General features: G+C 41.0%; 1 protein-coding gene across 1 annotated transcript; it reads left to right on the top strand.

The window, feature by feature from the left end:
- The first annotated feature begins 47,440 nt into the window (after positions 1 to 47,440).
- LOC145413989 (glutamate receptor ionotropic, kainate 4-like) lies at positions 47,441 to 71,069 on the top strand. The gene is made up of 13 exons (XM_080283562.1): positions 47,441 to 47,516; positions 47,970 to 48,125; positions 49,283 to 49,443; positions 60,162 to 60,308; positions 62,608 to 62,793; positions 63,079 to 63,237; positions 64,127 to 64,274; positions 64,916 to 65,039; positions 65,378 to 65,468; positions 66,081 to 66,198; positions 67,043 to 67,193; positions 68,426 to 68,540; positions 70,917 to 71,069. The coding sequence occupies exons 1-13, from the start codon at positions 47,441 to 47,443 to the stop codon at positions 71,067 to 71,069; spliced, it is 1,785 nt and encodes a 594-aa protein (XP_080139688.1).
- The last annotated feature ends 1,020 nt before the right edge of the window (positions 71,070 to 72,089 follow it).

The raw sequence follows: 72,089 nt of genomic DNA, 5'->3' as shown, positions 1-72,089 counted from the left end.
TCATCATCATGATAATGGTAATGATGGTATTTATAGTGTCGATAGCGATTGTAATAAAGACACTTTGCACCATTATCTTCACCATGGCTCTCCATACTTCACCATAATCATCATATATACAACTTGTACCCTCACAATCTTTTCGCTCACCACCCTCCCACAAGTGAGAAACGCACCAACTTCCAAATTCCCTCCGCCATAGATAAAAACGCACCATTACGGAATATGAGCAAAACTTAACGATACTCTCTCTCTCTCTCTCTCTCTCTCTCTCTCTCTCTCTCTCTCTCTCACACCATTATGGAATATGAACGAAACTAAAGGATACTCTCTTTTCATTTTTTTTTCCTCGTGGTAAAATATGGTTGCCAAACTTGTCTCATTATCTGGTGTCTGTTTTTTTATGTTTCGTTTAAGTTTACCGGTACTGTTGGTGGTTTTTGAGGAGGGGGCTTCTTTAATGGAGTTGTGTTATTTGGGAAGAACAGTATGTTTCCTGTTCATAATATATTGGGATTGTTATTGAGAGAACATTTTATCTTTTTTTTTTTTTCATCATACCTATAGTTTGTTAAATAGCGTTGTGGATTTGGGGTAGGACATTTATCATTTTATTTATTTATTTATTTATTTTATTTATTTATTATTATTATTTTTTTTTTTTTGCGTTATATTCAGCTCATGGGACACCTCGTAGTGAAGGGGTGAATGAAGATGAAATCTCCTCTTCGGAAAGTCTGTGCGTTACAATAAAATCGTGTGAAGGTAGCGAGAATAAAACAGAAAGACGACATGAACGTGATTTATTTAAAAGATTTGTTAAGTAAGATTGTGTTATAGGTGAACAGTTTAATTTCCTAGTTCATTACTTGCTTAGTTTCTAGAGTGAGATCAGGAGATTTTGGTTGAATAATGTAGAATAGTATCTTTTGTCCTTAATTTTTTTCGGTCATGGTTTTGTTTTTAGACTGGTTTATTTATGTTTGTATGTATGTGTCACTTTGTTATTGAGTTTTTTTTTTTTTTTCATTTAATGTTTATGATTTTCCTCTTATGTATGGGGGTGTGTCCCCTTATTGACCATGTTACGTTCGTCCAGTCACACCTCAGCCATTTTGTTGGGAGTTTGGTTTTGTTTCGACAGGTTAAGATGAATTAATACTTGTTATCTTCCCTGTCCATCTACCTGTCTCATTACAATCGTCCCTCTCCTCTTCCTTACAGGCAGGACTTTACGCGACAACGTTCCTCAATCACATCCACATTCCTTCAAAACCGTAAGTGTTATATGCAACAGTTTAAGGTACAGTACTCGTATAACATAAGATATATGGATTTTTAATATATTTCTATGAGCTTATAAACATTTTCTGACCACACACACACACACACACACACACACACACACACACACACACACACACACACACACACACACACACACACACACACACACACACACACACACACACACACACCACTGTAATGTTGTGTTACAGTTTGTGTGGAACAATCCCTTAAGCGTGAGGGTGTATTTCTTAAACTGACTAAAATCACCAGGCTGTTTGAATGACATAACCACGTCCTCAGAGGAAAAGGTTAAGAAAAACTTGGTTTGAGTACAAGAAACCTGCTTGGTTTGTTAATGAAGAATCATTTTGTGTAAGAAATAACCTTGGTTTGGGTATAAGGATGAAGGAATGGGATTGGGATGGTTTTGGTAATATGTAATAGAAATGATTGTAATGAAAAAGTGTAAATGGTTGGTATTAAAAGACATGGTTTAGGAAGATGATTTAGTAAAACGAAATTAGAGTTGAATTGATATCCATTTGGCAAATTAGCTGAGATTATATTTGCAATCTTCATACAATTTTAGTCCCCGTAGGATAGAGACTTTTCGACCTAGAGGGGTTGGATAGAACCTTCATTTTCCCTTGACTAACGGGGTGCTTTCGTTAGCTGAATAAAATCGTCTAGCAGCAGCAGGAATAACGTAAATAGTGGGGTCATTTTGCAGAATGGGTTAATGCCTGTGTTACTAGAAGATGCGCTTGTGTGTGTGTGTGTGTGTGTGTGTGTGTGTGTGTGTGTGTGTGTGATGTTTTGTTTTGTGTGTGTGGGAGGGATTTGTTTTGTTTTCCTTTGTTTTGTCTGCTTATTTGTTTTGTTTATGTGTGAGGTGTGGGATGACAGGGATTGTGTTTCAGGTGTGTTATAAATTGTATCCAGGAACGCCGCTTGATTCTGGTGACTGTTATCTTGTTGTAGAGTTTATTTTGTCGAGTTTTTATTTTTATTTCTCCCTTTCTTTCATTCCCATTAACGTTCCCCCTCCTCTCTCTCTCTCTCTCTCTCTCTCTCTCTCTCTCTCTCCATTGTTGATTGGTTTATGTATGTATTTGTGTCGATCGGTGTAAATTTATAGGTGTGTGTGTGTGTGTGTGTGTGTGTGTGTGTGTGTGTGTGTGTGTGCAGTAATTTGAGTCTCCAAGAGAGCGGTATAGATTTTTTTTTATTTTATAATGACACCGGGAGCGTTGGCCCATTACCTCTCTTCTAACTTCTTCTAACTGACAAAGAGTAAAATACAGAATTGGCTGGTAACTTTTATATCTATCCATCTCCATCTATCTGTGTCTGTTCATTTATCTGTCTGTCTGTCTGTCTGTCTCTGTAGTTAAACAAGACAGTATACCCAGTTTTTCCACATTTTCTCCTATCTACACCTCTATTTTCAACCACCCTTAGTTTCTCTCTCCATTCCTGGATTATAGTGAGCTTGACTGACCTGTGTGTGTGTGTGTGTGTGTGTGTGTGTGTGTGTGTGTGTGTGTGTGTGTGTTTTAGCGGGGTGAGTAATTCTGTCACTCATATCGCTTTCACATGTATATTTTCACTCCTCTGTTTTAGTCTTGCCTTTCTGGTGTTACCCTTCATCATTGTGTCTCTCCTCCTTTCATTGTATTGTTGTTACACTCGTTCTTACCGAAGCTTCTTTTCTCTATTTCTCTCATTTAATATTTCCCCTTACGTTGTTATGTTGTTTATAGTTGCTATTGGAACAGTTATATTATTCATCACTATTATCGTCATCGTCATCAACACTGTCATCACCATCACTATCATCATCATCTTCCTGATCTCTACTTCTCACCTAAGGATGTCGTGAAGTACAATGATACCAACTTGCTGAAATATTTTTGTCAGAGTAGAGCAGTTTAAGTCTGAAGAAAAAGTTGGTGGAGTCTTGAAGTCATGAAAATTATAGTCTTGTGGGGAAAGTTAAAAAGGAAGATGCAGAATCAAGAGCCATGTATTGCGCGTGTAAGTTCGCAGGTCGTAGGTAGAGGGAGGGAAAATATGAGTCGGGAGATTGTTGGCTCGAGTTTTAGCACCGAATATCTAGATGAAGTCGCATCCCTTATAAACTCTTCCTCCCTCTTTCCTCTCCCTTCCTCCCTGCCCTGTACCTTTTTTTCCCCTCTCATTTTCCCTCTACCTCCCTCCTCTTCCCCAGTTATCACATCTCCTACCACTTACCTAAGTCCCTCGCTCCTCCTTTCGTCTTCCCCAACCCCCTCATCTCCCTCCCCTACCCCTGACCCTCAGCACCTATAAAAATAACAGTCCCCCCCTCTCAGAGTGGCTAGCGTTTTAATACCTAATATCTTCATGCAGTAACTCCCATAACGTCCTTCTCTCTTCCCCCTCCCCTCACTTTTTTTTCTCTCTTTCCCTCCTTCCTACTGATTTTTCCATGTCCCTCTTCTCCCCCACTTTTCCTTTTCTCCTATTTTCCTCCTCCTTATCCCTCACATTCAACCCTCACATCTACTCCCACACTTTCCTCCCCCTACCCCTCATTCCTGCCTCCTTATGTTCCTCCCCTCCCCCTCATTCCTTCCCATATTCCTCCCCTCCCCTCCCCTCATCCCCATAAAAATAATCCGCCCTCCAAATCGGCGGAGTTTCAACACCACTAATATCTTGATGTCGTAACTCCCGCCAACATCCCTCTAGCGGCGTAAACCCGAGCTCAGAGTACCCCCTCACGACGCATACTTTCCACTCTTAGTAGTGATAGTGGGAATCTCTCGACTTTGGCTTGTTTTGTTTGTAAAGTGTATAGGGTTTCTACCTTGATATTGTGTCTTTTCTCTGTTGCATTTTTCCTTGATTTTCTTACATTCTCATATAATATTCTTGTTTCTCCAAGCCTGTCCTAGCGTCTCTCCAAAGTTTTTCCCTACTTTCTAACTTTCCTGCAATCAGTCGGCACCAATTTTTTCCAGGACTTATTTCTAATAAGTTTTGAAGCAGCAAGATCCTAACCCTTTTCTGTTCATCTCTTTATTGCAAAAAGTTAACTGTTATTCCCAGTCTTTCATGTATACATCAGGTCAACTTTGGAACTACGTCTTTCTCTATTTCGTACTGCCTGTGACCTCCAGTCTTTTAAACGCAATTTGTCCAGGCATCTCGAAATGAACGGATCTTGAATTTGGCCTTTTTTTTTTTTTTCTTGGAGGGAACAGACTTTCGGAGTTCTCGCCTTTCGTCGCTTCTTCCTTGTATAAAAAGAAATATCTGCATGTTCATTTTCCACGCACTTTCTATTGCCACACTCCAACACTTCAGGTACACACTGATCTTGTGAAAAGGTCTTTAAATTCCCAGTTTTTCTTTCAAATTCTCCCCTAGTTTCTTGCATTCTTCTCTAGACACCTGCTGCACCATCTTAAGACAAAGTTTACGATAGGTTGGGGTTGTTTTCTTTGAGTTCAGGGTGATGTACGTTAGGTTAGGTTAGGTTAGTTTTTTTTTTTTTTTTATCGTATAATGAGGCGGTTTTAGTTTCTCTTTGTTTGTCATAATGAAAACGTGTATCCGAGAGTCTTTGTTTGAATCGCCTCACCCATACCTCCCACCTCTTTAATCTTTCCGAAAAGCGTCCGGCCCACTTCATCTTACACCATTTTTGATCCCCACCCACTCTTACCCTCCTCTGCCACCCCCCAGCACCCTCCCTCCCCAAAGCAGTATTTTCCTCCCCTGACTCATTATGTTATACTGCCTCTCATTCTTCCATTTATTTCCCTCTTACTCGCTCCTCTCCTGACCTATCTTACATTCCTCCCATTCCTCCCCCTTCTTATCCCTCTTCATCTCCCCTCTCTGTTTCTCTCTTCTCCATGCACCTCATCTTTGCTTTCTTCTCTCTCTGACCTTCATCCATAACATTCTCTCGTTCTTCCGCCTGATCTGATCTATCATGTATATCCCCCAATCCTCACCCGCCCCCCTTCCTTCATCTGTTTTTCCTTTTCCTCTCTCCTCGCCTTTCCTCTCCTCGCCTTTCTTGTCTCCTCTCCTTTCCTCTCTTTCCTTTATTTACTCTTTTCCAGATATATCCTCCATTCCTCTCACCTCACTCCGCCTCCCCTCTCCGCTTTTCACGTCTCTCCACTCCGGTTCCATCCTCATCCCTCCCGTCCCCCTCTACTATTCTTCTCCCCTCGCTTCCCAACTTTGCCCCTACTTTCCTCGAAGCTATTAATGCCCTTGATATCCCTTGGCACCACCTTCAGCACCAATCCCAGGGTCTTGTAAGGCCTTCCTAGCCTCTCCTAGCATCATCTTCCTCTCTAGCCTCTCCTAGCTTCATGTCTTTCATCTCCTTTAAATATCCTCCCCTTGAGTCTCTCCTCTCCTGGTATCGTCTTTCTCACCTCCATTCTGTATGTTCCCCCATCTTATCTCTTTCCGTGCATCATCTTCCATCTGTCACCACTCCTCTGTATGTTCACCCAGCACATCATACTTATCCATTCATTATCTTTCTCTGATATCTCCTCTATGCATCCTTCCACTACGTCTGTCCCTTCCTGTCATCTTCTTTCACTAATTTCCTCCATATATCCCCCCATGCCATGCCTCCTTTCGTCCTCTCTTTCTGATCTTCACTTTGTACATCCACCCCATTGCGTCCCTCCACTCTTCCCTCCGTCTCATTTCATCTTAATATCATATCATCTTATATTTCCTCTCCTTTCCATTGCTCTTCTCCCATCCCTTTTCCTCCGTCTTCCTCTAGTCTCCCCTGCTATCCTCTCCTTTTCCCTCCCCACCCATCTCCTCCCCTACTCATCCCCTTCCCTTTCCTCCCGTCTGCTTCTCTTTCATCCTCCTCTGCCCTCCCCTCCCAGACTCTTGTTAAGCCTTCCTGTCTTATCACCTTCCTGTCCCCTCGCGCTTCTCCTCCCCATATTTTCCCCCTTCTTCTCTCTTCTATCCTTCTTATTCCCATCCCCCTTCTACCTCTTTCCATTTCTTTCCCTTCCCTAGCTCTTTCCTTTACTTCCACTCACCTCTCCTCTTCTCTCCTCTTCCCACTCTCCTTCCCTCCTCAGTTCCCCTCTTCCCTTCCCTTCTTCCCCTCCCTTCTCATCTTACCCTCGCTTCGCTTTCCTTCCCTTCCATTTTCTTCCCTTCTTCCCCTCCCTTCCCTTCCTTTCCCCTCTCCACCCCTGTGCTCTCCTCCCCTCCTCTCTCGTCCTAACTTCACCCTCCTTACCTGGAACCTGTTAATATCTGATATCTCCTTCTAGCACCTCCCTCACTAACCCCCAAACTCCTCTAAGACTTTTTTTTTTCATCCGCTCTTTTCCCTTCTCCTTTCTCCACTTCCTTCTTTTCCCTCCTCCCTCCCATCCCCTTCCCTTTCTTCCCATCTCCCTCTCTCCAATGTCATGCTTTCCCTTCCTTTCTTGTTCCTTATCCCTCCTCTACTCCTCCTATACCAAACCTAACCGAATGTAACTTGATCCCTCTATATCCTAACCTAACCAAACCAAACCTAACCTAACCTAACCTAACCTAACTTACATAACCTAACCTAACCTAATCAAACAAACCAAACCAAACCTAACGTAACTTACCTAACCAACATATAACTTAAATACCTGACCTGACCTGACAACCCAACCTAACCTAATCTAACCTAAGCTAACTTCCCCACCTCACCCAGTCCCCTGAAGATCGTTTCTGTCTCATCCAAGTAGCCCCTAGCCCCTCCTAGCCCACTGTACTTCTCTCATAGTCTTCTTCAAAACTTCGATACTACATTCTTTGCCAGATTCTCATGACCTATTCCGTCTATGTCTGTCTGTCTGTCTGTCTCTCTCTCTCTCTCTCTCTCTCTCTCTCCCATTACTTCACCTTCTTATCGTCCATCTGCCTTTTTTGCCTTTCTTTCTAACTTCTCTCTTTCTCAGTATGATCCTCTCTCTCTCTCTCTCTCTCTCTCTCTCTCTCTCTCTCTCTCTCTCTCTCTCTCTCTCTCTCTCTCTCTTTCTCTCTCTCTCTGCCAATCTATCATCCAGCCAATCGTAAGCGACTTATTACATCAGCGCTAATTTGATTGGTCGAGGGCTGGCAAGAGTAAAAAAAAAAAATTAGGGTAGTAGGTGGAATTAGGAGGGGTAGATAGGTAGGTAGGTAGGTAAGTAGGTAGGTAGGTAGGTAGACTGGTAGGTAAATATGTGAATGTTTGGATGGATGGATGGATAGATGGGTGGATAGATAGGGAGATAGATTGATAGCTGGGACAGAAGTAGGTAGCTTGATGAATGGAGAGAGAGAGAGAGAGAGAGAGAGAGAGAGAGAGAGAGAGAGTGGAAAAGTAGATAGTAGGCTGGAGAAAATTGAGTGGAAATATGTGGAGGGCCAGGAGTGGGGGGGGGGGTCAAAGAAGAATTCTCTGCCCTCCCTCTCCCTCTCCTTCTCCCTCTCCATCTCCATCCCACTCCCTCCCTCCCTCTCCCCTTCTCACACCAAGAGGTATTCCGGGAACTTCTAGGAGAGGGTGAGAGGGAGGGGAGGAGGTGAGAGAGGCGGAGATGGATGAAGAAGGTAGGCAGAAGAAGAGGGAGATTGAGAAGCTAAGGTATTGGGTGGGGAGTGAAAGGGGAGGAAAGTGGTGGACGAGGGAGATGAGGAAGGAAGAGAGGAATTAGGTAGGAGAAGAGGAAAGAGGAAGTGGGGGAGGGAGTGGGATGGGAAGAAGAGTGGGGAGAGAATTGTCGGGGAGAGAAAAGTGTGTGGGAGAGATGATTAAGGGGAGTAATAGAGACATGAGGAAGGGAAGGTAGGGGAGAAAGGAGAGTGGGAGAGGGTTGATTCAGGGGAGTTAGAAAAAATGAGGGAGAGATGAAAGGGGAGGAAAGAAAGATTGGAAAGGGAAAAGGGAAAAAGAAATGGAAAGGCAGAGGGGAACTGAAATAGACGAGTCACCCCCACATCCCTGAAAAAATGGGAGGATTAAAAGGAGAGAGAGAGAGAGAGAGAGAGAGAGAGAGAGAGAGAGAGAGAGAGAGAGAGAGAGAGAGAAGCAGTGGTCAAAGAAAAATATAGAAAAAAATGGAGAGGAGATTCAGCGGTAGATAAAGAGAGAGAGAGAGAGAGAGAGAGAGAGAGAATGGGTGAGGAGGGAGGAGGAGAGAATATTGTCGCCAGTCTTTCTCATAAATTTTGGAAGGGTAGGATGGGCTGCCTAGAAAAAGAAGAATGCGGAAAAAATGAAAAAAAAAAAAAAAAAAAACGAAAAATGGAGGAAAAGGAAAATGTGTAAAATGGTACAAGAAGAGAAATTAAAGAAAATGAGAAGAAAAATGAATGTGAAAAAAAAATGGGGCAATAACGACCATGAAGGAAGTTGAAAAATGGGAAAAAATGTTAGATGTGTAATGATGCTAAGAAATGTGTTGAAAAATTGGACGAAATGGATAAATATAGAAGGGGAATGAAAAAAAGACCATGAGGGGAAAAAAAAAGAGCAAAAAGCAAAGACACAGAAGACTGATAAGGAGAAGAAAACGAATATAAGAGTGGGAGAAGATGAGAAAAAGTGATGTGAAAATAATGTGAGATAATGGGGGGAAAAAATGCAGATACTTGGTCAAGAGAAAGAAAATAAGAAATGATTACGAAAGAAACTGAAAAGAAGAGAAATTGATACTGGCAAAGACAGTGTAATGGATGAGATAGAGACATGTGAAACAAAAACAGTCCAGTTTAAAAGATGGAAGTATATGGAAAAGATCTGCGAGGTGGAATGGTGACCATAATATGTATAAATATTAAAATTTGCTGTTGAAAAAATGAAGAATGTAGAAAAATAAGACGAACTAGTTTTACGAAAAATTAATGAATAATATGAAAAATAATATGCAGGAAAAAGATAAGTGATGAAAATGTTGGCAGTGAAAGGAGTGGATTGATGCGACAATTGACACTTAAAGAATATCAGAAAATGGCGAGAAAAGATTAAGAATGATGGAGAGGAGAAACATGAAAATATATGAAAAAATATGAGATATCTGTGATTTGAAGTAGTAATCAGAATGCGTATAGAAAATAGTATAGAAAATGTATACTGTGGAAGTAAAAGCAAGCGATAATTTTTATGCAGACAGGTTGAAAAATTATGAAAAAAATATAATAATGAGAGATGTTAAAATACTAAAAATGTTTAATCTCCGCTCTTGTGATGGATTTTCTATAATCTTGCTGCTGCCACAAGACAACTTTTATTCAGCAAAGAAGAGATTTGTTTTTTTCAGACAGTGAGGGTTATATGTAATTAATCTCTTCACTGACGTCTGTTTTTTTATTTTTGCTAAATTTTTACTCAGCCTAGAAAGGATGTTTAATACCAAGGGGATTAATTAAGGCTGTATTTAACCCCTCCAGTGTGAAGAGTCTCCTAATCTTAAAATACTTTTAAGGTACCAAGACAAAAAATAAATAAAATAATCCAGGAATTAAACGTGTTAACCTGTTTCATCAATAAAGTAACAAAACGGCATTATCATGAATTTTTTAAAAAGTATATCAGTGGCAGTATATTAACGGGGCCAGAAGGACGAAGCTTAGATAAATAAATATAACTACTGTATAATTATTAAAGAATCACGTGGGAAGTAAAATTAAACGATAAGCCAGAAAAGTAGGGACTTGAGAGAGTAAAAACGTAAAATAGATTGAAAATTCAGTTTAATAAGAGTAAAGACATAAAATAGAATTACTGGAAAAAGATAGGAAAGTGTAAAGCAGAAGTCAATATCATATGAAAAAGGCGAGATACAAAAAAAATAAATAAATAAAAGGAAAGAAGGAAGAAATTAGAAGACACAGTATTAGTGAAAAGGTAGATAATATGGAAAACAACTGAACAGAACTGCAAAAAGGAAATATAGTGAGAGAGGGAGAAAGACTGGAACATAATGGAAGGGAGAAATATCGAGTTCTTCAGTAATTTTGGAATGGAAGTGTACAGTAGAGGATTAAGGTTTCCATCCACCCATCTATCCACTCGCCGTACATCGAATAGTAGGTAAATGAACAAACAAGAGAGAGAGAGGGGGGGGAGGGGGGAAGCTGCACGGTTTAGTAATTCAGTTAAATCCCGGAAACAGCACAGACAGAAGCTTACCATTAATATCAACAGCACCACCGGGAGTTAAAAGGGACGAGAGGTATAAAAGACGAAAGAAATAGAATGAAAATGTAAGGTGATTGGAAAGGTAGATTGATTTCGTTTGGTAGATGATGGAAAATTTAGATATAGATGAAGAGAAAGAGATTGCAGAAAAATGAGGGTTGAAGAAAAAAGTGAAAATTGAAGGACTGAACTAGACGAGAAATAAATGATATTTAGAGTCAGTCATAGGATCCTGGAAGCTTACACGGTCACCTTCAGCCCCTTTCGTGGTTAGAACAACTCTAGTGCTAAAATTCAGCTAACGCCAAACAATCATGAGTCTTATGAGGTTGAGGAAAAGAATATAAGTTACCTTATTGTTTACTTAAGAATATGACCAAAACAGTTTTTAAATATTTACAATCAGTGCAGTCTATTTATGACCAGAGGAGGTACGAGAATATAACTAAAGTAAATATGATCAGAGAAAATATGGGAATAATACTAGAGGAAAAGCCAAATTAGATCTTAAAATAAGTAAAGAATGGCTAATTAAAAAGTTGGACCAAAACTAGTAAGGCGAAAGAGAGGGAAATTGGCTCAATAAGGGCACACGAGAGAGAGAGAGAGAGAGAGAGAGAGAGAGAGAGAGAGAGAGAGGGAGAGAGAGAGAGAGAGAGAGAGAGAGAGAGAGAGGGGGTGAAAGTAGGTCGAGACTAGAGAAAAAAAGGCAGCAGAAAAAAGTGGATGCCACAAAAGAAAAAAAGTAGGTTTGAAGGGTTTCTTTTAAATTTAGTATATTACCTTACGTATTTTACTTTTTTATTTATTAATTCCTGTGGCCTCCAGGTGATTTTGTTAACACTGGAGGGATTATTTGTAAAGGGACGGAGTTGCAAAGTCTCCGTTTACCCTTTGATAGCCTGATTTCTCCCCCAGAGCAGAATAAAATCGTCTGAAAGCAGTAAATATGATAAAAAACATCAAATTGCGGTGGCTGGGAGAAAAAAGGAAAAAAATAGAATCAGTAAAGCCAAAAACGTGGGGAAGGAAAAATAAAAGATAAAAAAAAGGGAGGGTTAAAGGAAGCAAATGTTAAGTGCAAAGGAAAACAAAATAAAATAAAGGTTAAACAGAAAGGGTAGTGAAAGGAGGAGGGTCTTTTCTTTGACACCAGACTTGAGGATGAACATGTAAGGGCGTAGAGGGCGTTAAAAAGGAAGAAAGTTGAATTGAAATAAGCGTTTAGAAAATATTTTAAGAAGTTGGAATAGTTATGGAAACAAAGAAATAGACAAGTGGGGGGGGGTGAAAAGAAACGAAGCTGAAGATGCGGGAGTGAAAGGTCTATAAGCAGAGTTAATTGTGGGTACAAAAAAGGAGGAAGTGAAATAATAAGAAAAAAAAATGAAAAAAGAAACTTAAAAAAAGAAAGATTGACAGGAATAGTCTTTGAAAACGGTGGGTGAAAGAGAAGGGGATTCAAAAACAGTGAAAATTGAAAGAAGGAACATTTGAAACTATTTATCTATACCTGTCTATCAGTCTGTGTGTGTGTGTGTGTGTGTGTGTGTGTGTGTGTGTGTGTGTGTGTAAAACAGAGGAAGGGAGAGATGAAAAACAGGGTACAGGGAAACTGTAAAAAAAAATACTAAATGGAAAGATGAAAAACAGGGTACAGGGAAAATGTACAAAAATAGGAAGGAAAAAAATGGGAAAAAATTGGATAAAAATAGGTATACGAGGGCGGCAGTGGTATTCAAAAGAAAGAAAAAAGTCAAGAAAAAATTAATGAAAAAGGAGGGAAGGAGCTCGGGAAACTACAGGAATAAGGGTGAAATGGGTAAAAAAATAATAAAGGGAAAGGAGGCAAATGAGGGAAAACAAGAGGATAGAAATATGTGTATATGTAGGAAGGAAGCTAAAAGTGAAAACAGGTATTAAATAGGGGGAAGGGAGGCTCAAAAATCAAACAAACAGTGAAAACAAATAAAATATCTAGAATTTGCTAGAAAAAAAAAGCCGATCAAAAAAAGATAAAATGAGTGAAAAAAGGGGAAGGGGAGAGAGAAAAAAGAAAAAACTGTGAAAATATTGAAAGGGATATTTTAAAAGAACAAAGAAAAAAACATGAAAGCCGAAAAGGGGTGAATGAAAAGGGAGATAGGGGACTTAGAAAATGACGGCGAAATAAGTGAAAAAAGGGAACATGACTTAAAATATAGATGGGTGAAAAAAGCGGGTGGTAAAAGGAAGAAAATTAAAGGTGGGCGAGAAAGGAAGAAAAATCAGGATAAAATGTTGTGACTAAGATAAAAATTGGTGAAAAAGGTGGATGAGAAGGGGAAGGAGAGTTAACGTGGGTGAAAAGAATAGGAGGAGACTCGGAAGAAAATACACGATGACCAAGGGGAAAAAAAAAGAGGGTGTTGAAAAAGGTGAATGGTCAAAGGCAGGAAACTAAAAGTAGGTGAAAAAAAAAAATGGAGAAAGGGGGCTTAGAAAAAAATAGGACGGATGAGAAAAAAAGTTTGTGAAAAGGGTGAGTGGTAAGAAAGGAAAAGGAAAAGTTGGTGAAAAGAGGAGAAAGGGAGCTCAGAAATAGTAGGATGGTAGATGAAAAAAGTGGGTTGTGAAAAGGGTGGGTGACAGGGAAAGGAACGTAAAAGTAGGTGGGGGAAAAAAAAAAAAGGAGAAACGAGGCCCAGAAAAAGTAGGATGGATGAAAAAAAAAAAAAGTCTGTGAAAAGGGTGGGTGGTAAGGGAAGGGAAGGGCCTCAGCTTCGACACCAAGACATTCCTGGGAGGTCCTGAGGCCGCCAGTCCCACAATATACCCAGTAATGAAAGATGCCAAGGATTCTGCTCCCAACCCAACGCTGGCTGAGGGAGTGGGAGCGAGAGGGAGTGGGGGGAGTAGTGGGAGGGGGTGGGGGTGAGAAGGGACTGGGGATGAGGGATGGGATGGAGATAAGAGAGGTAGATGGAGGGGGATTAGGTGAAGGAGGAGAGGGAGAAGGTGAAAGGTGGGATGGAGTAGGAAATTGAGAGGGAGGAGGATTGGGTGAGGGAAGGGAGGAGGTAGGTGGGAGATGGGATGGGAGTTGGGCAATGAATGGGAAGGGATTGAGGGACGAAGGGGAGTGGGATGAGAGATGTTATGGAGTGGGAGAGGGATGGCACTTGTGTGTGTGTGTGTGTGTGTGTGTGTGTGTGTGTGTGTGTGTGTGTGAGAGAGAGAGAGAGAGAGAGGGGGGGGTGAAAGGGGATTGGGAGTGGGATGGGAGAAGGAGATTGAGGAATGAGGAGTGGTGGTAATTAGAGACAGGAGGAATTGGGAAGGGGATGATCAGTAGAAGCGGATTGTATGAGGGATGAGAGAAGATAGGGAATTAGATAGGGGGTAGGGATGGGATGAAGGCGTGAAGGATGAGATGAAAGAGATGGAGAGGATGAGAGGGAGTGAGCAGAGCCAGATATGAAAGTGAGTGAGTGAGATCCGAGACGAGATCAGGTGAGGGATGCGAAGGATTTGGTGAGGAAAAGGAGGGAGTTGGTGAGGGATGAGAGGAAGTGGGCAGGGGATGAGAAGAAGTGTTTAAGGGATGCTGGGTGTGGGTAAGGGATGAAAGGGAATGAGTGAAGGATGAGAGAGAGTGGATGAAGGATCATAGGATGAGAGAGAGTGGGTGAAGGATGGTTGGTCTGGGAGGGATTTACAAGGAACAGAAGACGTAGAGAGAGCGATGTGACAGGAGGGGCATAACTCCTTCACAGAGCTGAATAAAATCGTGTGAAGGATATACCAAGAAGAGGATAAGAAAAGGATAGCAAGAAGCAATAAAAAAAGATGACGCAATACAAGTAACTAGAATGGTGAATGAGATTATTTACAGCCACTTCACCACGAAAGAACAATCACTTAGGCGAAAAATAATGCATGGGAGCTGAAATGAAATAAATGCGACGTCGTACTGAAAGGATTGAGGAATGGGAGAGGCCTGGAGAAGTTGTCAGGAGAGGGATGTGATGAGGGCAGCAGATGGAAGTTGGATTAGATGGAGAAGGCAGAGTGAGAGAAGAATGGGAAGGGTGCGAGAAAGGAGTGGAAAAGTGATGGGTGGGATGGGAGAGAGAAGAAAGGGAATGAGAAAGGAGGAAAAGGAGGATGATAATGATAAAATGAGAGTAAAGGGAGGGGGAGGGATAAAAGAGGAAAGATGGGGGGATTTTAGAGAGGCTGGGGAGTGGGATGATGATGATGATGATGATAAGGAGGAGGAGGGAAAGGATGGAAGTGGCCTGAAAAAAGCAGAAAGAATTATTTTAGAGATGGAGGAAAGTGCAGAAGGATAAGATTGAAGAGGGATTGCACGGGGTGGAGAGGAAGAGGGATGAGGGGGGATGGATGGGAAATTGGATGGAAAGGGAGTGGGAGAGGCCTGGAAGATGTGAAATTGACGGTTGAGAGGGAGGGTATGCAGAGAGAGAGAGAGAGAGAGAGAGAGAGATGATGCAGATTTGTGGAAGACAGACGGAGAAAACCAAACAAAAGATAACGAGGAAGACAGGGAGAATTATAAATAAAGGCAGCCAATTAAAATGAAGAAACCCTGTAGTTAGTGGACGTGGAGAGAAAGATGAGAGATGGTCGAGAATAAACGAAGCGGAAATAGAATAGAGGAAGATGAAAGAGCAGCGGAAGGCAGGAGGGAAGGATGAATGAAATGCAATAAAAGGTGGGATACAGGAAGAAGAAAAATATACATAGAAGATGGGGGAGACCAAGAGGAGAGGAAAACTGGAGAAGTAAAAATGAATGAAAGTAAGAGAGCGGAGGAAAATAGAAAAAAAAAAAAGAATAAGATTAAGGGAAAACATCGATAGCTGAAGAAAAATTGAATAAAATAATTAAAAACACAAGAATGAAAACGAGGAAAAAATAGATGAAGAAAAACGAGGTGAAAATTAAGATAGGAAAGAAGCAAGAATGAAAGTAAATAAAAGAGAAAATCAGAAAACTGGAGAAAGTGAGAGTTTAAGAAAGAGAGAAAACAGAAGTAGGAGGGAAGGTAAATCGGACGAAGAGGAAGAAGGAAGTGTACTGGGGAAAAGAGAGAGGAATATCGAGTATGAGTACTATAATGAGAGAGAGAGAGAGAGAGAGAGAGAGAGAGAGAGAGAGAGAGGCAAAGGGAAGGGAGAGAAATGTTGACAAGAAAAAATTGAAAACAGGAGGAAAACAGAAGTGGGGAAAGGAGGAAGATCGAGAGAGAGAGAGAGAGAGAGAGGGGGGGGGAGGAAGATGGGAGGGAAGAGGGAGGAATGCTTTCAGTCATTCTCTCCTCAGTCTTGATTGGCTTATTGCTTTCGCCTCTCTCTCTCTCTCTCTCTCTCTCTCTCTGTTGTTTGCCCTCCGCTAAGTTTCTCACACGCTTTATTGCATCTCTCTCTCTCTCTCTCTCTCTCTCTCTCTCTCCCATCCTAATCTTTTTATGTTTGAGTGTTTGTGTCATCGTGTTATATTTATCTATTATTTTATTTTCCTTTCTTTATTTCTTTCTTCGTCTCATTCTCTCTTTTATTAATGCTTCACTCGTGTTTTAATATCCTTGTCGTTTCCTTCTTTACCATCTATCTTTCTTGTTCCTACCTTTCCTTCCGCCTTTCCTGTTTCTTCTCTTTTCTCTTCCTTCCTTCCTTCCCACTATCCTTCCATCCGTCCTTCCATTCATTCATTCATTCATTTATCCATCCATCCATCCATCCATCCATCTATTCACCCATCCTTCTTTCTTTCCATCATTCCATCTTTCCTTTTTCCTTTCCATCATTCAATCCTTCTTTTCTTCATTTTATTCTTCTCCCCCTTTACTTCCTCACGTTATTTCCCATTCGTTTTTCCCCTTTTCATTTCTCCTTCGTCTTCCATTCTGTCATTATTTCCTCCTTTATTAAGCCTTCCTTTGTGTTTCGCCTTAGTTTTCTCTCCTTATTCCTCTTTGCTTCATCTTTCTTGTCCTACCCTCTTCATTTCCTTCCCCTTCCTTACGCTTCCTGCCCTCCTTGTATGAGAGAGAGAGAGAGAGAGAGAGAGAGAGATTTGAGATAGTGTTTATGGAGTTGCATTTATTTACCGTATCACTTGCTCAGTATATCAAATAAAAATACCAATCCCTTTATTAATTCAGTGATCAAATACTTATCAATTGCAACAGCTTGTCTGAACTGTAGCTTCCGACCACTTTTTAATCCAGTTGCAAATACCCATCACTTGCAACATTGTATCGAATTTTAGCGACGGCCCAATTTCCAGGCCAGTTGCAAATACGTATCAGTTGCACGGACCCATCAAAGTGCAACACGGGAGGCAAATTTTTAATCTCCAACTCTGAAAAGGTGTTGACAATCTGTGCATCAGACCATTAACCTGGCCGGCAGATCAGTCAGGTGCAACTGGGACAGCGGGGATGGCAACAAGATCATCGTCACCCGCTTTCACTCACACACTGAAACACTTTATTTTGCTCTGTTTTATTTTGCCCACTGGCTGTAGTACCGTAACATTTTTTGAAGCCCAGTCATCTATATCTGTATCAATATTTGTGAGGGTATCTCGGCATCTGTCTATCAACCTTTCAGTTTGTCTGTCTAATGTATGTATGTATAGTGTTGCAGTGTTGCATAGTGTGGCATAGTGACGTTTACTTGTATATATAATGACTTTCTAATATCTTGCAGTAGTCATGACCATTTGCTCTTAATATCCGTTACAGTTGCATGCTTGAACCTTTTTTCTCCTGTCTCACCTGCACTTTAATTTCTCTCTCTCTCTCTTTTTTTTTTTTTTTTTTTTTTTTTAAGATGGCACTCAGTGTATGATACAAAGTACTGATAGGTAATGTTCTTCAGTAATATTAAAATACTGTACTTGTGGTTGGTACTTATAAATCCCCCCAAGCTTCCAGATATATCTCTTACACGCCATTCAGTACATATACATACACTTGTGAGTATTTAGCTTCGTAAATAATATTATGGGTTGACCTTTAAGCATCATATAGATCGTTTTAGGTGCACGTAATTATTAATGTTGGCCTGGACATCGAAAAATACCTATTAATATAACTCATAAAAGCCATAGACAGGGTTCAGACCTCGCAGATCCTTCTTTTTCTTAACAGTATATCAGACTACCACCAGACGATTATATTTAACTTCTTGTGGAAAGTCTTTCTTCGGGTGAGTAAAACCATCTGATATTACCAAGGCCCGTATTCTCGTCGGGTAAGGAAGCTCCTTAACACCTCTCCTCAGCAATGTATTTTATAATATAGCTGGTTAATATCGATTTGTACGTAGATTATGCAAAGTATGTTGATACTAGTATGATTCATGGTGCACGAAGAAGGACAGTAAGGTGTAATAAACAAAATAAATCACTTACGAAAATGTGTCAGGGAACGTCCTTAACCTGCAAGAATACCGCTCCAAGAATAAAACGAAAATCACGTCATCTGGCTGAAGGGATGAAAAGGGCAAAATTTTCACTCTGTACAGATACTTATGTTGGTATTTAAGTATTTTTTCCATTATAATTTAATCTTCATGATAGAAATAGGTTGTGTATGCCAGCTAACGCTCTGTGATTTTATTCGGTTATTTTGTAGGAACCTTGGAGTGTTAATACTGGTACCAAAAACCCTCTCGTCGTCGGAACAACTCTCATACTCCGGTCCAGCTAACGCCAGACGATTTTATTCTGCCAGACGATTTTATTCTGCCAAACTATTTAATTCAGCCAGACTTTTTATTTATCTAGACGATTTCATTCAGCCAGACGGTTTTATTCAGCCAAACGGTTTTATTAAGCCAGACGATTTTATTCAGCCAGACGATTTTATTCAGCCAGACGATTTTATTCAGCCAGACGATTTTATTCAGCCAGACGGTTTAATTCAGCCAGACGGTTTTATTCAGCCAGACTATTTCATTCGGCCAGACGATTTTATTCTGCCAGACGGTTTCATTCAGTCAGACGGTTTTATTCAGCCAGTCGATTTCATCCAGCCAGTCGGTTTCATTCAGACAGACGATTTTAGTCAGTTGATAATCTGTGATAGGAGTCCGTATATTCATATTCACGGCATCCCAAATATTGTGTAGTGTGTTTTAATGGTTATTTTTACCGCCATCATTTACATACACCGTGTTGTATTTTGACGCTGTATTGTTAGCAGTATATATTTTTACTGTTACCTTGTTTGTTAGTGTAAATCTGTTATTTTAGTGATGATTGTTATGGTGGAGGAGATATGTTGTTTTTTCGTTTTATTTAGTGTCATATTAAAGAATGTTCTATACCATTATTATTATTAGTTTTTGTCTTTATCTTCATTACTTATTATTATTATGATGTTGATGATGATGGTGATGATGATGATGATGATGATGATGATTATTATTATGTACAGGTTTTGGCGTAAAAAGTTTAACAAGAAAATTTATATTGGAGTTCATGCCAAGCTGCTGAAGGACGGCGAAATTAAGAAAGTGTTAAGTGTTGGAAGTTCAGGTTGCCTCCTTCACCTTCCTTTTTCCCCTCCTTCACATCCTCTTATTTGATGTTATTCTTTCACACTTATTTTTCCCTCTTTTCTTCATTCGCTTGTCTTTCTTCAGTTTTTTTTTTCCCTCTGTTTCCTTCATCCTCATTATTTTTTTTTCTCCTTCACTTCTTTTTATTTAGTGTTATTCTTTCACTAATTCTTCCTCTCATTTTTTTATTTGCTACTCTTTCTTCATCATTCTTTTTTTTTTTTTTTTTCTATTTCCCCCACCCTCCTTATTTTTCCCCTCCACATCGTTTTATTTGATGTTATTTTTCTTTTTCTTTTTTTTAATTCGTATATCTTTCTTCATATTTCTTCATTTTTTCCTCAATTTCCTTCAACTCCCATTTTTTTTTTTTTTTTACAGATTCGCCTCCTTTCGTTAACGTATTCTTTCACGCTTATATTTTTCGTCTGTTGTTTGTCTTACCTTCGTCCTTTTTTTCCGTCACGCTTCTTCCTGGTTTCTTCTCTTATCTCCTGTTATTTCCTTTTTTCCTTTACCCTCAGTCCTTTGTTCCTCTCCTTGGTGTCCTTTTCACCCTCCTTCCTTTTTCACTCCTTTGTCTTGTGTGTTTTCCCTCTTATAATTATCCTTTCGCCTTCCTTGTCTTTTTCCTTCCTTTATCTCCTTTTAATTTTCTCATTATTTCTTTTATGATATTTATATTTCTTTACACCTCTTCTTATAATCGTCTTTATTTTGCAGTATCAGTTTATATATATATATTTTTTTTACATTTTTCTTCCTCGTCACTTATTAATTTTTTCTTGTTTTCTTTTTATCTCTGTTATCTTCAGTGTTCTTCGTTCATCCTCCTTCTCCTCTTTTCATTCTAATATCATTTCCTCTTTTCTCTCATGTTTCTTCCTCGTTCACGCTTTTCGTTTGTTTTCACGTTTTGCTAAATTTTCATTATCCATCCATTGTTTGCCATATCCATCATCGTATTCGCTCGTATTCCTTCGGACCCATTTTGCCATCTCCACCATCCCATTCTCTTCTTTTCCATCATTCTCCTTCGTCTTGTCATATCTTTCTCGTGACTGCGATGACCTTATTATTCTTGCTTCCTCCGGACTTAGACTCAGTAAGGATCTCTGATGCTGAAGGATTTAGTTAAGAGTCTGTCTCATCCCTCCCCAAGTTCAAAATACCTCTTCTAAACTTAAGAAAATAGTCTAGAGATGGCGAAAAAATTATGTAAAAGACGTCTACTGGAAGAAATGATTTGATTTTTTTCCTCGCCTCTTTTTTCTTTTCGTTAGCATTTCCTCGTCTGACAGAAATCCTTCCATAGTTTTTTTTTTTTTTTTCATCGCCACATCTTTCTTAAATTTTCTTTTTTCATATCCTTGTTAGCCTATCTCGTTTGATTGTGTTATTCTTTGGGATTTTCCTTTGACCCTTCTTCCTGCTGAACTCCGTCCCTGTCCTACGAAAGGAGGATGGTGGACCGCAGAGGAGGAATTGTGAGCCTGCAGTCCACCGGGTTCACGTTCAGATGAGCCTGGGGTAACAACAGCACCAACCCTCCTGCTCCTTGGCTCTGTAAATTAAAGGCTTTGAAGTATGAGAAGGCCATTTTTGCTGCCAGACGACTTAGTGTATTGCTATTGAGAGACGCCCCATTCTTCCCCGAGCCCATGGGAAATGCGTGAATGGGGAACTCATCTTGGGGAAGAATCTCAGCTGGGAAGCCTCACCATATCACCATAGTACAATCTTTGGCAAAAGTTCGTCGACAGTCCCTGGAAAGTATTGAGTCCTACCTTCCGTATGTCTCTTTCCTCCTTGGGCGTCAGGGGGCAGCCTTCCTTCATAGACTATCTTCATATGTGTTTCGATTTACCACATTCCATCACTGCAGTTGCTGGGAGAGTGGCAGCAAAATCCTCTCCAATTCTTCTCCTTACTCACTTCTTCCCCTCTCTTCCTCCCATTCTTTCTCTTCGTCGTAAATTCAGTTTCCCTCTCCTCCTTCTCTCTCCCCTTCCTCCCTCTCTCTCCCCCATCTCCTTCTCTCTCCCCCTCCTTCTCCTACTTCTCTCCCTTCCGCTTTCCTCATCTCTCCCTTCCTTCTCCATTCTTTTTCCTCCTCCTGTCATCCCCCTTCTTCCCTCCTTCTCCCATCTTTCCCCAGTCTTTTCCCTTCTCCTGTCATCCCCCCCTCTTTCTCCCTTCTCCCCCTCCCAAGCCCATCACATTTATCGAGCTGTAATCGGATTGAAGCGAAGTCAATTTCCATTTCGCCTGTAAGACTGAGAGAGAGAGAGAGAGAGAGAGAGAGAGAGAGAGAGAGAGAGAGAGAGAGAGAGAGAGAGAGAGAGAGAGCGAGAGAGAGAGAGAGATGGGAAACAACAAAGGGAGAGGGAGAGGGAAAAGGGGGCCAGGAAGAAAGATGGGACAAAAAAAAAAACAAGAAGGATGAAAGAGGAAAACGAGAGAGAGAGAGAGAGAGAGAGAGAGAGAGAGAGAGAGAGAGAGAGAGAGAGAAGGAGGGGGGGATACTGAACTGGGGAATGATTGGGCTGCGAAATTGGGGGATTAGAGGAGCACCGTAGTACGAATCCCTGTAACGGGGGATTTGGGGACGGGGGGGGGAGGGTAAGGAGTCGGGAGGAAATGAGTAATGGAAAGGAGAGATGAATAATGAAGGAAAAGTGAATAAGAAAGATACATAGTCAAAGGACCTGGAAAGGAGAGAGTGACTAATGAAGAAAAGGGTGTATGATGAAAAGAAAATAGGTGAATAATGAAGGAAGGAGTGAACAGAAAAGAAAGATGCATAATGAAATGAACTGGGAAGAAGGAGAGAGTGAATAATGGAACGAAGACTGTGTGATGAAAAAGAAACGTAACTGGTGAAAGTAAGGAGAGAGTGAATAACGGATAGGAGAAATGTATACTGAAAGGAAAGAGAAGCTAGGAAAGTGGAGGGAGTGAACAGAGGAATGAAATATGTATAATGAACGTGGAAAAGAAGCGGGAAAAAGAAAGGAGGGCGTGAACAGAAAGGACAGATGTGTACTGGTCGGAAATGAAGCTAGGAAAATGAAGAAGTGATTGATAGATAGGAAAGATGAGTAGTGAAAGAGGGAATGAATCTGGGGGAATAGAATTACAAGAAGAGGAAGGGAAGGGAGATGAAAGGATAGGGAGGGGAAGTGAGAAGTTGAGTTGTAAATTAAGGATCATAATTTGAGTGTCTTTGAATTTTCCGTAACGCTTCTTCTTAGCCGATTTATTCTTTTATTGGAGACTCTCGACCTATGGAAGTTAGATGTAGATTTCTTTATACCTGGCTTGTTTTCATCTAATGGAACTGAGCCACATGACACTCAGATACTAAGTTGTTTGCCGAAATTTTGATCAGCCTGAGTTACAAGGTAGGAATGAGTCTCCTTGGTCACTAGTCAAATTTATCATCCGATCTAACGACACTTGGTTATAGTCTGAAAGGGGTGAGGAATCTTTGTGATATGAGAGTAAAGTTAGTATACAGATTTTCCCTAAATGAAAGAGCATGGGGAAATTTAGAATGCGTCATCGGAGTGAAGACATTATTAGGAAGGGAAAAGCAAAGATGAATGGAAGGCAAAAAGCTTGAAGAGTAGGGTGGAATTAAAAAAAAGAAAAAAAGAATAGATATGAAAAGAGAGAGATGTAGTGATCCACGAATAATGTCAGAAAATAAAGGATGGCTGGCTGGTGTGTGTGTGTGTGTGTGTGTGTGTGTGTTTTACATCTGTTCTCGTGTACCTGTTTACGTGAGGTGTTAATGGACAGGTTCAAGGCCAGCTGCACCTGTCCGCCATTGTTAGGTGTGTGTGTGTGTGTGTGTGTGTGTGTGTGTGTGTGTGTGTGTGTGTGTGTGTGTGTGTGTGTGTGTGTCAGTAAAAGCATATGAGAAAGAACAAGCACAGAGCCAGCACAATTGAAGCAGAACACGATCGCCATCCCCTGTGGAGGGAAGCTCGCAGAAGGAGAGTAGGATGACGAGATGAAGGGAGAAGGCTAAAGAGATGAAGAGAAGGGGAGCAGGATGGAGAAGAGAGAAGAATGAAGAGATGGTGAGAAGAGTGAGTCAGAGAGAGGGGAATGGAGAAGAAAGGGAGGGTAGTGGGAAGGAGAGGGATGGGACGTGAGAAAAGAGGATAGATGTAGAGGAGAAAGAGGGAAAGGGGTTAAGAAAGCCGGAGAAGTGATAGAGGAATGGATAGAGAAGAGAGAAAGAGAGGAGGGAGAGGGGATGGGGAGGTATATGGAGGAAGAGCAAATGGAATGGTATGAGAGAGAGAGAGAGAGAGAGAGAGGATGGGACAACAGTTAAACTAATAACACATAGCCTCATGTGGATGACCTTTGACCTGTAATAATCACTTCTGTGCTTACACACACACACACACACACACACACACACACACACACACACACACACACACACACACACACACACACACACACACACTGAAGACAACAATTTCCCATGGCAATGATGCTGATGATGTTGAATTTGGCGTCGATTCTGATAATACAGGTAATGATTGATTTTGAGAACAGGTGATAAAGGCGGTTGCTGTTGCTGGTGTTTATTGATGATTGATGCCAACGATGATGATGATGATGGTGATGATGATGATGTTGATGATGATGATGATTGTTCTGTGGAAAATAGATTATGTTCTTTTTTCTTCACTAATTTTCCTGTTCTTGCGAGCCTTATTCCCTTTCTTGCCATTTTCTGTCTTATTTTCTTGGTCTTGCTCTACTTTTCCTGTGCATGCAATTTATCATGTTCTTGCAATCTTTTCTTTTCCTTTTTGTGTGTGTGTGTTTATTCGTGTTTTTTCCACCGTATCCTAGTTTTTTCAGTCGCTCACCTTTTTTGTCATCCTTTTACTGCTTGTGGATTTTGTTTTTTCGTTTTCCAGTTTTGTCTTTTCCCGCTGTTGCAATTTTTTTTTCCGTGTTTTTCCTGCTCAATTAGTCTTTTTTTATTGCTTCACTAGTCTTTTTCTTGTTTAATGTCAGAGTTGTAATTGCATATGTGAATGCATGTAAAAATATAGACCATCTGAGAGAGAGAGAGAGAGAGAGAGAGGTAAAGTGTGTTGACGTGAATCTGTGTGTGTGTGTGTGTGTGTGTGTGTGCTCTGATGGCCTCGTCTATGTACCAATAACAACGAACAAAATGCTCTAGGGGAAAAATGGGCCACTTCTCCCCTGCCACCCGCTCTTTTCTTCCCTATATTGTCACATTTTTCCCCCGTCATCCCTCTCAGAAATTCGTTTGTCATGAAGTGTCTGAAGTTTCCCCTATCCCGAAATTTCCCCAGGTTCGGAATTTTCCCTGACTGACGTTTCCCCTTGGTCTCCCTGGCACTGAAGTTTTGGAAGTTTTGGCGTTTCCTGTAGCTGTGAAGTTTCCCTCATGTCGGAAGTCATGAAATTTCCAGGTTCTCTTTCTGAAGTTTTGAAGTACCCTAGTCTTTAAGTCCTGAAGTTTTTCCTTTGCGTCTGAAGGTTTGAAGTTTTTCGTTCGGCAGTTCATAATGGTGTTGTCATGAAGTCCTGAAGTTTCCTTTTGTTTAGTTCTTCGTCCCCTCATTCTGAAACCCTGAAACTGTTCCTCTTACCTGAAATTTCCTTCGTACTGACGTTATGAAGTTTTGTTTTCTTCAAAGATCCTGAGTTTCCAGTTTGTAGTTTCCCCCGGTCTGCTGAAGTTTGTCCTAGTCAGACGTTCCCCAACCTGAATTTTAATCTGAAGTTCCCCTCAGTCTTATGTTTCCTTCAGCCTGTAATTTACCCCCGTCTGAAATTTGCTCTGTTTTGAAGTTTTTCCTCCCTGAAGCCTTCCTGTTGTGCTGAAAGATCCGAAACGTGATTAAATTTGGTACATTTATTTTCAAGATTTTTTTTTTTCCGTTTGTTTCCCAGGCGTTCCAAAATTTCCTCCCCAGAATTTCCCCACTTTCCTTTTGTCAAATCCATCTCACTCGATTACATTTTAGGTGGTGCAAAGTTTTCCTGTAAATTTTCCTTGGTTATTAAATATTCCCTTATTATTTTCTCTCCTTTTGGACTATTTCCTCTATAAAAATTTTCATGCGTTCGGAATTTGTCTACCCAAATGTCCCCATCATTCTCAAATATTAACACCAAATTTAACTTTACTTTTGAAATCAAACCACCGTCTTAATAGTAACCTACAGATTATGGTAGTTTGATCCGACAATTTTCCACCAGTCCATCACCTTCAGATTAATCCCCTTCACCCCCTCAAGCATCTCCAAGCCGTCTAGAAATTACGCCATTTATTGTACCTTTCTCCCTACTGTCTTAAAGTTCCCCCATCCTTACCCATTTTTCATCCAACCTTACCCCCCTCCTCTTTCCCCACTCATTATCTCTCTCCTCCTCTCCCCCCAGGATCTCTCTACCGTCTTGAAATCCATCCACCCTCATTCTCTCCATTCCCCTCTTCTAACCTAGCCCTTCCTTCTCCCGCACCCCTCCCCCCCCCTCCATTTCCATTTACCATCTTAGCCTCCCTCCCTCCTTTTCCATTTTTCATTCTAGCTTCCCCAGCTCCTCCCTCTCCGTTCTCCTCCCTCCCCGCTGCCACCACTACCCTTCCCTCTCCATTTCTTTTCCTTCCCCCCACTCCCCCCTCCTTCTTTCCCCTCTTTCGTCAGCAGAGGGAGAAGTTTTCGTTATCAGGCGGACATAAAAGTTGGCGTGTGGCGGAGGAAGAAAAGTTAGCGAAGAATAAGCAAAGGCAAGGCAGGTGCTCGGTCCAGTGGTCAAAGGGTTGAGAGGAGGGGAGGGGAGGGGACGGAAGGAGAGGGGAGGGGAGGGTGAGGAGCTAGGATAGTGGTAGGAGAGGGAAGACAGGGGTAGGAGAGAGAGTAGGGGTACGTGGAGAGAAATGGGAAAAGGGATGGAAAGGCAGGGGTCAGAGGAGAGAAGAGAAGGGTGGAAAGGGAGGACAGGGGAAGGCCTTCGTAGGAGAGATTAGGGTGACGTGGAGAGAATGGGGAGAGGGGAGGGAAGGAAGGGGATAGGAGAGGGTAACGAAGGATGGAGAGGCAGAGGTGGGGAGAGGAGAAGTCCTGAGATAGGAGGGGGTAGGGCAGGGTGGAGAGGAGGGAGAGGAAAACGGGGGATAGAAGAGTGAGGACAAAGGAACGTAGCGGATGAGGGGAATGAAAGCTTGGGGTAGAGGATAGAAGAAGGGAGGGAGGGGAGGGGAAGGCAGTGGGAAGGAGTGGGGGGAGAGGGAGGAATGGGAGGAGGCCTGGAGGGAGTGGGTAAGGAAGGAATACTGGGGAAGCTTGAATGTGGAGGTATGGAAAGGAACAGTGAAGAGGAAAGGAGAAGAGGGAGGGGGGAACAGAAGGCTTGGAGGGACATGAGAGGGGGGAGGAGGGAGGGAGCACATAGTAGGGAGCGTGAGGAGAGAGGAAAGGGAGAGGGAGGGCAGGGGACATGGGAGAGGGGAAACAAGGGGAGAATATACAGAGGGTAAAGATTGAGATTGTGATGTGGAGGCATGTTAGGGGGAAGGATGGAAAAAGTTGGGTGTTGTGGAGGGTACAGAGGAAAACAAACAGCTCAGACATATTGTTCTTTCCAGGCTGTTTGTTATAGAATAGACTATTCTGTTGTGTCTTAAGATCGGGATAACAAACAGAAAGGGATCCCTCTACGCACGTCTTTCCTGTCGAGGGTGACTGGACAAATGACAAGGATCACCTGCATTATAAAGTGTCATAGAAAAGTCATAAGAATGGATGTTTGGAAGTTATATTATACACCATCGTAACCTTTAAAGAAAATAATATCGTTCTCTTTAAATGGAGGGTATTACACTGGATTTATTTTCCGTGATCTGGATTAGAAAGAAAAGAAAGATAAATGCAGTACATCAGTTTACATTATTCGGCAGTGAGCGTGTGTTTTACAGTGATATTTAATACTAATTCTTGACATCGTGTGGCTGGATACATTTGTCAGTAATTGCATTGATATTATTTCTTGACTAAATCAACTGAGTTATTGTGAAGTACATATACAAGTTTTATCGTTTGGATATGTTGAACTCTGGGACAGATCAGCATGAGGTCTGCGCTTAGTTAGGTCAGAGTTAGTTCTTGTCAGTGTTATGTTTATGGATAATGCCTCTTATAGCATTTTTGGTTATCATTTGTTAAGCCTCTCTTGCTTGGTTACCATTTCTTGTTATGCCTCTCCTATTTGGTCATTATTTGTTATGCCTCTCCTATTTGGTCACCATTTAAAATGCCTCTCATATTTGGTCACCAGCTGTTACGCCTTTCCTGTTTGGTCACCATTTGTTGTTTTGTCTCTCCTATTTGGTCACCATTTGTTGTTATGCTTCTCATATTTGGTCGCCATTTAAAATGCCTCTCATAAGTGGTCACCATTTATTGTTATGCCCCTCCTGTTTGGTCACCATTTGTTGTTATGCCTCTTATATTTGGTCACAATTTGTTGTTGTGCCTCTCCTATTTGGTCACCACTGTTGTTATACCTCTCTTATTTCCCCACCATTTGTTGTTTTATCTTTCCTATTTCGCCACCATTTATTGTTTGCCTCTTCTATTTGGTCACCATTTGTTGTTGTGCTCTCCTATTTGGTCACCATTCGTTGTTATGCCCCTCCTGTTTGACCTTATTTTTTTCTGTGAAGTGAACAGAAGTAAAGAAAATATCAGTAAATCTGGATGTGCCAGAGCAGTGTTCAAGGTGCGGTTGATGTCTTGTGATTAGTATTTGAGTATTTTACGTACAAGTCCAATTTTTGTTGTGATTTATAAGTAACTTTCTGCACCTTTGGCTTGGCATAAGTTTTTCTATAGTTCTGTTAAATTCGACATCTTTACTTTGAATTGCTGTCTGACTTTTATAATTCTCGCTTTCTAAAAGAAAGGATATTATTTACTTCCAAAGCTTAGCTCTTTGTATTTTCCAGTGTTAAACTTTTTTCCCCTTGTTTGGGCGATGGGATGGAGCAGGAGGGGAAAGGCAAGAGAAAAATGAGTATAGGAACATAAAGAAGAAACAGAGCAGCGAAAAGTGGTAGAAAGAAGATAGGGGAGAAGGGTGGAAGGAGTATAAGAGGGAGCAGAGGATAGACGATGGGAAGGGGGGAAGAGACAGGGTTGTGGTGGACGAAGAGGGAAGGAAGATGGAAAAGAGAGGGGCGTGTGAGAAGTCTTTGAGGAAGAGAGGGAAAGGAACGGGAACATGTATTTAGATTTTGGGAAAGTAGGGTGAGGAAAATATATGATTAGTAATGACGGGATACTGTGTGATAGATTAGGTGTAATGAGAGAGAGAGAGAGAGAGAGAGAGAGAGAGAGAGAGAGAGAGAGAGAGAGAGAGAGAGAGAGAGAGAGAATGTGTGTATCTGGGTTAGGAGGAAGGGGGAAGAGAAAGAGAAGAAAAATAACTGGAAAGAAAGAGGTAAAAGAATTGAGATGGGAGTGAGATAAACGAGGAACGGGGTGAAAAATGCGACCTGAGAGAGAGAGAGAGAGAGAGAGAGAGAGAGAGAGAGAGGCTATTTGGGATGTAAAGGAAATGGAAGCAAAGGTAAGCGTGAGAAAATAATTTGTAAAGATAGAAGAGTGGAGGAAAGAATGAGATAAACGTGTAACGAACAAGAATGGTACCGGAGGGGAGAGAGAGAGAGAGAGAGAGAGACAGACAGACAGAGGGGGACTTTAAAAGCAAATATTATTATGTACAGATTTTTAGAGTGTAAGCGGGAAGAAAGAGAGAGAGAGAGAGACGGAGGGACCGTAAAAGCAAATATTATGATGTACAGATTTTTAGAGTGTAAGAGCAGAATACCATCAATCACATAATTACCCTAATATTTTTCTACCTTAGTCTTGCTACTTCCGGACGATTTTACTCAGCTGAGAGGAGATGCAGTGAAAGGGTGGCTGGAGACGACACCAAACCCCTTCACTGCAAACATCTAAATGAAATCGTCCTGAAGCCTTTCCAAATATCTGAAGAAAATCGTCTGAAGGCAGCAAGAATATAATAAGAAATGGGATTAAATTAGCCTCGTGATAAAAAGAAACAGAAAAATAGTAAGAGGGAAGAAAATAAAAATATATATGGAGAGAGACGAGCCGATAAGATTTTAAACTGAAATAGTGGAGGAGAAAGAATATTGGAATGAAAAAAAGAAATAAACTGAGGGGAGAGAAACAGCAGGGGGATTTAATAGGAGAGGGAATGAAAGGGGAGAGATCAGCGTGGAGGAGAAAAGATAAAATGAAGGTAGAGGAGGAGGAGGAGGAGGAGGAGGAGGAAGAAGAAGAAGAGGAGGAGGAGGAGGAGGAGGAAGAAGAAGAAGAGGAGGAGGAGATAAAGGGAAAGAAGAAATGAGAGAGAGAGAGAGAGAGAGAGGGAGAGAGAGTTTGGAAAGTAAGAAAGTGGGTAAAAAAGTACGATGAAAATTGAAAGATGAAGTTGAGATAGATGAGGAAGCGAAGGAGGAAGCACTAGATGGAAAAAGTGAGTACTGGAGAGAGAGAGAGAGAGAGAGAGAGAGAGAGAGAGAGAGAGAATTGAAGATCTGAGAATGAGCGAGGGAGTGTAATAGAAGTGAAGAAGTCACAATAGGAAGAAGGTGGGTGGGAAGGGGGAGGAGGGAAGGGGAGGTGGGGGTAGGGGGAGGGATAATGGGGGGAGGAGCAGGTAGGAGGAGGGGAGTGGGGCGAGGGAGGGACTGTGAGGCAGGTGCAGTCTTTCCTATCCTGGCGTTTATCAGATACTTGGAGCTAGAGATAATGTCGCCTGAAGAAAGAGAGAGAGAGAGAGAGAGAGAGAGAGAGAGAGACAGACAGACAGACAGACAGACAGACACAGAACAAAGCACTCAAACTCCATCACAACAGCACATGACGGGTAGCTGAGGGGCTTCGCTTCCAGGCCTCTCGAGGGAAGACGAGTCAGGGCGGAACACTGAGCTCTATAGTATGCAGAGGCTTTCTCATGGGTAGCACCACGTAATTTATGTAGTCGCCGCCAGGGCGGCGCTGGTGTAGTGGCAGCCATGTTACACCACGCCTGATGTCTGATGCCAGCGTTTTCATACTGAGCTGCTCTGTGGGTTTTTGAAAGCAGCTGATGTTTCCGGAAAATATAGTGCCATGGTCCACTGTGCAGCTTACGGATACAAAAATGGACAAGAAATATATCTTGTTGCTAATTCCATAACATTACTGCTCCCTGGGGTGGGGCGGGAAGATTCTTCCCTAGTATTCCTGCATGAATGAGGCGACTAAAAAGGGCCCATTTATCTCCAGTCTTTCCCTCCATGTCCTCTTCTCTTCTCTTCCGTTCACACTGTCTTGTAGATATTTCCCTGTTTCTTCCGGCCTTTATCAATCTGGACATTCGGTTTCATGACATGGATAGTCTAAGGACTTCCCACACAATTTCAATACCATTACTTCGACGTAAAACAACTTCAACATCACTATCATTTCAACATTAATACCACACTATGGTTTCCCTTTCTGCCATTACCTTTCTTTGCCTTAGTGCCGTAAAGCGTAAATTCTGCACTGCAGCAACCTGTGGCGTTGTTCTATACTCCTTGGCTAAATGTACCCCATACAATTCGTTGAACTAAGCCGAAAAAAAAGTCACAGTCCATATATGTTTTTGTATTATTAGCGACGAGTGTAGGTGTTTCAATATGGCGGACAAAATCACACGCTCGCGGCGGAGATAGCCTCACCATACTATAGAGCTCAGTGGGGCGGAAAGAGTCATTACCCTGATTGACCCTGATCATTGACGTGAGGCAGCAGAAGGCCAATACTTAGACCCCGTTCCTCCTCCACGCTCACACGGTACATCTTTGCATCACTCACTCAGAATTTTGCAAGTGAAATTACGGCTTAGTCTTTATTTATTTATTTATTTATTTATTTATTTTATAGACGCTTTATGGTCTGATGAAAGAGCTCCCTGGTAGAATGGGCTGTGACTTAACGCGCTACGATCGTTAAAGAATTGCCCTAAGTCGTTTCTGTCTTGTAAGTAGGTTGGTCTCTCCTTATCTGTTCTTGACTACGGTAGCCCCTCCTCGGGTTCCTTCACTCCGCTGTACTCTTATTATCCCGTAAAAGTCAAAACACCAACAGTAGCACTACCCCCTGCAACAAAAACAACATTAATTACGACCAACAACATCAGAAGCAGCAGAAACACCACCACCACCACCATCAACAAGAAGAAGAAGAAGAAGCCCAAGCAAATATCTCTCACGAACAGCAACAGCAAAAAGCACAAGCAATTATCACGCACCTAACAACACAAGCAGTTATCCCCCTCTAACAGTAACAACCACATGGATGTAACAGCACAAGCACTACAAGTGTAGTTATCCTACACTCTGACTCCCAGACGATTATCATACAACATTCCAGTCCTGCCACGCCAAGCCTCTCTCGCTCTCAGGATTAGGGAGATTTTATTTGGAGACCTCATTGCAAAATATTACCGTAATATCTATATCCTTTTTCTTGTCTGGGTGCGGCTTCTCCTTCGTTTTTTTTTTTTAGGTGTTGTAAGTGGGGGCGCCCACCATCCACTCACTCGATGTAGTATTGCTCTCGGGTGTCTGCCCTTTCCTCTCCTCCATTGTTCTTTCCCTCCATCCTCTTCTGTCTTTCTTTCCTTCATTCTTTCCTCGTCCTTCTGCCCACGGGTGACTTTACACTCCCTCTTCTCTCTTTCTTTCCTTCAAGCTTTCCTCTTCCTTTTGCCTGTTCGTGACTACAATGAGTGACAAGCCAAATGGTTTCCTGTACACCAGGAAACCATATACTACGCTGGGTGGTAACCGTATAACCAAATTTTGGCGCCTGGTGGTTTAGTGGGTAATTATTGCCCTCCAGCGGATTGAGCCGGTGAAGGTTTATATCCAAGGGGTGATTGAGGTTGATTGCTCATGTAATGCCACTCGGGGATGAGTGAGGCTGGTCACTCTCATCTAAAATGTCGGGACCAACTGCCTAGTCCCGGGCTCCTACGCTTCTCATGGGGCAATGTAGGATTGGATGATGGATGGATGGATGGATGGATATATCGTCCTATTGTTTTTTTGTGTTGTTGATTATTTTGAGGATAATGATGATGATGACTTTGATGGTATTAATGATACAGTAACTGTGATGAAGATAATGATGGTGGTGGTGGTATGATGATGGTGGCGTAGCTTTATGTGAGAATTGTTAATGAAGATGAGCAGTGTTAGTGATTATGACATTGATGATGGTGATGATGATAAACATATAACCATCCATTCCAAGTGACCTTACAACCATTCCTTAAGTGACCTCACAGCCTTTGCTCACTCGATTGTATCTAACCATCCTTCCATCAGTACCATCCTTCCTTCAACCATTCAGAACTTCTAACCATCCATCCTTTCACACATTTCATCCAATCTGCCCACCAAAATCATCCATCCAGCTGTCAGTCGTCAGTCCATCCAACCATCCATTCATACAATTTGCCCCTACTTTCCATCCAGTGTGTCTGTCAAAGCTGTCCATCCTGACCATTCGACTATCCTTCCATCCGTACTATCCACCCCTAGACAACTTATCCGACCATCCATTTACCCAAACTTACTATTTATCTCTCCCGACTATCCATTCGTCTCTCTATTCCAACCATCCATTTCGTCCCAGCTCTCCTTTGCTCCCTGCCATTCATCCTGCCATCTGATCCTTCAAGCTGCAACACAAAACGTAAAGAAATCTCCACCTTCTTGCCTTCCTCCACGGCGCCCAACTATGAGAGAGAGAGAGAGAGAGAGAGAGAGAGGGAGAGGGAGAGAAGGGATCTTTCGTACCGTACCCTAGCTCTTTTTTTTTTTTTTTCTTATGCCGTTCCCCACGACAGCCAATTTGTTCGTTGAGCCTTACCCTCTCGACCATTATCTGAGACTCATGGGGGGTCAGAGTGAAATATACGAATGAAAATGAATCTACTGCAGGTCACGTGCCGCCATTTCATTACTAGGAAGAAAATTGCCTCATTCAGTTAGATGCGATTTTAAGGAGATGAGAATGTCAATAATGGGACTGTAAGGAGACAAGATTGTAAATAAAATAAAAATGAGCGATGATCACTTTGGTGTTTGGGATTCATAGTCGTGTTTTCATTAATGTCTTTTTTTTTTTTTCCAGTTTTCAATGTAGTGTTTACTTTTTAATATCTGTTTTCTCTCCTTGGCGTATTTCTTTGTTTTTCCGGGTTTGGGTTCACTTTTTTGCCGACTAATATTGCCTATAGTTGGTTTTCATGTGACGAAACTAGCCCACACATTGAACACTGACGTCGTGGTGGCGACATTAAAATCTAGGCGCCAAATCTGCCCTCCGCTCAGACCACACGACCATCAACTGAGCTGGAAGAGGTTTGGGATCTTCGCCAGGTTAAAGTAAATGCCGTAGTGTTAAGGCAAACATAAATACGTGAAATAAATAGGTAGATAGATAAAGTAGAATAAATTAAAAGTCATCGTGTTGAAAATAAATACATCTTATCACCGAGTTCGCAATGTCACTTTCAGGTGCCCCCGAAAATCCCTCATATATATTCTAAAATGCTCTCAGAAATCTGCAACTTATATATGCTAAGGACTTACCATAAATCATTCGTATAAACTCTGACCAAAATTTATATGGGAAGTTTATATGGAAAGCTGAATATAGATCCTTTCGTCATTTTTCCTACTGCTACTTCAAGATTTCTTTTAAGGGTAAGATTTCGTATGACATCTTTACACTCATCTTTGGAGACATTATGGTATATGCACGTCTTCATACATCTTTTAATGCTAAAGTTTGATGTACACATGTTTGTTAGTCTTTCAGGGTTATAATTTGGTTATGTCTATCTTCCAGTGTGTACTCATCTTTCATGGCTATATTCTGTAATGCCCATCTTTCAAGGTATGCACAACTTTCAAGGCATACACATCGTTATACACGTCATTAATACTTTAATCCGTTATACTCACCTTTCAATGCATAGGCTACACATCTCTCAGTGTCATAGTGTTTTCTAATTATTTCACAGCTAGAGGCCTCATGACTGTTTTCTAATTGTTTCACAGCTAGAGGCCTCATGACTGTTTTCTAATTGTTTCACAGCTAGAGGCCTCCTGTCATGAGCTAAGTGAGGTGGCGGGTGTTAGCAGGATATAATACAAAAGTCCACTGGCGGAATTGGTTTGGAGGAGTAGGAGGAAGAGGAATTGACGTGGAGGATTGGAAGGAATGATGAGAGATAGGAAGGAGAAGGGAAAAAAAGATTCAGGCAAAAATAATGGAGTGGTGAGCGGAGGTAGAGGGGAAAGCCAGATGGAGGGTCGGGAAGGGGAAAAGTAATTATGCAACAGAATCAGAAGGATAGGAGAAAGGGAGGAAACAGAGGGAAATGGAAAGGATAGAAAAGTAAGAATTTTATTAAATGAACGTAAGAGTGATGGATAGAGGGGTGAAGATGTTAGAGGAAAGGGAGGAGGCGGAAAAGAAATTTGGGTGGAGGAAAGGAAGAAATGGGAAAGAGAGAGAGAGAGAGAGAGAGAGAGAGAGAGAGAGAAGACAGACGTGGTAGAAGAATCTGTGAAGCAAGATACATTTGTGTCATGATTTACTGACGGCGAAAATTGGGGATGGCAGAGTGAAAGGGTCAGCATAGAGATGAAGGGGTAAAGGAAACTCTCAAAGCTGAATAAAATTGTCTGAAAGCTAGAAAATTACCCGAACCAGAGACGTCACTGCACTGATCATGTAAAGGAGCAGTTCAACAGTGTGATGTGTTTGTGGATATTGTGAATATAATAGGAAGCCTGACTTATGTGTTTTTCTTTCTGCTTCTTGCCCACCTTATGATGAGTTGGGTGATGATGATGATGATGATAGGGAGGAGGAGGAGAACGATGATGATGATGATGATGATGATGATGGTGATGACGGGATTACAGGTTTTCTTTACGTGGATTCCATATAAATTAAGGGACCTCACCTCGGAGGGAGAGTGGTGACCAAAATTAACCCTTCCCAATGATGGAGAAGTACGATTTGGGATTATCTGTCTGTAGTAAGAGCAGTGAAAACAGAGAAGATAAAAATTGAAGTGCTGTAGCGATTATGTGTGTGTACGTTTAATAAAGTGTGTTTACGTCACCGGTATGAAAGGACAGGGTGAGACCATACCAAAGCATGTGGTATGGAAAAAGCAATATTTCGACTGAACAGTGATTTAATAATTCTTAGTTAAATATTTCAACCTTTAAATTCTGGGGCAAAAAAACTATTCATATAAACAGTGACTATAGAAAGTTACGTTTGTATTCTGTTAATTCTGTATAATTTTAGGAGTAAAGTGTAGTGATCATTAATTTTGTTTGCTACCCTTTGAGCTCGCGTCCTTAATTCTTAACTCTGCAAACTTATGGCCATATAATCTGTGCTGAACAATAATTTAGTCATCCATATTTTTTAACTTTGCTCTTCATCCTCCCCCCTCACTCCTCCACCACTAACAATCAGGGGGGCTGGAAAAAGTTAGCGCTGATAATTTACTAAGTTTGTATTAAGTTGGTAAATTATTCAAGCACGTGGCGATTCTCCTTGGAAATCACTAGTGTACTTATTTTTTTATTCATCTTTTTTTCCAGTATGTGATAGATTAAAGAAAAATAGAAAGTTTCTTGTACAGGGTGGACGAGGCAAGGTGTGAACGTGGTCTGTATTCTCGTCGGTAAAGGAAGCTCCCCAGCACCTCTTCGTTAACGATTTATTTTTGGATACGGCTGGTTAATATCAGTTTGTATGGTTTTTATTTTGGGTATTGTGGTATGTGAATGATTTAAATGACGCAGAAGAGGATGCGTAGATGTAATAAGTGAGATAAATAGCTTAGGGAGAGAGGTTAGGGAACTTCCGTAAGCGGCGATAATACGGGTCAGTGTGGGTCGCGGTACTGTCTCTTGCTGCGTAGTGTCTTCTTATGCTGTAAAATCTTCATAATCAGTATTAAGAGAACGGCAAGGTGTACTTTGTTGATCGTTTCAATAAATGCATCTTTTTTTCATTACACAAGAACATAATGGGGATGTAATTTGACTGCACGTTTTATTGTTAGTATTAGTATTAGTATTATTGTTATCACCATCATCATCATCATCATCATCATCATCATCATCTACACTTTCAGGGATCATATTTAAACTGAGTAATATCGTGTGGCGGTAGAAAGAGTGAAATACAACGGTGATAATCCAATCGCCTCTCTACTTGGATTTCCTAAGCTGAGTAAAATCGCCTATTGGCTGAAATGAAACACATCATCGTACTGAAGGTGTGCTCGGGAGACCTCTAACCCCTGCACTACAAGAGGCGTCTACCGCGAAAAAAATAAAAAGTTTTTGCAGGAATCACCTATATCTGTAATCACCACTCCATAAATCACAACTCTGTAATGATCCCTAAATTACCACTCCGTAAATCACCGCTAATCACCACTATAAATCACTAAATCACCATTGTGTAAATCACCACACTGTAATTACTACTGTAAATCACCACTCTAAATTACCACTGTAAATCACCACTGTAAGTCACCACTAAACTACCACTATAAATCACCGCTGTAAATCACCACTGTAAGTCACCACTAAACTACCACTATAAATCACCGCTGTAAATCACCACTTTAAATTACCACTATAAATCACCTCTGTAAATCACCACTCTAATAACCACTCTATAAATCACCTCTGTAAATCACCACTGTAAATTACCACTAAATTACCACTATATTACCACTTAATCACTACTATAAATCACCACTAAATCACCATTCTGTAAATCACAACAAAATCACCATTGTAAATCACCACTCTGTCAATCACAACTAAATCACCACTCAGTAAATCACCACTCTCTTGGATGTTGAAGCTTATCGGTGTCGTAAATACCCAAGAGTATACCGGTGGAGGGGCAAAAGTACCATGTGAGTGTCGTTAAAGGCGAGATTAAGCCCATTAACTATTGTATTTACGTCCTTACCATAATTTTCAACACCTGACGCAACCCACCCCATCCCCCACACCTGCGAGCTAACCCTTTCACTACGATGGCACATTTTTTTACCCTTTCACTGCGATGAGATTTTTTTATACTGCCTTTATTATTTATTTTATTTATTTATTTATTGCTCTTCCCCTCTCCTTTACTGCAATGAGGCTTTTATTCATTTTCTTTATTGTTGTTGCCTTCCCCTGATGATTTTTTGCGGTCCCCTTCAGTACGAGAGCTCTTGACAAAAAAAAAAAAAAAAAACGGAGATAGCGAGAGCAGAACTTTAACTGCAGCATCATCATCATACTGAAGGGGCTATTTTTATTTTAGTTTATTTTATTTTTTGCTGATTTTTGAGACGAGGGATTAGATATATCCTTCATTAATCCCTTCATTTTCTACGGTGCAGTCCTCAGCTGACTAATATCGTCTGGTAGGAGTAGGCATATAATAGTGACGTCCTCGGGCTGAAGGTCTAAATCCTGGCTACGTTCCAGTGATTGTTGTGTATCAGTGTGGGTGTATTTGGGTATCCTGGCTCTGTAAATCTACCCTTTTTGAAATGGGATGCTTTTTTATTGTTCGATGGGGACAGTATATTGTGTTTCGAGTTTGTTTTTTTATTCTCTCTCTCTCTCTCTTTGATTCATCACACACACACACACACACACACATTCCATATTTGTGTTTAGATATTGTAAGTGATTAAATTTTCCTTGTCCATATTTATTTTTACCTTTATTTAAATCATAGTTCTTGTGTATTACAGTACTTTATTTAGCTTATTCGTCTGTTTTATTTAGCAGTTATTATCTATCAGGTACACGGTTTAGAAATTGACACGTAACCTCCATTTTTTCAGCATTTTGAGGAAGAGGTATAAGAAAAACCGCATCTGTAGTGATAATATTGCATGATTAAGAAGCGAGACTAGTGTACGGAATGTTTGAGTTGCCGCTAAAGAGGTTACGTTTTCTCTGGTCATCATAGGCTACTGCGATTTTCTGTGATGGAGCATTAACTAAAATATGTAACTTTTCCCGTACACACCAAATATCCACAGCTAACCACATACACAGAACAAGTACAGACGATACCTGCTACGGACACAGAGCAAGGATAGGCTACATAGTACCCCACGTATGTTGCAAAAGTACACATAGCCAGCCGCTTACACGCATACGTAACTCATCATGTACAGAAAAGTATACACAGTCCACCACACACACAGAATAAGTATATAAAGACCACCACGTACACGATGCACGTACCTCTTTTTCCACACAAATATGAGGTAAAGAATAAAAATCACATTAATGGAAATACCGTGACGTGAAAGAGGGAATTATAAAAATGCAGGGAACGAGAAAATAAGTAAATGAATAAAATATGTGGAGAACGAAAATGCAGGAACGAAGCCGAGAGTGAATAGTGCCCCCCCAAAAAAAATGATTATTGCGAATACGAAGAAGGAAAAAAAAAATGATGCGCACTTCCAGGACTATAAAGTCGCAGTAGTAAAATATAAAGTTTGTATGATCAATAAATAATGAAAGATGTGCGTTGCGTGATGCCGTGTGTGTGTGTGTGTGTGTGTGTAATGATGCGGTAGTTCGTGTTTGGGTGCGGTGAGTGTGTTTGGGTATTCTCTTTTTCGCTTGCTTTTTGATTATCTACTATAGTTTTTTTTTTTCCCCTCGTTCTTCCTTGTTTTTCTTTCTCTGTTTACCTCCCCTTGTTCTTTAGTTGGCATTTTTCGTTTTTTTTCTGTGTATTTCGTTACTCTTCTTAATAATCGTATGTTTTATTAATTTCGTTTTTATTCTTATTTCGTGTGTTATCCATATATTTCGTTGCACTTGAAATTTCGTGTGTGTGTGTGTGTGTGTGTGTGTGTGTGTGTGTGTGTGTGTGTGTGTGTGTGTGTGTGTGTGTGTTTCCCCCTCTTCTCAGCGATCATGTGTCTTCCTCGCACTAGTTCGAATCTTCAAAAGGCTCCTGGCAGGGTTTTTGATCGTGTAATGCCATCGGGGTCATAGGCAGGTCAACTACCCTTCAGTGTTCAGGGTTAGATTAGCCTAGCCCTGGGCCCTTACGCAATGAGGGGTTAATTTATGGCTCAGTTTTTGTGTTTTTCTTACTTTTTGTCTCTGTGCATATGTGACTCGGGGTTTTTATCCCATAGGTTTTTTGTATCAGGAACCTACTTTACCCCATTTCTTCCATTAGGGCAGTATTCTAAGTGGCCTCTTCCATTAGGGCAGTATTCTAAGTGGCCTCTTCCATTAGGGCAATATTCTAAATGGCTCCTTCCATTAGGGCAATATTCTAAGCGATTTCTTCCATTAGGGCAGTATTCTAAGTGGCTTCTTCCATTAGGGCAGTATTCTAAGTGGCTTCTTCCATTAGGGCAGTATTCTAAGTGGCTTCTTCCATTTGGGCAATATTGTAAGTGGCTTCTTCCATTAGGGCAATAATCTAAGTGGCTTCTTCCATTAGGGCAATATTGTAAGCGGCTTCTTCCATTAGGGCAATATTGTAAGCGGCTTCTTCCATTAGGGCAATATTCTAAGTGATTTCTTCCATTAGGACGATATTCTAAGTGATTTTTTTCCATTAGGGCAATATTGTAAGTGGCTTCTTCCATTAGGGCAATATTGTAAGCGGCTTCTTCCATTAGGGCAATATTGTAAGCGGCTTCTTCCATTAAGGGCAATATTGTATGCGGCACTGTGCGAAAGCGCGATTCTGACGCCCCAAGGAGAACGCGGATTCATCAACAGAGAAAGGATGACTAATTATTTTCCAGATAGAGATTTATTGTAACATGAGCGTCTCTGTAGTAACCATTAATCCCTTCAATCCCATTATGTTGTATTTATTTGCTGATTTATTTATTCTTGCTAACTCCAGACGATTTTATTCGGATCTGGAGAGGCTTCTCGTACTGCTGGAGATGGATATAAACAGGCTTCATTAACCCCTTCACCGGTATTACAGATCTGTCATGAAGCTGAGTCAAATCGTCTGGGGGTAAGGCAGATATAATACGGAAATACGTCATCGGATTGAAGGGGTTAAGCCAGGTTCTTCAACAACCTTGTCACTTTTTCCTTTTTTTTTTTTTTCTTTTCTTTTGCCACTCAGATGCTTTTTGTTTTATGACTTTTCCAGTTTTATTTGGGCCACTCACATGCATGACATTTTTCTCTAGTTTTATTTTGGCCACTCTTAGACGCTTTTTTTTCCCTTACGTCATGGGAGAGATTTTTGGAATTAGAGGAAAGTGATATTGCATTTTTAAAACTAGGAATGAAAGGAATTTATTGAGTTGGACAAGATTTTCAGGTTTTAGCATAATTAAAATGAATAATAGGTCCTGGTGGTGAAGGGGTTGACGGCGAGTTCCCACGCCATCTTCAAACACTGTCGTGAATTTAATATCGTCGTCATTTCGTAAGACGTCCATTTTACGTGGCATAAAAGTCTTCCTAACGTCTTTTTCTCAGCGATTTGTTGTACATGATTCAAGTTTTCTTTTCCCCTCTTGTTCGCTACTGAGGCAAGCCGTGTCGAGGTTAGAAAGACATAAAATGCCAGGTAACGAAAAGGAGAATATTACGGTGCAGTGTGTGTAATAAGTCGCCAAGATAAAGGTGTAACGAAATTTCCTATGTCATTTACTGTTGGAATTTTTTTATAGATGATAATTATTTCCCTGCTTTTTTCTCTTTTTCTTCCAGTTTTCTTTCTTCTTCTTTCTTTTATTCTTTTTTTTTTCTTTCTTTTTTTCTTTTGGTGGTCCTTTGTATTGGATCTTTTTTTTTCTCAGGCATTTTATCACGGTTCCTACCAATCCATTTCCATCACTAATACAATATTTCATACTTTCACATTACTCTCTCTCTCTCTCTCTCTGGTATTGATTGTAATAACTGATGTGCAGACAAGGAGAGGGACAGGTTGTTAGAACTAATAGACGATGCATTGTTAAGTTAGGCAGTAAATACAACGACGCGTGGTAATAATACACTCGACCTTGCCCTGGTAAGAGACATTGACCTAATAAATTTGTGTGATGGTGAAAATTTTAGCTCATAATATCATCAGACTAAGATTAACGTAACTAAGACCAGCACAAATAGTCTCTTGGTCCCCCCCCAAAAAAAAAAAAATATCGGTAATAAGGGAAACAGAATTACTAATACCAACTGGGTTATGTTACTACAGGTGGATAACGTCGAAGAAATGTGGGAAATATAACCCAATTGATTGATGTCTGTCGAACCAAAAAATATGTCGAGAATTACTTAGAGAAATAATCACTCCAATGAACGGCCTGGATATCGAAGAATATTGAAAAAAAAATATATGTCGCAAGAGAACATAAATAAAAATAAATAAGTAAACGTGCAGGAAATTACGATGACGGTACCGAATATTTGTTACATTGGCGAAGTACGAAAGTTATTGGGAAAACTAAATGAGACTATGAAGCGGAAATATCTCGTGAAGCAAGAAATAGAAAAGTGCAAGAGTACTAAGGATAGCATAGGCTCTTCACTAAACTTGGCAGGTATTCTCGTCCACGAAAATCAGACAAGAGCAACAATACTGAACGACTCTTTCCATAGAACTTTCACCAAAGATTTTAGTGTAACCATTCCCATTCCTCAGTCAGTTTTCTCAGGACCAAGAGATGATAGGCTACAAGTCAGGGAAGTGGCCGGGCATGATGTGTTAAATTATCTGAAGAACATCGACTCAAATACATCAGCTGGCATCGCATTCTCTCTCTATCTCTGTCTCTCTGTACTTCCAAACCCCCTCCCTACCTCTGTACCTCCTTATGCATCCTTCCCCTTAGCCCCCATTCTCCACGTCAACTTCAACCCTTCCTCCCTCCTAACCCCCCACCATACAAACCCCCCACATCCTAAAACCACCCCTACCCCACTCTTCCCCATTCCCTGTCCCCCTTCCCTATAACCCTGGTTCTCTATACCCCCTCCCATTTTAACCCATCCTACCACCACCCCACCTCCCCCTTAAACCCCTACCGTTAACCTTGCTTATTCTATTTCCCTTAACCAACCCCAACCCAACCCACTCCTTCCTTAACCACCACCTTCACCTCTCATAACCCGCACCCCTTCCCCTTTTAACCCACCCCCCTCCAAACTTCTTCCCCCTTAACGACCCCCACTCCCATCCCACACCTCTCATAACCCCCCATTCTCCACCCCTTAGCCCACCATTCTCCACCCCTTTAACCCTCCCCTCCATCCCCTGAACCAAACCTACCCCTACCTCTCCCCATTACGAGTCACTCCCGCCACACCGACCTGTTACGAAAAGACAGTAGCTTCATCGCAAATATTGACACACCTGAGTTACGGAGGACAGGTGAGGCGGCGACAGGTAAAGGTGAAGGTGTGGCCATTGTACTTCTGTTGGTGAGGTGGAAGGCTGTCGCTGTTTGTCGGGTTAAGGGCCTATTAGGAGAGTGGACTTTTAATTTCTTGTTAAAGGAGAAGTGGTTTTGAGAGTATTTTTATTATTTTGGGGGGAAATCGTTCGACATTGATGGTAAGCATGTGTGTGTGTGTGTGTGTGTGTGTGTGTGTGTGTGTGTGTGTGTGTGTGTGTGTGTGTTTGCCAGCTTATTACAGTCCCATATATCTAAATGTACAGTAATTCCTCCCCCCTCCCCCCAACAAATTTCTCTGTGATTGAACAGGCATGAATCTGAACGAATTCCTCATGAACAGAATCGTAGGCTGTACCTCAGACCGTATTACATTCTATATCACGCCGTTCTGTGTAATTTTGGGTACTAAATAAATACGAGTGATAATATTTGCACGTATATTACGAGTACATCACGAGGTGGGCCAATATCTCAGTGCTTCATCCGTATTAAGTGTGGTAAGTGTTAGCACATGATAAATGTACCGATGATACGGCAAGAGTGGCGATGCTTTTGTAATTGTTGGGTGTATCACATGACGAGGCGGCCCAGTGGTTTGTGTCAGTCCACGCGGCTGGAGTGATACGGGAGTGTGTGTCGCTCCATCCACCTCACCTCCCACCTGTCCCGCACCTCTCACCCACGCCTCTCCCTCTCGCCTCTCTTCCTACCTCTCTTCATCGCCTCACGGTAGGGATGAGGTAAGATAATGTTCAGGGTCCTTTTTGGTAAACTGTATTGAGCCTAGGTTGATTTTGATCTTAATTTATAAAGCTGAAAGGTACTAAAACCCACGGATGAGTATCTGCTGCTCCCTTCACTTGTCCTCTCACCCACACCTTATCTCACCTTACCTCATGTCATCTTATTTCGTCTCACCTCACCTCACATCAGGACAGAGGTGAGAAGGTAACATAAAGTTCTGAGTCTCTTCCTGGTTATTAACCTTCTTGAACCTCAGTTGATTTTTGTCTATTCTTTTATCTAAACCCTAACAGCCACCAAACATTTAAAAGCCAAACTGGAATGAACAGAATCGTGAGCAATAGGACGGAACACTATTATTTCCCACAATACGTCACTGCTGTTGGGACGTGTTTGTCATAAGAGTTGGCAAAAGTCTTCGGCGAATACAAACCCCTAGACATTATGTTAGAAATATATATATGGTTGGTTAGGAGGGGTTAGATGGTCTTGTTTCCGGTATGTTGGTTGGATTAGACTGAATATGATAGATTTGATTGGTTGAGATTGTTAGAATTTAGGTTTGAATCAGTTTGATTTGGTGAGGCTTGAATAGATAAAGTTGCTTTGAATTGAGTGAGCTTAGTGGTAGGTGTTAGGATACATTTGATTAGGTTAGAAATGGTCAGGTTAGGTTAGGTTAAATTTGGTTAGGCTTGTTTAGGCAGTGGGGACGTGTTTATTATGTGAGTTAGCTAAGATCCTCGGTTATGGTTAGGTGGGGTGGAGAAGGTGGAGTAAAGCTGCGATAACGAGTTCCATTAATTCCATGTGTTAAGTAGATTCTGATCCTCAAAAAAAAGTTGATAATAACATGTTTCTTCCTGGATTTAGTGCAGTTTGTCCCAATTTGCGTTAAAATATGTGAAAAGTTACAAATGAAGTAGCGTGCATCCGAAAACAAGCTCAGGTCGTTGACTTGGGCGACTGTTGTTATTTAACTTGGATTTGCCAACACATTACTTTATAATCTCATTACTCGTCAGCATTATTAATTGACATAATATGTATCTGAGGAACAAATTTGGGTGAGTAAATAAGTTTCAGTTCACATTACCGGTAATTATTTGAAATACAACGATGTTTTTCGGACATGCTGCATTCAGTCATTCATCACCAACCTGTCAAGTGCATCTTGGACTCGATAAATAAAAAAAAATGTTGGTTGTCCTGTTGTAGGTAAGATTAAGTTAATACGCTGTTCCTTGGTATACTCTTTTTGCGGGTTGAGGTTTCCGCGGTAGACACTCATTAAGAAATTCTGTCTATCTATCTGTCTATTGCCAGACGCCTTAATCCCCTGTACGGGGTGGCCACAAACAAATTGCCTTCACGTCACCCTGTCCCCCGCCATTTAACTGCCTTGCTCCCAGTTCACACACCCCTCTCTCATATGCCTTTCCACTCCATCCTTCCATCTCATCCTTGGCCATCCCCTCCCTCTCTCCCCTTCCACCTCACTCACATACGCTCTCCTCGTCAGTCTTTCACTCCCCATCCTCTCCACATGGCCAAACCACCTCAGTGTGTTTCTCCTAATGTTTCCTATCACATTCACATGCACATCACAACGTTCCTTCACATCCTCATTTGTCAGTCTGTCTCTCCATATGACTCCAGATGCTCCTCTCAAATAGCTCATTTCCGCTGCTCACACTCTTGACTTGTGTCGTTCCAACAACGTCCAAGCTTCACTTCCATACGTTAGAGTTGGTATCACAGTACTGTCATTTAATAACTTTTTCACTTCCATGTTCACTTCGCTGTTTCTTATCACTGCCTTCAAGGAACCAGCAGCCTTTCTTCCTTGCTGTACCCTTTCAAGCACTTCACCCTCCAAAATTGCATCCTTACTCATCACATAACCCAAGTACTTAAACATACTCACATTTTCCATTTCCTCATCATCCAACCTCACTGTACAATTACTGACTTCACCTCTCTCAAAGACCATAACTTTACTCTTCCCTACATTCACCTTTAAATTCCATTTCTTACACACTATCCCAAACTCATCCACCAAGCCTTGCAGCTTTGCAGAAGTTTAGTCATTTAAATATTTGATTGGCGACAGAAACGTAGCAACCAAATTCGTCGTCATCTAGAAACTGCGAGAGAGCTAGGGGTGTGGGGGGAGAAGGAAGGAGAAGGAGATGGATGTGGTGGTTTAGAACACTGCCTATCGATTGCACGAGGATCATTAAATCAGACTTTTTTTATTCACTCCCAGTAGTTTCCTAGAAACAACCCGCAGGAGTGGACTAGGGTCAAGGGAAGTTGCCGACCTCCCTCCTTCCCTTCCACCTGCCATTCCCCTAGCCTAACACACATAAACAGATAGATAGGTAGGTCAGTAGGTAGATTGTAGTGAGGTTGCGTGTGTGTGGGGGGAGGGAGTGGAGAGGGGGTTATAATTGAGTGTGCGCGTGTGTGTGTTTGTGTGAGTGTGTGTGCGTGTGTGTTCATGCCTGTGGCTCCTAGATAAATCAGGGAGATGGATAGACTGTCAGATAGATAACTCCCAGTATATAATTAATAGGCTGCGTGGGTAGGACTGTGACAAACAGGTTTTGCCAAGGCTATTAATTGTGGGTTTATGGTAGAGTGCGTTAGGCTGGATTGATCTGGGTCAGGAAAGGCGAGGTTGGGGTGGGTTAAGCTGGGGTAAGATGGGCTTGGCTGGGGTTAAGTTATTAGACAAAGGTAGACTGGGGTTTGGGGTAAGTACAAGGGAATGAACATTTTTGCTGTGCCTGATATCTCGTCAACTGAGTAAAATCATATAGAAAGAACAATAACGAAATTAGTAATAAACTTAACGATAGGTAGATAATGATAATAATAGTAGTAGTAATAATAATAATAATAATAATAATAATAATAGTAATAATGATAATAATAATAATAATAATAATAATAATAATAATAACAATAATGATAATAATAGTCACCACCGTACTACGGGAGTTAATGCAGATCATGGAATTTCCAGCACCGTGAGAGGAAGCTGCATTAAATCGTCTGAGGAGGGTAGGAAGTAAATATAAAGAACGTCATCGTAATTAAGGGGTTGATGTGATGGCTAATGTTTGGGTTAATTTTTACATCATAAGTCTTTTCTAAATTTTGCATCTTTTTGTTTCGACCATTTTATTTCAATTCATTCTTGAATTTCTGGTGTACCTTTGACATTTGTTTGCCTCCATCATATATATATATATATATATATATATATATATATATATATATATATATATATATATATATATATATATATATATATAAAATCACCATATTTATTTTTAAATCTTTGTTGTAAGCTTTTCATACATACCTTATTCTTCTTTGATTTTTTTTCTTACTATTCCTTGACTTTCATTCGTATTTAGTTCTTTTTTTCCTCATTTCAGCTTTCATCCTTACGATTGTTTTGTCATGCTCAGCTCTTACTTCCTCACTCTTCATTTTTCATCACCTTCCGTTATCCCTTACTGTGTTTTGTTCCTCAGTTGCCTTCTTTTCTTCCTTCCTTCCTGCCTAGTTTTTCTTTGTCGTTTTCGCTTCTCCATCTTCACTCATTCTCACGCAGTTCCCTCTTCTTCATTCTTCTTTATTCCTCACACTTTTCCGTTACTTGTCTTTCTTTCTCACCTGTTTGCTTCACTCGAGTGTTTCTTCTGTTTACTCTGTTCACCTGCTAGTGTTTGATTGCCGCAGTTTACTTCTTTCTTTTATTTCCTTATTATTCCGCCCATATTTTCCATTCATCCTTATTTTTCTCCTTATCCTCATATTCGCCTTTCCGTCTTTCTTCCCTTTTCTGATTATTCCTCGCATTTCTCAAACCTTGCCGTCTTCAGTGTAGTCCCCTTCTTAATCCCGTGTCTTTCTTCCATATTACTCAGACTACTTCTTTCTTCCATATTCTTCTTTAACCATCTCTTTCTCTTCCAGGCCACATACGAGGATGGGTGCCGTGTGGGGTCAAAGATCAACCAACATCGTCACCTTACTCCTCCTCTTGATGGTGATGGGAGTCATAGGTAAGGGGGTTACCTTATTGCATTGTATATTGTTTGATGGATTTTTTTTTTCTTCACCCACCTAATTTCAGTAATTGTCTTGTGGTGAACTCTACGGTCATAGCTACCCACGTTTTACTTACTCTCGTTAACCGCTTCTAATTATTTTTTTCTTTTTGTAACCCATTTTCATATAATAGGGTTATCGTCTTGCCCTCTACTACCTACATGCAAAATTGTGAATGATAGGTTTATTCGTAGTATATTTTTTAAAGCTACTATTTTTATCTTACCTTCGTTCGATATCACAGACATCAAAACTTTGACTAAATTATGACTAGGTTCAGATTAAGTAGGAGGTATATATGGTGAAAGTAAGAGATATTAGGGAGCCTCCTTTACTACCCAGAATGACTTTAATGTTAAGGTCTGTGTGGCCTGTGTATCTATGTAACTCTCACTTCCACTCGCTAGATGTATCAGATAGCAAGGGAGGACTGAGAGCCACCACACACTTGGTCAGAGGGGACAGGTGTGGCTCCCTAACTGCACACCTGTCATCGGCGCTGGTACACGTGTTGACCACCATGCCCACCACACACCTGCACATCGTGGCTCAGGGAGATCAAAGTGAGTATTGGGGGTTTGGAACAGGATTAAGATGAGTGAATGGGGATTAAGGTTTATTATAAGGGTTGGACGTGGATAGAGGAGGATTAGATTTAGTGAAAGGGGACTGAGGTTTGGTAAATGGTTGTGAACGGGATTTGAGACTGATATAACAAGATTAGTATGTACAAGATTAACATTTATGGGATTGTAGGTAGACGGAGGAGAACGAGGGTTTGTGAAAAGAGATTAGGATTTGATAAATGACAGTGAAAAAAAAATAAGGCTAATAGAGTAATTTTAGGATGAATAAATGGAAGCAGTGTAAAATTATAGGAGATTTAAGGTAACTAGAAGAGGAGCAAGATAAAAATACAACAGTTGTAATCGCAGTACAGGATGTAATGAAGGCTGTATCTAACTCCTCCAGTTCTGAAAAGTTATCTTTAAAAATCGTATGAGAACTCCAACATAAAAATGTCTTCGGTCTTAAGGGGTTAAACTGAAGAGGTGAGAAACCGCCACCATTAGTCCCTGCTACGATTTTTTTCTTTTTATTATTATAGACAGACTATTTTGTTCAAGTCTAGAAAGACCTCTCAAGATAAAGAGTTTAATTGAAGGTAAACTAATGAAATCATTATATTTCCTTAATGTTGTGATCATCGTAAGGGAAATGATGACAGTCTATAATTCAGTTCTCGTTCTCCTTTTCCCTTGTCTTTCCCTTTCTCTTTTCACTTTTTTCCCTGTCTTCTCTCCTCTCCTCTCTTTCTTCTTCTGTCTGCCTTTCCTCCCTTCTCTCCATTTCTCTCTCCTTTCTTTCCATCCCTAATCCTTCCCTTCTCTTCTCTTCCTCCCGCTTTTCCCCCCTCCCGTCCCTCTTCCTTGATTTTTGCTTCTCATCCGTTCCTTCTTTCACCCAAACCCTCATTTTCTCCTTTCCTTCCTTCCCACTTTTTCTCCTCTGTGCGTTCATGTCACCATTCTCTCCCACCTCTCTTCCCATCATCCTCTCCTCCCTTCCGATTCCTCCTTCCACTTTCCCATTCCATCTCTCCTTTCACTTCATTTTTCAATCCATCGCTCCTCCTTTCTTACCCAAATCTTCCCTACACCTTCCGTTCCCATCCCCTGGTACCTACCTCCTCTCCTACCTTTACACCCCTCTCCCCCAGTGGAGTGCGTGTTAGGTGTAGTGTGGAGTGATGGTGTGAGTGTGGTGGTGGAGGGGGAGGGGCAGTGGTGGCAGTCACTCCTCCACACCTCCTCCTACGACTCCACATCGCAGCATCTTCTGGTGGGCCGGCCGCAGTGGATAGTGGATGTCATGGCGAAGGTGAGAGAGAGAGAGAGAGAGAGAGAGAGAGAGAGAGATGCTAATGCTTGTGTGCATGTGCGTGCGTGCTTGCAACGGTTGGCATAGGTTTGGCAGTCCTTTCCCTGAGGTCCGGCAGTCCTCCTTTGTATGTGTCTCTCCCCTTCACTTATTGCCACTTTGGCAATCATACCCACCGTCCATAGTGAGTGCATGGTGATAGAGTTCTCATGAAGGACTTCGTGTAAAGGTGTTAGTTGGGGAGTTTGTATGGCCTGTTGGTGTGTCTTGTGGCAGATCAGTAAAGTCTGCTATACCGATATTCGATTCGTCAGACTGTTCCTTTCCCCAGGGAAAGTACTTATATACGATCTTTGCCGATTATAAAACTGAAAGAAAAAGAACAGAAAGAAGAAAACACAGAGATACCACATACCTCCGCCTGCGTCAATAAAATTAATGATTTACTGCTGTTATTCCTCTTTCTTGCAAGGCGAATACTTTTACCATTTCACGGAATCAGTTAATTCTGCAGTCTTATTCTGCCTTGTTACACAATCTTGGAGAGTGCACACCTCATCCACCGTCAGTAAAGTTTGTAATGTAATCCTTCATCCGAACTCAAAATCTATTGAACTCTTAACCCACTGCCCACCGATCGACCATATTCCATTGAAAGCCAACAGTAACCTTTTGAGACATATTGTACACAATCAGACAAACAGACACGGGTGAATACATAACTTGCATCCACCTTCGTTGGCGGACTTAACAAGGTGTGGAAATTTCCCCACCTAAATTATAGTACTTTAAATTGCGAGGCAGTGAATTTCCCTGATATTGATCACCCTTCACCAAAAGCATCACTTATGCTTCAGTTCGTGGCGTCCCTTTGTAAACAATGGCTCTTGGTGGGAAAGGCAATTTTTTTTAAAGGAAATGAGGTGTTCATCCCCTATAAATACAAATAACATGTCTGGCATTTGACTTGATGGCGATTAAAGGGTGTCCAATTTTTTTACCCATTAATTATCTAGCTTAAAAGTACAATAACTCACCAGTCACCTGGGTAATGAGTACCTGTAATCAGATGATCGTTTGCTTTGTGAGGAGTGTTGCTTTTCATATTTTCGTACACCATATATTTCTTAATGTATACCATACTTTATATGTGTAAATTTCCTTCTTTATGCTTGAGTATTAAAAACTCTAGACATAATAATAAATTCGTGAAGAATATCCACATCATTCAGTTTATAAATGTGAAGACCAACAGTAAAGATATTTGAAGGCATTGTACATGACTAGAGTTGTACCATTTTTTAAAACTATACGTTCGACGAAAATTATGAAGTGAAAGCATGTGTGGACTAAGGTCTAAGGAAATTCTTTGATGTTCTTTCATTTATTTTTTTTTTCCTTTCTTTTATTCCTTCCTTTCTTTCTTTTTCTGTCACTGGATCCCTCCTACTTTCCATACGCGACGACGGAAGTGGTGATGGTTGAATTTACTTTGTCTATCGTGTATTTGATATTCATATATGTATCTGTGTATTACGTTAGCGTAGAGCATATTCATATTATTCATAGCACAGGTACTGGCACAGGCTGTCAGGTAATTTGTGATGGGGAAGTGGCCTTTTATCTTTATTATTGGCAATTACTGTCATTTGGCTTATTTTTTCCTGGAGGTAGATGGTGCTAGGTGTGTGTGTGTGTGTGTGTGTGTGTGTGTGTGTGTGTGTGTGTGTGTGTGTGTGTGTGTGTGTGTGTGTTATCATTTTGTCATATTTTGCATTCTCATATTATTCATTGTTCATATTTTTTTCATATTTTTCAGTCTGTTTCGCCATTCAAAGGCATAATTATTTTGTTCAGGTATAATGCCGTAAAATATGAAGTAGAAAATGATGTACGGTATGTCATTTTTCCCTTCTGTACCAGGACATCATTTTCATTATATTTTCTCTGATGATTTTATTCTGCCAGACGAGATCATAAGGACTGGATTTTTTAGATAGCCTTCCTTTAATTAATCCCTTCAGCACGAGAGTTAGGTTTTTTAGTTGATTAAGGTCATCTAGAGGAAGTGAGAATATACTATACTCTTTTCAGTTTAACTTGGCCAAAAATTGTCATCTCTCCATCATGAAAGCTGGACTGTAAGAAGAAGGTAACAAAAGAATTTTATGCTAGCCACGAAGAAGTGCAGTGGAAATTATGTCGAACTGTAGCACTGTCTTATTCTGCCACTGAACTGAATAAGATGAAGCGGCAAAGGGACGAAACTCTATGCCAAGTTACGGTGAAAAGAGTACAGCATATTACATCGCCGTAGTGAAGGGTTAAAGTATGACTCCGATTATGTCATTTATTCATACTACCTCCAGACGGCCTTATAATTTAGTATTTTATTTTTGTATTTATTTTTTTATTAGCTCATTGCTGACGTGTTTTATTGTAAGAGTTTAATAAAGTGTATGTCTTTTCCACGCAGCATTGGAATAATAATAATTTTAATAATGATAATAACAATAATAATAATAATAATAATAATAATAATAATTGTTGAATAAAATCATCTGTGTTTAGCAAGAATATTGGGTAAAAATATGTCCACGACCTGAGTGTGTTATCTTCAACAGTACGATGGCACTTTAAATTCTCCGACTGAGTGGAAGAATGGCCAAGATTTTTTTTTTAAGAAAAAATTTATAAACCCTCTTAGATGTTTAAGTTTTGATGGTTGTTTATGAGACTAATACAGGTAAATGTTTATACGTGAAATACAGGTAAAAGCCTCCTCAAAGAGACTAGAAATTGTGTCTTTTACCTTGGAAACTTGTCACTTGAGAGGGTGATAACTGGACCCGCGTTCTAGTCAGGTGAGGAAGCTCCCTAACACCTGTACCTCAACGACTTGTTTAGCTTATTACACCTTACTGCCTTCTGTGTTACATACATCATTCACACATCGCCATACTCTGGATAAATAACGTTGAGAAGGGTTTTAACCACCCATATCCAAGAGTAAATCGCTAAGGAAAGGATGTTAGGGAGCCTCCTTAACCGACGAGAATACGAGCCCTGGGCCAAGCTCAAAATTGGCCTGGTAGGACGGTGGCTGTCTTTCACTCAGCCGTAGAGTTTTTTTTTTTTTTTTTTTTTTTCCGGTGACCAGACGATATATATATATATATTTTTTTCGGATTACAAGAACTTCGAACTATAGAATTAGATATAACATTTTTTACCTTCACTGCAAGACCATTCCGAAATTTAATTAAATTGTCTGGAGGTAGCATGAAATAAATTGACTAAGGTATTAGTTATTTAAATATGGTGACATTATTTTCATTATACTCTTGCTGTTACCAGACTGTTAAATTCAACTGAAGAGGGCAGACAAGTGAAGGGGTTACTGAGGGGTATTATCTTACCTTAACAATACGAAAAGTCAAGAACAGTTTCAATATAACTGGAGGTAGAAAGAATATAGTAACATAGACATTCTTATGCTGAAGGTATCATCCCTTTCAACACAGCATATATTTTATTTATGCCAGACTGTTTTATTTACCTTTTTAAGTAGTATACCGGAGTATTTGGTTCATTTGTGTTATACCAGGCTATTAGTTTAGATTTTGTACTATACCAGACTATTTTGTTGATTTGTATTATACCAGACTATTTTACTTAGTTTTAATATTATACCAGACTGTTTTGTTCATTTCTATTATACCAGTCTATTGTATTTAGTTTTAATATTATGCCAGACTGTTTTATTTACTTGTATTATACCAGACTGTTTTATTCACATGTATTATGCCAGACTATTCTATTCACAGTGTTATACCGGACTATTTTATTCACTTGTATTATACCAGACTATTTTATTCACTTGTATTATTCCAGGCTGTATTATTCATTTGTATTATACCAGACTATTTTATCCACATTAATTATTCCAGACTATTTTATTCACTTAACATCTGACTTTTCCAACATGAGAGATTAAATACTCACTTCATTTTACCCTTCACTTCAGGACATCGCCCCAAAATAAATAAAATCGTCTGGAGGTAACAAAACTAACACAAAACATGTACCTGACGTGAATGTGTCCAATGAATAAATGAACAGCTGTCTCTCTCTCATTCCCTCCCCGCACAGACCCGCCCCCTCTATGATGACGGCAGGATGAATATATTTGTAAGTATTATTAGGTATACTGTATTTCGGTATCGGTGTGTGAGGTAGGTCTAGGATTCCAGGGGCATGGATGGTGAGTGAATGAGTGTACAGCCCATTATTTTTCAGTTAAGTGAAGTAGGATCGGTATTCCATGAGCTTGAATGGCGGATGAATGAGTGTCTGGCCCACTCCACTGTATTGTAATGTGGGATAGATCTTGGACTCCCTGGAACTTGTGGAACGGTGAGTGACAAACTACTGTATTTTGCCCATTTCATAGGGCATGGCGTTGACAGCCCTGTCTTTCTTGACCCTGCCTCATTTCATTCTTAGATGGGAAGAAGAGGTCATGATGATTTTGATTATTATTATTATGTTATTATTGTTATTATTATTTTTAATATTATTATTGACTATCGGATACGTATATGTGAAGCTACAGAATGTGATGTATGTTTTTGGCGTATCAGATAGAGCCAGGATTCCGAGGAATTGAATGATGAGTGAATGGAGGCGTGGCCCATCGGATTGGGCAAACTTGAGCTGTATGGACGTTGCTACACCCCATCCTACCCTAGGGTGGGAAAAGAGGTCCGGATGATGATGATGATGATGATGATGATGATTGTTGTTGTTGTTATTATTATTAACTTAAATGGACAGGTTTTATGTTTGGCTCGGTATGTTTCTCTGTCTTTCTCTGTTTGTCTGTCTCTCTGTGACTGGTTGTCTCTCTGACTTTCAGCAACAAATGGAAAACTAATTGATAATTGAATTAAATGTGGAAAAAATATTGGGGACAATCAGAGGAACAAGTAAAATTTTACGCAAACGAGTTCAACGGTGAAGGTCGTGGAAAAAAAAAATGATGATAAATGCATGTCCACTTTAATGTTTTTGAGAACGAAACTGGTCATACAACTTGTGTAAACCTGTTTGTCATTAGTATGTGCGTGCGTGTGCGTGTGTGTGAGTATGTGTGTGTGTGTGTGTGTGTGTGTGTGTGTGTGTGTGTGTGTGTGATAATTGTGTTCCTTGAATGTGACAGTTATTATTACACAGGAATTTTCCATAATTACCATATAGCCTACGCAGTGTGTGTGTGTGTGTGTGTGTGTGTGTGTGTGTGTGTGTGTGTGTGTGTCCTTTTAAAAGAGCTGTCACTGTTACGTAGGAATTTTCCATGATTAACATATACACTGTGTGTGTGTGTGTGTGTGTGTGTGTGTGTGTGTGTGTGTGTGTGTGTGCTTTGAAACCAGCTGTTACTATACGTAGGAATTTTTCATGATTAACATATACACTTTGTGTGTGTGTGTGTGTGTGATGGTGTGCGTAAAAAATAGCGATGTATCCAAGACAGAATCCATACTGTCACCCTCTACTAAATCAGAGTTGCAATTATTAAAGCTCCATCTGCTGGTTCCTTGAAAGAAGTGACAAGAAACAGGGAAGTGAACATGGAAGTGAAAAAGTTACTACATGACAGTATTGTGATATCAGTACCGTATGGAAGTGAAGCTTGGACGACCTTGCTGAAGGGACAGAAGTCGAGAGTGAGAACAGTGAAAATGAGTTATTTGAGAGGAGCATGTGGAGTCACATGGAGAGACAGGCTGACGAATGAGGAAATGAAGGCACGTTGTGGTGTGGATGTGGATGTGATAGGAAGCGTTAGGAGAAACACACTAAGGTGGTTTGGCCATGTGGAGAGGATGGAGAGTGAGAGACTGACGAAGAGAGTGTGTGAGTGAGGTTGAGAGGGGAAGAGGGAGGGGGAGGCCAAGGATGAGATGGAGGGATGGAGTGGAGAGGTATATGCGAGAGGGAGGTGTGAGCTGGGAGCAGGGCAGTGAAATGGCGGGGGACAGGGCGACATCGAGGCGATTTGTTTGTGTCCACCCCTTACGGAATTGAGGCGTCTAGCAATAGATAGATAGATAGTTTCTAGGGCAGTGTACCCGTCCAGTTTGCGGGCTCCTGGTCTTTGGTTCCTTCTTTCTTGCATAAAAAAAAAAAATGATGGCTCGCGATTATAGCTGTGCGGAGTGCTATATGGCTGGGATGGACCGGTTTTCTGTGTATGTTTGCTAGTTTTTATGTCTTATGGTGTTCACGTGTCGTGTTCATTTTGTTAGTATATAGTCTTCTTCACATCATAGTCTTCTTCACATCAGTTACAACAGACCAGGTGAGGTATGGAGCATATTGTAGGCCAAACACTCAGTAACCCCAACTTCATCCTTTCAGCCCGAGGACCTCATTACACTCGCGCTAGCGAAGCGAGAGCGGGTGTTGTTTAGATCAGCTGCGTGTGTGTGTGTGTGTGTGTGTGTGTGTGTGTGTGTGTTAAAATAACTCCGTTTTTACCAAACTTGGTTGAAATGTGGAAGGACAGACCATATAGAATCCTTTTATTCTTTGAAACAATAGGTCAGAGGCCAAGGTCACAGGGGTATGTCAGACGTAGACGTAGCAAATGTACCTTAAACAGTTTTAATTCAGTGTAGGCCAAACTTGGGAGAAGAATTGAGGATAAGTTGTTCAATTTTGAGATTAATAAGTCAGAGATCAAGGTCACAGGGTAAGGTCAAAGTGCGACCCGTATGTGTGCTTGGTAGCAGAATAACTCGGACAGATTTGATCCAGTTTTATCAGGTTGGTGGAAACGTTCAGGGTCAGTGATGGAGTAAAACTGAAGGGGTAACAGCATAGGCAGACAGGACCCAGGATTTTTTCGATGTTTCGTCGAGGACGGATGGTTTTGAGAATTATTGGTGAAAGGTGAGGGTTACTTGACAAGGACAGCTTAAACAATTTTTATCCGATTTTGACCAAACTTTGTGGAAGGGTTAACGACAAGGCAAAAATAAAAGGATTCAGGTTAGAGAATGGTCAGTTAAAGATCATAGTCACAGGGAAAGGTAAATGACCAAGGTCACACAGCAAGGTCAACTGAAACAGTTTTGATCTGATGTGAACCATTATTGGTTAAATGGTTAAGAGTCAGGCAAGAACGGAGTGAGTCTGTTTTTAGAACAATCAGTCAAAGGTCAAGGTCGCAGGGTAAGGTCAAAGTTTGATCTGTGTGTGTGCGAACAGAACAACTAAAACAGTTTTGATCTGATTTTGATTAAACTTGGTGGATGGATTGAGGATCGCCCAAGCGATTGACCAACTGTTTTCAAAACAATAGGTCAAGGGTCACGGTCGCATGGCAAGATCAAGTTAAGCAGTTTTAATCAGATGTTGAAACAGTGGAACTTCATACTAATACAAGGATACAGAGAATTTATCATGATCGTTTAGCCCGAGTAAGTCATTTATATTTTGTTATTGCTGCTGTCAGACGGTTTTGTTCAGTTTAAGAATCTTTTGTTGTGAAAGGCTTGATGAACTCCATATCTAACTCATATTTTACGTATATCTCCTGTGCTGAAGAAAGTAGTCTGGAGGCAGCAAGAATTCAATAGAACATGCGACGTCGTAATGAAGAAGTCTACACTTTCAGTCCGAAGGCTGTATTTTATTACCTCTGCCAAGAAGCTTATGTTTTCACTCTTGTCCGTTGTTTGTTGGTTGGTTGGTTTGTGAGCAAGATTACACAATAACTACTAGACGGATTTCCACGAAACTTAGGAGAAGAATGGGCCTTAGCTCAGAATATACTCCATTAAATTTTGGTGAGGATCCGGATAAAGGTGCGGATCCAGGATTTTTTTTTTTTTCACTTTCTTTAGCATTGCGAGATAGGGCGTTGGCGGAGGTATGCGCTCTAGTGAGTGCCATTCTAGTTTTATATATTTTTGCCAAGGAAGACGATTTGATTTAATGTTGGGGAGGCGGCCCTTGTGGCGAGGGGATTAATGGAGGCTGTATACAGTAGTATCCGATGCATTGTCTCACAGGCGGAGTAAAACCACCTAGAAGCAGCAAGAATGAAAAAAAAAAAAGCCTTAGTACTGAATTAGTAATTAACGCTATATCTACGGTAATCCCACATACTCGATAATTTCCACTCAAAATCGTCTGCAAGCAAGAAAAAAAAAATCTCTTGGTGAATTAGTTGACTGGCTTGCCGAGGGAGAGAACTATGCTGTATTTGCTCTAACGTGGTCGAGATTCCCCCCCCCCCTCTCTCTCTCTCTCTCTCCAGCCTATTTGATGTAGCTTAGTTGCAAAATAAGACTTTGCAGTGGCTTTACATTAATTTCACAGCACTTCTTCGTGACAAGTATCGTAATCTAGTGCCAGTCCATTCTTTAGACAGAGAATTCAAGATGGAGAGGTAACAATTGTAATCCAAGTATAAATAAATTGGGCATAGATATGAACTTTATTATAGCACTTATATTTTTTTTCTAGGAATTTGTGAAGTTGCGTGAGCTGTGTTTCATCAGGGTTGTTACGCATTATATAATTTTCCCTGTGATTTTACATTTAAAGTGTTTCCCTGATTGTACTTTATGTGAGTTTACAGCTCACTCAGTTTTTGGGAAAGGGGTTGGTATGACAGTTATGTAAATTGTGTGTGTGTGTGTGTGTGTGTGTGTGTGTGTGTGTGTGTGTGTGAGAGAGAGAGAGAGAGAGAGCGACTGTCTGGCACTTTTTATATCCTCGAATTTGGTAATTACAGAGGGAAGTTGCCGGCACCGTGTATGAGAGTAAGTGAAATGACGCTGTACATAACCAGCGCTTGCCAGGAAATTATATAAACACCGAAATCGTAACTAAGTCCTCCTTAGACAAAAGAAGCAACACACACACACACACACACACACACACACACACACACACACACACACACACACACACACACACACACACACACACACACAGCAAAATATATAGCACCAGAAAAGCATAAGTAACAAATCAGCGAAAAAACAGCGTCTTCCATTATATGAACATAAAAAAAAAATCTTTGGTAAAAAAAAAAAAAAAAGGTAACATAGCCATCAGTGCACCATCAGCAGTAAAAAACACCATAACATAGCCATCAGTGCACCATCAGCAGTAAAAAGCACTGTAACATAGCCATAGTGACAGTAGCAGGAAGGAGAGTATGGAGAACAGCGCCATCATAAAAAGCAATCATATCTCCTTCGTCATTGCAACATCAGCATCATCAGCAACAAGAACAACAGTATCATCATCATCATCATCATCATCATCAATAATTACAACAGCCATAAAACGCCATCATATTAACAAATGCACCCTCGCAGCAACCACAGCCAAATAATAGAAACCACAGTCCACAGTAAACAAAACAGTAGAGGGAGAGTACATCATTATTTTAGTTCCTATTCGAAGGCTTGAATAACGGGAGTGGATACAGCTGTGGCTCACTTTTGGTGGTCACTGTAATGATTTTTTGTTGTTTTTGGATCTTACCCATCTCATGAAGTTTTTTTGGCTTATTTTTGGTGGTAGCCAATGATAGTTTTGATACTTTGATTTTCCCTTATTTTTTTATTTTTACTCTAATGCTATTACGTATGCTCATCTTTTCACCGTCCTCCAATATGTACTCCCTGTGTATGTACTTCCTTACGCATTAATGGTAATAATAATAATAATAATAATATCGTTTTTTTTTTTTTTTTACTTCAGAGAACTCACTGGGTCTGGGTAAGCTTGTCTACCTGGCCCCTTCACAACCACGAGCCCTCCACCTCCCCCCTCCCCTCCTTCAGCGTAGCGGCGGAGGGCCTTGAAGGGGTCCTGCGGGAGGGGGTGAGGGGAGTACTCCTGGGATATGACCATGTAGACGTCCTGAATGAATCCTTAAGAACCGTCCAAGCACGGAAGAGGTTGGTGGCTGCAACTGCTTGTGGATTTATTTCCTCCTCCTCCTCCTCGTCCAGTTCCCAAGAGGCTGATGTAGGATAATATTAAGTGTTCATGCAGTGCCATCAGGATCATAGGCTGATACCCGGCCCATTTCATGTTCTAAATTAAGTTAGAGTAGCCTAGTTTATGGCCAGTAAACCTCCCAGGGTTACGAGTTTTATTTTATTCACTTGTCTGAATGTATCATTTCGCCACTATCATATATGAGATATTTTTGCCTGTTTTCTATTTTTTTTTTTTTTTCTATCATCATCCCTTCCCTCCTAACCCATTTTATTAGTTTTTGTTTTCTTAATTTTGCAGTACAATATCCATACGATTTTACACAGCTCAGTGGAGAGCAGTGAAATGATTAATGACGGCTTTATCTAACGCAGCAATTTTTATTAGTCTCTTCAGGTGAGTAAAATCGTGTGGAGGAGCAGGAATAAGTGAAAAAGATTCAGTCACGTGAAGTTAACGAATCATATTATGCATATATTTATTTATTTTTTAAAATGTAATTTAGTATTTCATGTGACCCCATCGTAAATCGAGAATAGATGCTGCGATGTTGGTGATGATGATGATGATTGTACAGTTTTTTCCTTTACTATATATTGCCACCGTCTAGTCAGCCACCGCTCGCTCCTCCCCCTCCATATCCCCTATTTCTGTTCAGGCTGGTGGTGTTGGTGGGTGTCGTGCAGGGTGTGGGCGGGGGTGAGGGTGGTGTACATGTGACGGTGGCTGGCTGGTGGGATGGGATGCGGCAAAGACACACTTCGACCACATCACTCTGGCCTCGTCCACCTCGCAACCTGCAGGGAAGGCTTGTCAGGTTCACTTGTTTAAATGTAAGTGTGGAACGCAGTATGTTCTGTATACCGTAATACTCGTATACCATATGTATTTTATGTATTATGTGGACTCACTGGTTTGAGTTTTGATTAATTTTTTCATTTACTTTTATATTGATTACTGTATTTTCACAGTGTTTTTATGAAAATTATAAAAATTACAAAACTGTTAAGTATATACGAAGATGTTAGCATAGGCTCCTCATTTTTCGATAGAAAATAGCTTTGAAGAATGCAACTATACTTTCCCAAAAGAATTCTTGTGAGGATCTTTTTTGCGAATAGTGAGTATGAAGGCATATTGGGCCATTTCGCCAAGGACTGTCCATTGCATCTACTCATCATCATCACCCTCATCATCATCATCCGGACCTCCTTTCCCACCCTAGGACAGGGTGAGGAGTAGCAACGTCCAGACAGCCCAAGTTTGCCCAGTCCAATGGGCCAAGCTTCCATTCACTCATCATTCAAGCCCCTGGAGTCCTGGCTTTATTGGATACGCCAAAAACATTCACCACGTTCTGTAGCTTCACATAAACGTATCCGATAGAGTCAGTCCGGACACTGTCACGTTAAAAGGGGTGCCAAATCCCTGATCATGCACATCTCCTCACAGTATTCATCCAGCCAGCTTGATCTCATGTCAGGTCCATAGCCTCACCGACTTCCAAACCTCTCTTCCTCACACACTCTTCCACCATATCTGTCCACGTTCTCCTTGGCCTGCTTCGCATCCCCCCTCCTTCATATTTGCTCAGATATACCTTTTTCACCACTCTATTGTTATCCAGTCTCTCTAGATGACCATACCATCTCAGTACACTCTCCTCGATTCTGGTGACCACCGACTTCCTCACTCCACATCTTTCACGAATCACATTATTTCTTATCCTATCCACTCTCTGTATCCCATGCAGTCCTATCTCTACTGCTCTCACTATTGACTTTTCATTTTCATGCCACACCATAGGCTTACATCCATATGTTAAAGTTGGCACTAACACTCCTTCATGTAAGCCTCGTGCAGCAGCAACACTCAAGCCTCTGTTTCTTATCACGACCTTAATTGCACCAGCTACTTTCCTTCCTTGTGCCACTACTTTCCACTTCTTTTGCACATTTTCCTCTCTTTTCTATCCCTGTACCCAGGTATTTGAACTCTCTCAGCAATTCCAGTCTCGCTCTGCTCACTGTAACATCGCTCTGGGAGTCACCTTCTCTTTCAGTAACCATCACTTGGCTCTTTTCTACATTTACTCTCAAGGCACGACGCTCACAGACATCAGCAAAACTGTGCACTAGTCTACCAAGCTCTTGTCCGGTATTTGCAAGTAGTACTGCATGATCAGCATACAACAAATTTCATATATTCCTTCTATTACCATTCATTTCCAACGCCAACCCCCTCTCCATTACTCGTGTTTTTACTTCTACATATTACTTTTTTGGTATATATTATTTTTTTGCTCCATGTACCCCTGTGAAATACAAATTGAGTTTGGATGACAACTGATGATATGGTGGTGATGATATACTGTAGTAGGTGCAGTATTGTGTTTCCTGCTTTTTTCTTACTTTTATGCAGGTGAAGATTTTTAAGCCCAAGGCTACATTTTCTTGCATAGGTGTAAGTTGATGGTAAAAATATTTGTCATGTTTCTGGTAAATCAGTATCCATTATTGTCTGCTTTGCCGTCATTTTTAGTCAGTCATATCTTAAATGAATCTGATGTTGTCCATACCCTGTTCAGTCCAAGTCTTACCTTGTCATATGCTAGAGGGAAGACCCTCTTCTTCATTATGATGATTATCAGATTCCTTTAACAGTATGTCACCTACTGATTGAGTGCCTGAGTCTTGGGGATGCTTGTCAGCATTATCTTTCCAGTTTTGGGCAGGATATGGGCCTAATCATCTTCCTTCGGTGCTTGGTGAGGATCCGTGTGTGCCGGGAGGAGCCACTCTCTGTTTTGAGGGAGCAGGCTCTTCAGTCACCTGTAGTTTTAATGAGTGATTTTATAGTGCATATGGGAAGTTTGTATATATGTATTGGATTATACGAGACGTCTTACTATACCGTAGCAAGTATGTTTGTTGTTAAACTGCTTGGATCAGTTACTTTAATTAATCATTTAGTCATGCAAGCCTTAGCCCTTTCCTCATCCTTAATCTCAGACCCTTCTCTTCCCCCGTTTTAAACCCCATATCACCTCTCTCAGACCCACTACCTTCCTCATACCTCTTTCTCCTCCCTCCTTTCTTTCTCCCTTCTCTCAGCCCTTTCTTTCACCCTCAGAAGCCCACTGTCTTCACGTACACCATAGAGGAAGGGCTGGAGGGGGCAGAGGGCTACCTGGCAGAACTCATGCGCGAGATGCAGGTCAGGCTTAACTTCACGTCTCGCCTCGTGCCCACAGAAGGGTTTGGATCCTTTACCAAGAACGACAGCTGGAACGGCATGGTGGGGGTGGTGGCCAGGGGGGTGAGTGGCTTGGGCTGGGTTATGGTGGGTTTTGGTGGTGGTTAGAGGGTGAGTGGCTTAGGCTGGGTTATGGTGGGTTTTGTTGTGGATTATGGTTAATTTTGTTTGGTATGGGTGAATTGCGGTAGGTTTTAGTGTTGGTTTTCCCTGGTTTTGGTAGGTTAAAGAGGGTTTTGAAGTGGATTCTGATCAGCCTTGTTTTGGCGTGGGTTACTTACAGTGGGTTTTATTATTGGATCTATTGCTGTCGACGTATCTCGCCCGCTAATCCCCTGTCACCCTTAGGCAGCAGACGTGGCGCCCTTGGACTTCACCCCAAGCCTGGAGCGGAGTGAGGTAATTGAGTTCTCTGTGCCACTAGGCCAAGACCCGGTGGTGATACTGGCTGCGGCCCCGGCACTGCAGACCAAGCCATTCCTCCTGCTGCAGATATTCTCCCCGCTGGTGGGTAAGATAGAGAGCGAGAGAGAGAGAGAGAGAGTCCTTTTTCTGTCATTTATCTCATAGTTAGACGGGGAAGGTGGAGAGAGGGAAAGATGTAAAAAGTGAAATGGATTATAGAAACTGACAGGGAAGAGAAGGGAGATGGGAAGGGAGCATAGGGAGATAGGAAAAATGTAGAAAAGGGAGAAAGAGAAGATGGAAGAGAAGAATCAGGATCAGAATGTTATTTTCCATTATTACAGTAATTATTCTGTGCATTAAAAAAAATACGTGTTTTTTAAAGCGTGAGGGGGAGTTAGGAAGGGAGAAAAAATGAATTGGATGGAAGAAGGAGGTATTGTGAAGATAGGGAGATAAATAGGAAGGGAGATTGAGGAGATGGGAATACAGTAGAAAGGCATAGAAGGGGAACAGGTGTAAAGAGAAAATTTTACTGTTACTTTCCTTCCTTCATTGCCTTTTTTCTCTCTAAGAAGGGAGCTGTAAGATAGGATAGAAAGGGAAGAAGGGAACGTTAAAGACAGAACAGCATGAATGGTTTTAAGATTTGATGCTGTAAAATGATGTACTAGTTACTATCCCGCTTCCCACATTCATTTTTGCTTTTTGATTGTTGATATTATATCCTCTATTTTCGTCTGTTCCGTTATCCAGGAAGCTCACGTTTCGTCTCTCCATGTGATACGCAGATCCTTTCCATTCCTCTCCGAGCACTTGTATAGAACAGATTGCGGACAGACAACTTTGGTAATCGAGTTTAGCCCGCAGATAGAGAGGCTATTCGAATTATTGTGTTGATGATTAGATAATTGTAGGTTATTTATATTAAGCTGTTTTAAAAATCAAAATACCTACTATCACACATTTTTTCTTTTCTTTTTCTTTTCAGATTTGGGCATGCCTGTTGGTGGGTGCAGTGTCGGTCGGGATGGTGGTGTGGTTTGTAGGAGGAGTAGAGAGGGCATGGCAGGGAGCCAGCACCCCCATCACCCTCGCCCGCTGCATTGGAACATCACTGTCAATCCTTGTCTGTCAGAGTGAGTCATTGGTCATCATCGTCATTGCTATTTTCACCATTGTCTCCGTTGTTGTTCAGCTCTGTCATAATTAGCCTCCTCCTTCAGGTGACTCTTCACCATAAGTATTCTCCTTCTTCAGATGACTGAATGAGAAGCAGAATGGTTTCATATAGTTCAAGAAACCATTTACTGCACTGGGTGGTAATCATGTGACCAGACGGATGCCTTCTGGTGTTGTGAACTAGGTGATCCAGCTGGGTGTGGCCTTTATGGGCATTTGTAATAAGGGGTAGTTTGGGGTTCATAGATCACATAACCAAATACCATTTAGTAGTGTGCAACTTGTCATATTAGCTCTGAATGTCTTTACTAATTAGCCAGACCCTGGTTCTACACTCTTGATGGGGCAGTAAAGGTTTGGATGATACATACTTTTAGTATGTTGCAATGTTGCAGTGTTAATTAATCCTTTTTTATGCATATTTGTCTACGTCAGTTGGTCTGTTAGTTGACTGTGTGTCATACTGGTCTGTGTTTATATTTGTCCATTCATCCTTTTATCCATCCAGCTAATACTGCTGATTATGTTTTGTGTGTGTGTGTGTGTTTTTTTTTTAATGAAAACTTTCCCACAAGTCATCCCATTGTCTCTGTTTAAGGCAGTCGGTGGTGGCCTGTGGGGGGTGGTGGTCGAGCGGTTAGTGGTGTAATGATGGGGTTGTCTCTCGTACTTGGCTCAGTCTACTCTGGCTCCATCACTGCCTTCCTCGCCATTCCCTTCAGGTATGTAGCCAGTCAGATAGAACAGTGATGCTGCGGGAAAACTTGTGAATTAAAAAATTGTCAAGTGTCTGAGTGCCATTGTGTTGTAAAGGACAGACTTAACTCCATTAATCCCGAGAGTGACTCTTGACGCCGTTAAACTCTTTGACAGAATTGGTTCCCCCATGTCCCTGTTTACTCTGCAGTTCAATTGGGGCCCTAGGTAAAACGTCAGCTAATGCATGTCGTATTCTAGGGGAAGATTGAGACATAGCAATATTTGTTTGTCTTCCTTGCTGACTCTCATGCAGTCAGTAGGCATTATCCTAAACCTTCCTCCTCCTCCTTGTCTCTTCCAGGTCCCTGCCAGTGGACTCCCTGGAAGACCTAGTGGCCAGTGACCTGGTGCCTGTGGTCAGGTCAAAGGTCTCCGTCTACAACTTCCTCATAGTAAGTATTGTACATGAGTGAGGGTTTCCAAGTTATATAATTATGTTGTAATAATAATAATAATAATAATAATTTTAATAATAATAATAATAATAATATACTCTCGGATACGTTTATGTGTAGCTACAGAACGTGCTGAAAGTTTTTGGCGTATCAAGATAGAGCCAGGATTTCGGGAGCTCGAATGATGAGTGAGTGGAAGAGTGGCCCATTGGAGCGAGCAAATTTGGGCTGTCTGGACATTGCTACTCCTCTCCCTGCCCTGGGGTGGGAAAGGAGGTCCGGACGATGATGATGATGATAGTAATAGTAATGATAATAATAATAATAATAATAATAATATATAATAATAATAATAATAATGATGATGATATTGATAATAATAATATTCCACTGTCCATTCACTTATTGTAGTGCTACCTTCAGGTGACTCTGTACTGAATGACACGCCAGATGGTTTCCTGCACTTCGGGAAGCCATGTAACATTCAGTGGGTACCTTATAGCCAGTTATGGAAGCTTAGTGGTCTGGTGGATTAAGATGCTCTAACTGAATAACAGGAGAGTTCAGATCCCCTCGTCTTCACACAATCCCTTTCCCTTCCCTCCACAGAAACAGGAAGGTGGTCTGCTGGGTGAAGTGAGAGCCAGGATGGAGCAGAAGAGCGGATCAGAGATTGGCTCCTGGAACTTCTTCAGGCAGGTGCTGGATGGACACTATGCCATGGTTGGTGAGTGAGGAGAGTGAGGAGGAGATGGAGGGGTGAGAAGGAGTAGAATAAGAGAACATAGGAAGAGTTTGAGAAGGGATGGCAGTTGGAAGAGTTTGGGAAGGAGTGTGAGAAAGTGGGAGGGAGTTTGAGAGTGGAAGAGAGGAGGGGAGGTATTGGGAAAGAATGAGAGATGAAGTGAGCGAAAGTGAGATGGGAGAGAAAATGTATGTTAGAGAGTGAGAGGGCACTGAAACGGTAAAACAGTATGATCGCAATAAAAAAAACAGCAATGGTCCCAATATTCATTTGAGGTTTTTGCCGAGGAGAAGGCCATGTTATATGTTCCTCGAGTTGAAGCTAAGGATAAAAAAGCAAGATATCTCCTCACATCCACCAATCCCTTGAACCAAGGCCGGCAAGGAAAACAGAGGAACCGCCATGCAACATAGAAAAGATGACATGGAAATTTCCTACCAAAGAATGAATGGAAAACTGTGTTCTGCACAGCCTTAATCTGTAAGGGAAAATGACATCTTGTTGTACTCTCTGCGATCTGGAATTGAGGAGAATAGTCAGATTTTTGTATTATTCAGCAGTGAATGTGTAGAGAGGAGGATAAGTAGCAAAATCCACCCATCCACCCATCTGTTCTTCCAGTGCTGGAGAGGAACGCCTTGAGTGGTAGGGATATAACTGAGCCTAGTTAAACAAATATCCCTCACCTACCCCCCTGTCTTCGAAAGGGGGTATAGTGAACTGCAGGAAATGGAGAATTTCAGCCTGCAATCTACAGGGAGCTGCAGCAACAACTCTGAAACCACTAACTCTCATTGAACTCTCTCATTTTTATTAATTTCCACAGACACATGGAGCTCGGCAGTGGGTCGGGCGAGGGAGTACGAGAAAGAGGGTGGAACATGCCTCTTTCGTCTGGCCTCACGACCCGTCAAGGTGGATACTGATACCATCGTGTATGCCAAGAACAGCTTTATCTCGCAACAGTTCAATCACATGTGGGTGGATACAGACTCGTAATGGGGAATATAAAGGTTTGGATGATGTGGGAGTGGATGAGTGTTGGATGGTTAGAAGCTTGACTGATAATGGTGTTTGGTAGTTAAAGCTTGAGCAGTGTGTAAAGACAAAACTTGATTGATGATTGAATGAATATTGGCTGGGTTGTTATATGACCTGCATGATGAGGAAATGGATTTATAGCATTATTCAAACAGCTTCATCCATCAACAATTTAATCACATGTGGGTCGTTACGGGAATCATTGATTAGGGGATGAATGTATCGTCAGAGGCTTTGACTGATTTGAATGATTAGTGAATGGATGTTGGGTAGTCCAGTAAAAATTACTTGCTTGAATGGTGAGGGAACTGACGTCTGACTTCAGACCTTAATCATACGGTAGTTTCAGCCACTTACTCGTGGTTACATGCGTCAATGTGGAGGGAATGTAAAGACTTGGATAATGAGGGAGTGGATGAGTTGGATGCTTGAAGATTTGATTGATGATGGCATGATGGTTGGATAGTTGAGGGATGAATGATGAGGGAATGTTACAAAGTGAATAGTTATGGATGTTGGTCCCATATAGATAGGTAGCGATGACGTTGTTGGTAGGAATGTACAGTACTCGTTTCATAACTAGGAAATGTAAATGCTTAATTGTTGGATTGAATGAATTTTGTTTTGGTTGTTAAGGTTACATTAGTGAGGCAATGAACATACGGTCTATAGATGATACTAAGAACAGCTTTACTGAAGTGTAGATTAATCACATTTGGGTTTTTACAGGCATCACTGATTAATGGGTTGGAATTTTGGGAGGTTAAAGAATAAATGTTGTTCTAGATGCTTAAATAAAGGGAATGGATGCGTTGTGTGTTGATGATGCTAAGAACACCTTCATTACACTACAATTTTTTTTTATCATGTCGGTGTTGACTGAGTTGAGGGTAAAGGACTGACTAACGAGGGGATAGATGGATGCTAGCTTGGTAGCGGCTTTATACTGATTATAATGTGGTAGATGCATAGAGGCTTAGGCTTAGACTGTGTAAATTTTTAAAACGAGAGTGTTGCAGAAGATCAGGTACCGTGCTGTTGGCCACACATCTTTCCCATGGTAATACCTCTCAAGAATGATGGCATCTGTTCGTAGGGAGCATTAGAATCAGCGAAATGAAACCCAGTGTGATGAGACTGCGAAACTAAAGATCGTACTCTTCCCCAGGATCACTTGGCTGCGGTACTACGGCGTTGTGGAGCACCTGCAGAAACCTTACTATACCATAGCTTGCGACACCCATGTCCATTCAGACGCACCCAGACCACTCACACTTACACAGGTAAGGGATGGGGGAGTTTCAGAAGCGTGGAAAAAGATAAAAGTTAAAGGGGGAGAGAGAATAGAGTTATAGGGATGTGGGGAGAGGAAGTTAAAGTGTTGGGGAAGAAAACAAGACAGTTACAGGGGTGCGAGGAGAGAACGGGATGTTAGTGGTGCTCCTCACATTCATACTGGTGAGGGATTTGGGGGGAGAGAAGAAGTAAAGACAATGTGAAAGCTATTACTGGGAGAAACAGATTTAGGAATTGCTGATGCAATACAGGAATATAAGTGGACTTGAGGGTAGACAAGGGGTGAAGTTCAGTGGTGCAAGTAAGTAATCTAGTAATAAAAACTGGAGAGAGAAGAGATACGTCTGAATTAATAACTCAAAAAGGTAAGTGAGACTTCCGAAAAGAAAAAGGAAAGTAGAAATTAAGGAAAAGTGAAAAAAAATGCCTAACAATTAATAGTTCTAGGTAAAAGAAATGGACAGAGAAGTTAGAAGAAGAAAAAGTTTAGGCTGTACTTCAGAGGGTTAAAGTAGGCACAGTATGAAGTACACCAGTTCGTGTGTGAACGTTTTGTGCGAAATAAAAACGTACACATGAGGTGGGACAGGTGAAAAACGTTGCGATAAGAGAAGCTGAACTAACTAATAGAATGATGGGTAATGGAGGGTATAACGTAAGAAGTACATGGATAAGAGAGAGAGAGAGAGAGAGAGAGAGAGAGAGAGAATAAGTTGGGAATGGGATATTTAAGTGACAGGTGAACAGAAAATGTGAAACCCTGATGCTCCAGAACACTTCAAAGGCTTGATTGAAATGTGAAAGGAAAAGTGGCTTATCTCATCAAATATAGCTTTAATTGTTCTTTGTACTGGCACACTTATTATCACATTTCTGGAATCTACCTAACCTTCTTACAGCTTTGGAAGAGTGGATGGAATAATGTTGAACGGATTTGTGCTACCCTTTCATGTGTATAGTAAAAAATTTTCATTTTAATTAAAAATTCTTACACCCAGCGAAGTTGATAGCAGAAGGTTGTGAGGTAGACGAAAATTACGAAATGTTCAGATTGACGAATACCGGTAGGAAGACGACTTGGAATGGTAGGAAGGAGTGGAATTAATTGATAATAGGGGATCTTAGAAACATTTTCGGAACCAACGCAGAGTGAACTCTAGGATTAGGAATCTGATAGATATACAGATTCCTGTCATATTACCTCATTTGGTCAGGTAGAACTATGCATGGAGGATTTTGTAATCAGTGGTTCTCCTACAGGTGTTCGAGTGTGTATACCAAAATTGTCCGATGTCAAGTCCTTTCAGCAGCCTCGATAAAAGGATCCCTATGAATTTTTGTATTGTATGCGAATACTGTCAAAACTCTTCCAGCAGGAAATGTGCAAACGCATTTTGGGCGCAAATAAATTCCACTGAAAGAACTGGCACTTTCGAGAAACAGAAGGGCACATATTACTATCATTACTGCCAACTCAGTATCATTTTTCCAAACGAAAACTCTGATTTACTAACATCAGTTTTCCAGTGAAGTACTATGTACTTTACCTGTATTATTAAAACTTAAAACCACTGTTGCATTTATTTTGGTTAGGTTACTTTGTTGGATGTGATTGGGGTTTTTCTCTCTCTTGTCCCCTTCTTTTTCTGTCTTTTTCGTCTCATTGTCCCATTCCTCTTGTTTCTTTTCCACCTTTTGTCTTGTCTGTCTTCTCCTTCCTTCTCTTTATTTCTTCCCATTTCCCCAGTCCGTCTGTCCATCTGTCCATCAGTCTTTCCATCTGTTCATCCAGCCATTCCCATGCTCTCCTGCCAATATTTCTTCAGCCACCACATTACCAGTCTGCGTGCTGTCAGCTTGATCGCTGTTCTGTCCGCACACGTTACTTCCGACTTATCCACAATCTTCTACTCACCATCATAATCATACACCCAGCTATCCATCCCCCTACCTGCTTTCCCACATATCCATCCATCAGCCTGCCTTTCCACTGACACATCCTCCTACCGATCCATGCTCCTGTTTAAGTACTTACCACCAACCAATTTGTGTGTATCTGCTAATCATCCTGTCTGCTAATCAACCTGTAATTCGTCTGGGTATATTAATCATCCTACTTACTAATGACAAGTGGATATCTTAACTGTCTTAATTATAACCATCCATCACAGTAAGCATCCATTCTAACTCATGTGGATTTCCTAACCATCCTACTAACCATTCTGCTTACAGTCTAACCTGCTTAGAGGTCATCCAACAAATCATCCCACCTGCTAACCTTCCTAACAACTAACTGTCTAACCTCGTAACCGTTTTTCCTACTAACTATCCCACCTACTAACCATGCTACCCACCACTAACAGCTGCAAGGGGCCTTCTACGTCCTAGCCGTGGGGGTCGTCCTAGCCAACCTCATCCTAGCTACAGAAATTGTGTGGCACTTCCTTCATCCCAACGCCACCTTCCTTAATCCTGCGACCATCTTAGCGCCATGCGTGTCGTTGAATAGAAGATAGTTCTTTTTTTTTTTTTTTTTTTTTTTTTTTTTTACCCATTCAGCTTCTTTAAGTTACCATAGCAAGAATAAAGTGATGGCTGTGGGACTGAATGGGTAAATGATAATTATCTGTGTGTATTCATTTATAGTGTTCATTTATGATAAAGCTGATGTAAATATTTGTGTACAGTATATATTGTAAAAAGCCTCTTCTATGGTGGCAGCATCTTTAATTTATTTATGACGATTTTACTTTGTATAGGAGAGAATTTTCATTAACCTCATAAATAAGAGAGGCCCTTCTTGATTTGAATGAAACCGTATGGAAGTAATAGCAGTAAGACAATGCAATACCGTACGTCATTGGATAGAGGGGGTTAAAGTGAATGTCGTTAATGTTAAGTCGGGTTCTCTTACTAGGTCTTTCACCATGTGGGAGAAATAGGTTTGTTAGCCATAAAGTATTTCGTCTTCTTTGCTGGAATACGTTTTCTTTTGAACATTTCATGAGAGCCTTATCTTTTTTTTTGACAAGGCTTCCAGTATCGTTTACTAGTACATTTAATCGTGATATTTTGATGTACCTGTGCATGCTGTAGTCATCGGAAAGATATGTAAAGATAAATATTTATAGTTGACGTATATCATTCTTTTCATCAGCCTGCCCGTGATTGTAACGGGATCAAAGTTGTTTTCACACTGGCATAGGGAACTGCGCCATGTCCCTCCTCGCTACTTTGTGTGTGTGTGTGTGTGTGTGTGTGTGTGTGTGTGTGTGTGTGTGTATGTATTATACCTTAATATCTCGTATGCTGCACACACACACACACACACACACACACACACACACACACACACACACTAATATCGCCATAGTTTGCAACAGTAAAACATAAAGACATAGTAATATATAACAGTCTAATAAATCTCACTGAATGAGGTCTTTCCGCATCTCCCAAACCAGTGAAAATACGGCTGCCAATATTACCTGTTTCAGTCGACCCCAACACTGCCAATACATATCATTAACTCGCCATAG

This window comes from Coenobita brevimanus, chromosome 98, assembly GCF_032717465.1.
Source record: "Coenobita brevimanus isolate Jiangsu-jjx chromosome 98, ASM3271746v2, whole genome shotgun sequence".
Taxonomy (NCBI): Eukaryota; Metazoa; Arthropoda; class Malacostraca; order Decapoda; family Coenobitidae; genus Coenobita; species Coenobita brevimanus.
The sequence above is the reverse complement of the archived record's forward strand: the minus strand, read 5'-3'. Positions and strand labels throughout refer to the sequence as shown.

Excerpts from the sequence above, each read along its gene's own strand:
- LOC145413989 (XM_080283562.1), top strand. The coding sequence starts at position 47,441 with ATGGGTGCCGTGTGGGGTCAAAGATCAACCAACATCGTCACCTTACTC. Across the intron at positions 62,794-63,078 it reads TGGGGGTGGTGGCCAGGGGG|GCAGCAGACGTGGCGCCCTT; the intron begins GTGAGTGGCTTG and ends TGTCACCCTTAG. Across the intron at positions 63,238-64,126 it reads TGCAGATATTCTCCCCGCTG|ATTTGGGCATGCCTGTTGGT; the intron begins GTGGGTAAGATA and ends TTTTCTTTTCAG.